Here is a 71767-nt window from a genome sequence, read left to right on the forward strand (position 1 = left end):
CTCCTATTAGATCAGAGATATTTAAAAAAAAAAAAAAAAAAAAAAAGACACTGGGGAACAAGCAAAAGAAGGCAAATTCTTGAAGGAAGTTAATACTTGGAAGAACGAGATGGCACTTCAGGAGTTTCCTAGTTTTAAGTCTTTTAGCCTGCAGCATCCAGTGACCTAAACTTAGATTGAAACTTGCAGGCTTATTGGCTTGATGAACCAGAGAATGGAGTCCAGGGCAAACATAGTGTAGTATAAGGTCTAAAATTAATATCATATACTGCCTTGACGTCTGGTAAAATCAGGAGTGTCTTGACTGACATAAGTCCAACTCCTCTTCCCCATGCTGCTCTTGTGGATAAGGTCCCCTAGCCAAATAACCCTCCCTGTCTTGGGGACCACAGGTCCATAAGGATTTCCTCCTTATCCCTGCATGCTTATGGAACTATACAAACAAACAAATCACATCCCCCATGGGAACCAGGGGCTACGTCATCCCCTTGATATTACAAAACCTGCTTCCCACAGTGCCTGGTTATTTATTCCTAAGCACAACTTCCATGTGGCCCTACATGGGATTTGGTATCTTCCACTCAGACTGTCAGTATATGAGACCAGTAAACTGCTGTTGATCTTCTCTGTCCAAAGCTAGGTGCCATTTGTTGGGCCATTCCCATACACATAGGATGGGAATTCTTCCTTTCCCTTAACAATGAGATGTAGAGGCAATTAAATAGTATTGGGAAGTGGGGGAAAGAGATCCCAGCAAGGAGAGAGCCAGAGAGAAGGAGGCTTAAAGTCTACAGAAACTTGCCGAATCTCTAGCTAACTCCTAGACTACACATGTGCAGGACAGTCCAAGCAGGCTAGATAAGGTTAAAAGAACTGCCCTGAGTTGGAATTTGAGCTTAGCCAAGGCAAAATGCCTGCTGAAACAAAAAACTAGAGAAACATAACAGAACCAAGCATCTCTAAAGTACATCATTCACAAAGTCATCGTTCACTTGGATACAGGTAGTATCCAAGATTACTAGACATATGGAGAAATAAGAAAATGTGATCCAAAATTCAGCCCATGGATATCAGCTCCAAGATGAACCAGATGTTGGAATTAGAGACAGAGATTTTAAAGCAGCTGTTGGGACTATGCTTCAAGACCTTTAGAGAAAATACACTCAAAACGAAAGAAAATGTAGAAAATCTCAAAAGAAAGAAATTCAAGAAGAAGCAAAAGGTAATTCTATAACTGAAAAAGTGTATCTGAAATAAAACTTGCACTCAGTAGCCTTAAGATCAGAGTGGAAAAAAAAAAGAAAAAAAATAAGAGTGGAAATTATAAAATATTTGTGAATTTTAACATAAATCAATAGAAAGTACTCAATCTGAAGATCTGAGAGGAAAAAAATACTGTAAAATAAATAATGAATAGTACCTCAGCGACCTTCAAGATGACACCAAAAGGTCTAACATGTAGGGTTCCAGAAGGGACAGAGAGAGAGAATGGGCCATAAAAGTTTTTTGAAGAAAGATGGCTGAAATTTCACCAAATTTGATGAAAGACATAAATTACCAGATTCAAGAAGCTATAGGCTATAATGAAAATCACATCTAGGTACAGCAGTCAAACTGCTAAAAAGCAAAAGCAAAGAGAAAATTTTGAAAATAGCCAGAGAAAATATTAAATGAGGGGAACAAAGATTTGAACTACTACTGACTCCCCAGCAGAATCAAGAGGAATGGCATCTTTAAAGTGCTAAAAGAAAAAAGTCAACCCAGAATTGTAGCAAAATATTCTTCAAGATGAAATGAAAATATCCTTCAAGAATGAAGGCAATTTTAGATGTTTTTATTTAGAAGAAAACTAAGAGAATTTGTTACCAGCAGGCCTGTACTATAAAGAATGTTAAATGAAGTTCTTTAGACAGAAAGGACATAGTACTAGATGGTAAACTGAACGTTCAGGAAGGAATAATGAAGCACCAGAAAAATAAATAGAAAGGGATTTGGGGGGTCATAATTTCTTTAAAATATGTAAGTTTAAAGCAAAAAGCATAATTGTATAGTGGGGTTTATAATATATGTAGATATAATACATAGGACAAGTAAAGGTGTGTGTGGGATGCAAGGTTCTTGTATATTATGTGAAGAGGTACAATATTAACTTTAAAAATACTAAAAAGTGGGGCGCCTGGGTGGCTCAGTGGGTTGAGCCGCTGCCTTCGGCTCAGGTCATGATCTCGGAGTCCTGGGATCGAGTCCCACATCGGGCTCTCTGCTGAGAGCCTGCTTCCCTCTCTCTCTCTCTCTGCCTGCCTCTCCATCTACTTGTGATTTCTCTCTGTCAAATAAATAAATAAAATCTTTAAAAAAAAATACTAAAAAGTTAAGGATGTGTATTGTAATTCCTAAGGTAACCATTTAAAAAAAAATCCTCAGAGGTTTTGCTAAAATTAAAATAGAATTCTGAAAATTATTCGGTTAACATCAAAGAAATCAAGAAAGGAATAACATGGGAGAAAAAAAAAATACCCAGGTGGAATAGACAAAACAAATAATAAAATCATTGACCTTCATATCATCCATATCAATAATTACATTAAATGTAAATTGACTAGGGACACCAGGGGGGCTCAGTCCATTAAGTTTCTGCCTTCAGCTCAGGTCATGATCTTGGGGTCCTGGGATCAAACCCCACGTTGAGCTCCCTATTCAGTGGGGAGTCTGCTTCTCCCTCTGCCCCTCCCCCTACTCGTGCTCTCTTGCTCACTTTCTTTCTTTCAAATAAATAAAATCTTTTAAAAATAACTGTATTAAAAATGTATTTACGATCTAACTCAAAGTTAAGTACCTTTAAAATTGTTTATCCTTCCAGTTTCTTTCATCTGTGTACCTTTTTTTACATAATTGAGCTGATAAATGTATCTACTCCTTTGCATTGATTGTAATAGCTAAGGAATATTTTATCATATAAAATACTATAATTAGTTTATAATTTCTGTCCATTCAGGTTTTCAGCTTCTCAATCTCTTAAGATTGAGATGATCATCTATATGCTTAATTATTTTTATATATTTCAAATTATTTTCTTCATAGAGACCCCTTTAAGCAGAATTAGTGCATAAAAGCTCTTGCTACATATTGATGATAGGCAAATACTCTCTTTCCCTTCCCTTCTCCCTTCCTTCTTCTGAATCATTCAGCAATATCCACTGTCTTAAGGGTTTTCCTGCTGTGCTTTGGGATCTTGGATTTTTCTCAAATCCCTCTTTCAGTTACAAAGTCCTCTGTACAAGACGGCCAACTAACAGTCTAACAGTTAGACATCTAGGTATTTTAATGGCATCCCACCTAGAGAAAGAGAGAGAAGCTCAAGATTCAAATTCTATCCAGCCTGCTTCCTAAACTCTTATCTCTATAAAAAGGATATTTATTTTAACAACAGAGATATGCATCAAAATTTAGAGGAACCAAATATTACTGAGGTCCTACTTTGTGCAAATTATTTTGCATGTTTCATCTTATTTAATCCTCACAGCAATTATGTTAGGTTGGCCTTATCATCTTAGTTTTATATATGTAGAAATTGAGGCACAGCATTTAAAGATTTTTTAAAAAATTTATTTGACAGAAAGTACAAGCGGGAGGAGCAGCAGAGGAAGAGAAAGAAGGAGGGTCCCTGTCAAGCAGGGAGTCCGAAAGCAGGGAGCCTGATGCAGGGATGGATCCCAGGACCCTGGGGATCATGACCGAAGTCCAAGGCAGATGCTTAACCAACTGAGCCACCAAGGACCCCGAGTACAGCATTTAAATAACTTGCCCAAACTCATTCATCAAATAGGAGACTCAAGATTTCAATCCAGGCTAGTCCAACTTCAAAGTTCTTTTTACTATACCACTATTCCTTCTTAGTTAAAGGAAAACTGTGAGCAAATGCCTAGTGGATTCAGTTCTTAAATAATTGTGAAGGGGAGGAAAAAGTTTCCTCTATACTCTAAGGTTCATGTCTGGAGCATGAAAATTTGATTTAAAAAGATTCACAGGAGAAATGGCATACAAATTTTATCTGATGTTAATATTTCAATTTTTTTATGTGCATGGTAGCCTTCATATAAAGTGAAGCTCTGCAGAAGTAACTAAACTCAGGGGGTTTATATATTGCCTTAATCAAGTCAATGAATTTGGTAGAAGTGACAAAGTAAAAGGGGTTTGGTGAATTGTGGGAAAGTAAATATATTGGGGAAATCACCAGAAGATAGGATTATTTAGTATGGCTTTGTTTATGCAGACTCATCTCAGTGCTGTGCTCTCTCCCTCTCCCATGATAAAAGGTTTTTCTCTTTCTGCTACAAGAGAAGGAGACACCTTCACAAAGGAAAATGTATGCTTTGATTTAGGCAGAATGTGGAGAGTAAAGGGTTTTTCTTTCTTTCTTTCTTTCTTTCTTTCTTTCTTTCTTTCTTTCTTTCTTTCTTTCTTTTAAAGATTTTATTTATTTATTTGACAGAGATCACAAGTAGTCAGAGAGGCAGGCAGAGGGAGAGAGGGAAGCAGGTTCCCTGCTGAGCAGAGAGCCCAATATGGGGCTCGATCCCAGGACCCTGAAATCATGACCTGAGCCGAAGGCAGAGGCTTTAACCCACTGAGCCACCCAGGTGCCCCTCAAGGGTTTTTCTTGTGTCTGCTGTTTCTTCATTGCCATTCAGTTCAAAATCATCCTTATACCAAAGGGGCATAGTTTGGGATGGCATATTCTGATCCTCTTCAATTTACCACTTTAACATGATTATATAAATAACTGAAGTCCAGCCTCCCTTTATTCTTTGTGTTCCTCTACTATATTTTTCTCCTGTTTAGGCCACTTATTCTTTCAGCTTTTCCTTTAACCATGGCTCCATCCCAGCAAAACTGACATTTTAATTAGGTAGCATAAAATGATTTTCTAAGAAGATTGTTGTTAATTAATAAAAAGCATTGCTGATTTAGGTATAGTTTTTAAAATAAGAAAATTGAGCCAAATTGCATTTGTTTCTGCCGTAACATTAGGCATAGTCTGATACAAAAGAACTTATGAATATTACCAAACACATAATATGCTCTTATTCATGTAATAAGTGGCTCAGACCAATGTCATCCCGACTTACCAAGACCGTTGCTTTGGAAACCAAGAGAGTAATCATATTTCCAAAGCCCATGAAAATTAGTCATGCTCACAAGAGGGACAATAGAACCATATGTGTTCATGTATAAACCTGTGGGAAATGTGTATCATTCAAGTAGAGAATTAAAAGAGGGGGGGAAGGAATGCTGGATTATGGTACATTTATTTGATCAGGACCTGAAAATTTTTCCTGAACAGAATACTAAAAGGCACAAATGTTAAATGGCATAGTTGTGGAGCAAGTGAGTCCTAAAGTTTAGAAATAGGGTTTTGAGGCCATCTTGGATGCCTTCCATCAGAATTATCTCCAGCAATTATTAGAAATGCATGCTTCTAGATCTCAACCCAGTCCTATGAAATCAGAGATCCAGAGAAGTGGGGCCTTGGAAACTGCTTTTTATTTTTTTTATTTTTTTTTTTTTTATTTTTATTTTTTTTTTTTTTTTAAGATTTTATTTATTTATTTGACAGAGAGAGATCACAAGTAGGCAGAGAGGCAGGCAGAGAGAGAGAGGAGGAAGCAGGCTCCCTGCTGAGCAGAGAGCCCCATGCGGGACTCGATCCCAGAACCCTGAGATCATGACCCGAGCCGAAGGCAGTGGCTTAACCCACTGAGCCACCCAGGCGCCCCGGAAACTGCTTTTTAAACAAGCTCCTCGTGATTCTTTTTCTCACTAAAGTAGAGAATCATACACTTAGTGTCTGGTTCCCTACCCAGATGCCAGTCACCTGAAGAAGTATAGTCACCTTGTAGTCCAAGATTTTTTATTTTTTGTTTGTGGCTAAATGTTGGCAAATATTTTCCCTCAGGGTCTTCATTCTTGAAAAAAAAAAATCAAACATTTATAAATCTTTCTAAAAGATCCAATTTAAAATTTGTTTTAGTAAGGAGTGCTTTCCATCAAATTATATGACAAAGTTACAGACATGTATCTGATACCACCATAAACAAATTTAGCAAAAAACAAAAACAAAAACAAAAACACATCTTCTTGGGACACCTGGGTAGCTCAGTCAGTTGGGCATCTCCCTTCAGCTCAGGTCATGATTCCAGGGTCCTGGGATAGGCCCCACATCAGGCTCCCTGCTTAGTGGGGATCCTGATTCTCCCTCTGCTTATCACTCCCCCTGCTTGTGCTCTCTCTCTCTCTCTCTGTCTAATGAATAAATAAAACCTTAAAAAATAATCGACCTAATACAATGTTAAGATGTCAAAACCCTTTAGTTATCTTTTAGGGGACATTTAAAATATTTATAGACAAAATTATTTATTTCACAATAATGTAGGAAAGAGGGTAGTAGATGAAGTTATAGACAAAATGTTTGGCGATGAGTGGTACTTGTTAAGCTGAGTGATGATTGTATGGGATTTCCTGTACTATTTTATTTTCTTTTATTATATGTGATATATTCCATAATAAAAAATTAAAAGGAAAAAAAAGCTGCTTGCTCTAATGCTTTTTTTTTTAAGATTTATTTATTTATCTATTTATCTGACAGAGATCACAAGTAGGCAGAGAGTCAGGCAGAGAGAGAGGAAGGGAAGCAGGATCTCTGCTGATATAGGGCTTGATATAGGGCTCGATCCCAGGACCCTGGAATCATGACCTGAGCCAAAGGCAGAGGCCTTAACCCACTGAGCCACCCAGGCGCCCCTGCCCTAATGCTTTTGAATGGCTGTCTTATTGTAAAATCTCTGGGGGCTTGTTGCTGATTATTCTCTTAGTTTTGCTAGTGGGAATTTTAGATATAAAATTAAGCATATACTAACCATACATTAATTATAATTGTAAAGTTCAGTTAAACTTAATTTAAGAGACTTAAGGAATGCTTCCTATTGCTAAGATTTTTTTTTTTTAATTAAAAATTTCCGGGTGCCTGCGTGGCTCAGTGGGTTAAGTGGCTCAGTGGGTTAAATTGCCTTCGGCTCAGGTCATGATCTCAGGGTCCTGGGGTCGAGCCCTGCATCGGGCTCTCTGCTCAGCAGGGAGCTTGCCTCCCTTCCTCTCTCTGCCTGCCTCTCTGTCTACTTGTGATCTCTCTCTGTCAAATAAATAAATAAAATCTTAAAAAAGAAATTTCCTACGGTGTTTATTAATGGATGGATGGATAAAGAAAATGTGGTTATGTACATACAAAGGAATATTATTTGGTCCTAAAAAGGAAGGAAAGTCTGACACATGCCACAGTATGGGTAAACCTTGAAGACATTATACAAAGTGAAATAAGCCAGTTATAAAAAGACACATATTGTACGATTCCCCTTATACATGCTGCCTAGAGTAGTCAAGTTCATAGAGAGAGAAAGTAGCCTGGGGACTGGTGGTAGAAGGGATGGGGAGAACAAAATACTCAGCTAAATGGTAGTGATAGTTGCTCAACACTGTGAATGTCCTTAATGCCACTGAATTATATACTTCAAAATGGTAAATTTTATGTTATGTGTATTTTATTTACCACAATAAAAAAAATTGATGGGGCACCTGGGTTAAAGCCTCTGCCTTCAGCTCGGGTCATGATCCCAGGGTCCTGGGATTGAGCCCCACATCGGGCTCTCTGCTCAGTGGGGATCCTGCTTCCTCCTCTCTCTCTGCCTGCCTCTCTGCCTCCTTGTGATCTCTCTCTCTGTCAAGTAAATAAATAAAATCTTTTTTAAAAAAATTGAGTGCCTACTATGTGCCAGTCACTGATAAATAAGGCAGTAAGGCAACTGGTCTCATAAAGTTTCCATTCTAGAGACCCCGAATCACTAAGGAAATGTTGAAAAACAAAAATAAAACTGGGGGCATCACGTTACCTGATTTCAAGCTTTATTACAAAGCTGTGATCACCAAGACAGCATGGTACTGGCATAAAAACAGACACATAGACCAGTGGAACAGAGTAGAGAGCCCAGATATGGACCCTCAACTCTATGCTCAATTAATCTTCGACAAAACAGGAAAAAGTATACAGTGGAAAAAAGGCAGTCTCTTCAATAAATGGTGCTGGGAAAACTGGACAGCTATAAGTAGAAGAATGAAACTCGACCATTCTCTTATACCATATACAAAGATAAACTCAAAATAGATAAAAGACCTCAACGTGAGACAGGAATCCATCAGAATCCTAGAGGAGAACATAGGCAGTAATCTCTTCGACATCAGCCACAGCAACTTCTTTCAAGATATGTCTCCAAAGGCAAAGGAAACAAAAGCAAAAATAAACTTTTGGGACTTCATCAAAATCAAAAGCTTCTGCACAGCAAAGGAAACAGTCAAAAAAACAAAGAGGCAACCCACGGAATGGGAGAAGATATTTGCAAATGACAGTACAGACAAAAGGTTGATATTCAGGATCTATAATGAACTCCCCAAACTCAACACACACGAAACAGGCAAACACATCAAAAAATGGGCAGAAGATATGAACCGACACTTCTCCAATCAAGACATACAAACGGCTATCAGACACATGAAAAAATGTTCATCATCACTAGCCCTCAGGGTGATTCAAATTAAAACCACATTGAGATATCACCTTACACCAGTTAGAATGGCCAAAATTAACAAAACAGGAAACAACATGTGTTGGAGACGATGTGGAGAAAGGGGAACCCTCTTACACTGTTGGTGGGAATGCAAGTTGGTGCAGCCTCTTTGGAGAACAGTGTGGAGATTCCTCAAGAAATTAAAAATAGAACTTCCCTATGACCCTTTCATTGCACTACTGGGTATTTACCCCAAAGATACAGATGTCATGAAAAGAAGGGCCATCTGTACCCCAATGTTTATAGCAGCAATGGCCACAGTCGCCAAACTGTGGAAAGAACCAAGATGTCCTTCAACGGACAAATGGATAAGGAAGATGTGGTCCATATACACTATGGAGTATGATGCCTCCATCAGAAAGGATGAATACCCAACTTTTGTAGCAACATGGACGGGACTGGAAGAGATTATGCTGAGTGAAATAAGTCAAGCAGAGAGAGTCAATTATCATATGGTTTCACTTATTTGTGGAGCATAACAAATAGCATGGAGGACAAGGGGTGTTGGAGAGGAGAAGGGAGTTGGGGTAAATTGGAAGGGGAGGCGAATCATGAGAGACTATGGACTCTGAAAAACAATCTGAGGGGTTTGAAGTGGCAGGGGGGGTGGGAGGTTGGGGTACCAGGTGGTGGGTATTATAGAGGGCACGGATTGCATGGAGCACTGGGTGTGGTGAAAAAATAATGAATGTTGCTTTTCTGAAAATAAATAAATTAATTTTTTTTAAAAGTTTCCATTCTAGTAAAGGAAAGACGCAATGAGTAAGCAAAAGAGAAATAATTGAGATAATTACAAAGGAAATGAAAAGGGTGATTTTGTGATAGAGAACAACTGGGGTAAGGAATACTCACCCTAGGCAGTGATATTTGAGATAAGACCTAAAGGATGAGAATGAACCTTTAAAGGTATTTTAGGGAAAGAATGCAGCAAGTATAAAGGTCCTAAAGAGGGGAAGATTTGATGTGTTTGAGGAAGAGGCCATGCTAATTGAAGAAGTAGAAAGAAGCCAGATCATGTACAGTCTGGAATCTTTTGAGTTTGTGCAAAGAAGAGATAATGATAGGTTAGAACGAGAGTTGGCAAACTTTTTCCGTAAAGAACCAGATGATAAATAATGTAGTCTTTGCAGGCCTAGAGGGAAACCTACATACAAATAAACTCCTACAGTGGTATTGGTAGGAGAAAAATCTACGGTGATGCCTATAATTTTAAGAAAGGAGTGGCCAAGGGGTGCCTAGGTGGCTTCGTCCATTGGGCTCCAACTCTTGATTTTGGTTCAGGTTATGATCTCAGGGTTGTGAGATGGAGCCCCGTGTCCGGCTCATGCTGGGTGTGGAACGTTCTTGGGGTTCTCTCTCTCCCTCTCTTCCCCTCCCTGCCCCCAACCAAAAAAAAAGGGGGGGGGTGTCCAAAGTGACAATCTCTTTGTCCCACTTAGAAATGATCAGAGCCCTGAAGCTTAGAGATCGTGATCCCGGGGTCCTGGGATCAAGTTCCACATTGGGATTCTTGCTCAGCAGTTCTGTATTGGGCTCCTTCTCCCTCTGCCTGCTGCTCCCCCAGCTTGTGCTCTCTCTAGCTCTGATAAATAAATAAGTAAAATCAAAAAAGAAGAAGAAAAAAATGAACATAGCCTTACCTGAACTCTCATCCATTCAAAGAAGCAGGACTAATAACAGAAAGATGGGCCTGAAGTGGGGAGAGAAAATCACAATGTTTGTTTTAAAAAGGCCAACCTGGCTATTCAAGAGAGAGAATGTTCATGACCTAAATTATAAGCAAAATTGGAAGTAGGCAACTTTGCTTTTGATACCTGTTAGCAGCGTTCCATTCTTCAGTCAGTGTGAATTCCTTAGGTGTTTGGCACATAGGATGCTGGATATATACTAGTTGAATGGGATGTCTATCTGCCTTTTCCTTCTTTTTAGGAATTCCCTAAGAAATCAGTGCCCTAATGCTGCCCCCTGGTGGCTCAAGCATCTTGTCATTGGACATTTCTCCTAAACCTAAGTCTTCCCAGCCAATGCTCCTGGCGGGAAGGGAGCTTCTATGTTTGGTGGTTTTCCTCTACCAACAAGATGTTAAGGATGTTCCAGGATACAGTAGTAGTAGTGTAGGCAGAATAAGCAAATATTTCCTTCCTTTACATTTCTACTCGGTGTTTTAAAAACCTCATCCAAGTTGGCCTACTTTTTTTTTTTTTTTTTAAAGATTTAATTTATTTGACAGAGAGCACAAGAAAGCAGAGTGGCAGGCAGAGGGAGAGAGAGAAGTAGGCCCTCTGCTGAGCAGGGAGTCCGATGCAGGGCTTGATCCCAGGACTCCAGGATCATGACCTGAGCCGAAGGCAGCTGCTTAACAGACTGAGCCACCCAGCCATCCTTGGCCTACAATTCTTATTAAAAAAATCTCTACTATGTGAGAGGGTAATAAAGCATGTATGTGTTATATAATATGGCTATGTATAAGAGTCTTTCCCCCCATTTTAAAACTAAAAATTACTTTGTAGCCAAACATTCTTTTAAAATATAGTTCAATTTGCCGGGCGCGGTGGCGCGCGCCTGTAGTCCCAGCTACTCGGGAGGCTGAGGCAGGAGGATCGCTTGAGCCCAGGAGTTCTGGGCTGTAGTGCGCTATGCCGATCGGGTGTCCGCACTAAGTTCGGCATCAATATGGTGACCTCCCGGGAGCGGGGGACCACCAGGTTGCCTAAGGAGGGGTGAACCGGCCCAGGTCGGAAACGGAGCAGGTCAAAACTCCCGTGCTGATCAGTTAAAATATAGTTCAATTTAGCTTTCCTCTCTTAAGATATATCATTTTCTTTTTCATAAATGTTTAAAAGTTATAAGGAAGCACAATAAAATAAATAACTGACTTAAGTCAAAATTGGGATTTAATTTTTTAAAGGTAGTCTCAGTAGATTGACTTTAACTTAAGGTTATAAATCGATTTTAATTGATGTTAGCATGGAAATGTATTGACAATGTTGAGTAGTAAAGCTATTAAAATCAGAACTCAGGGGTGCCTGGGTGGCTCAGTGGGTTAAAGCCTCTGCCTTCAGCTCAGGTCATGATTTCAGGGACCTGGGATCCAGCCCCACATCGGGCTCTCAATCAGCAGGGAATCTACTTCCTCCTCTCTCTCTGCCTGCCTCTCTGCCTACTTGTGATCTGTCCGTCAAATAAATAAATAAATAAATAAATAAATAAATAAAACAGAACTCAAAGCAATATTAATAAAAATAGACTCCAGAACACAATTTTTAAATATTTTATTTACTTGTCAGAGAGAGAGAGAGAAGGAGCTAGAGCGAGCATAAGTGGGGGAAGCGGCAGGCGGAGGGAGAAGCAGGCTGCCCACTGAGAAGGGGGCCTGACACGGGACTCAGTCTCAGAACCCTGGGATTATGACTTAAGCCAAAGGCAGACATGTGTCAGACTGAGCCCCCCAGGTGTCCCTCTGCTACATCATTTTATATAAGACTTTGTAAAATCATTCCTTTATTGAATGAAATGATCATATAAGACCAGCAGTCACAAGATGATTGTTTACACATGTTGGTTTTCTTAATCTCTTATAGGGCCCATTTGTGCATAAAAAAAATATTTTAGAAACTCAAGGTAAAGACTAAATCTTGCTTCTTTAAAAGAATCCTGTGCTTATGTTTGTACAAATACTTGATCCCAGAGTGAATTTGAAATAGGTTCCCATAGATCTCATTTTCAGTTGGAACAGGACCATTTCTGTCCCTGTTCTTGATGCTTGTTAAGCTACAAAATCTTGCTTGTTTAAGAAGTTGAACATTGTTGCCCACGAGAGGCAGTATACTTTGCTTTTGCAGAAATCCAGAACTTCTCTAGGCAAAGGTCAAGAATCTCATCCAGAGGGTTCTCCTCAGGCGATATCTTACAAAAAGAAAGTTCGTTGTCTCTCAAAGTCAAGTCCTCCCAAGCTGAGCAGAAGAGTCAGAGGAAGGATCCCTCCCCCAAGTGTTCAGCAGCTTTGAAAGGAAGGGAAAACATGGTTCCTTTTGTCTGACAGTGAATTCTTCCAGGAGGCTTTCAACCCAACTGATCTCTTCCCTCACCCTTAAGGCCAAACAGCAGTGGCAACTGCTGTTCCAAGGTGTTCCTTATCAATGTGATTTTTCCAAAGCTTCGGTTTCTCTTTAAACCCAAGAATCTTGCTGCTAGAAGTCAACACATTTTCTCCAGGGCCTGGTGGATGCTTGTCCAACTAGTTCATGTGACGAAGTGTTTGCAGAAATTCTTTACCTTCAAAGCACTCAGAAAATCAGCCTCACTCTTGTCCCCGACGTACTCCCGCAAGTCACCTTTGAGCTCAAAGACCAGGTCAGGAACTTTTCTTCTGCTAAGCTCCCCGATTTCTCTCCACACCAGCTTTATGGGACTTTGTCAGGGTTTTCAGTTTTGCAAAACTACTCAAGCGAGCTGGGCTTTTGTTTAAATGCAGTTTACTGTTTTTGTAAAATCGCTCAGCGCCTTGGGCGTTTCATCTCGGTGGGTTTGGTATTTCAAGTGCCTCCTGTGAAGAAAGCAGTGCCTTTCAAAGAGCTATGATTTGTAGTTAAGTACTATTCCTTTTTTTTTTTTTTGGACCCACTGCTGCGTTTTTAAGTTGTCTGACAACACACAAAGAGGCCAACTTGGATTGCCAAAACCCATTGGTAAGTAATGTTCACTGCTATTTTCTTCTGTATTCTCCATTTTACTAGTGTGGTGAAATGACTCACAAAGTTGTAATAAGCCTTATTTAGAATTGTCCTTTGGCGTAAACCTAGAATGTTCTTCTTCAATTCCATAGCTCTTCCCCCCCAAAATTGCTACATTGGACCACCGCACAAAAAAACAAACAAATACAAAAGAGAAGAGTATAATTTAAAAAAAGAGAGAGAGAGAATCACAAGCAAAAAACAAATTAATAATTCATTTCTACCTTGCACAATCTACATTTTGCAGTTTTTGTTTTTGTTTTTTAGAGTTTATTTATTTATTTGACAGAGAGAGATCACAAGTAGGCAGAGAAGGAGAGGGAAGCAGGCTCCCCACTGAGCAGAGAGCCCGATGTGGGGCTTGATTCCAGGACCCTGAGATCATGACCTGAACCAAAGGCAGAGGCTTAACCCACGGAGCCACGCAGTCACCCCCGTTTTGCAGTTCACGTTAGCAAAGCAGCAGAGGTGGGCGGCTGAGTCGCAGGGCATCAAAAAATTCTTTCCTTAGAAAGGACATTCCAAGGCGGTGTTCTGACCGTAGGTTCATTGGCTGCTGTCAGTCGGCGGCGTCCTGGGGAGACTGAGGAGCTGATTGATGTCAGCAGCCTACCGTCTTCCCACACCCCACCGCCCTACTGCAGTAGTGCAATCCGATTACCAGCGGACCCCTTTATCTGGTGTCAGAAATGGAGAATGGGCTCAACCACCTAAGAACCGTCCTCCTGGGCCTGCGGTAAAGGGCTGAAAGACCTCTAGTGAAATTAATAGGACAATCCCTCGTGAGAAGTGCTGATGTTGCCCAGCCTGCAAAGTTCAGACTGATGCGTTTCAGTCCCAGGCTCTTGAAGAACCCTTCGTGTCTTCTAGAACCTGGGGCTCCCTGGCGTTCCCGTTGAGAAACCATTCAAAGATAGTGCGGTTGGGCGGGAACTACTTTATTGATGGGGCCCAGGAAGGGCGCTCCGGGAGATGGCTTGTGAGCTGAGCCCTGCAGAGGATGGGCTCACGGGCTTTGTCCTGATCAGCATACCCAATATCAACCAATCCTGGGGACTCCAGTTTCTTTCAAAGTTTGATTTTATTCATTCCCTTTGTTGTTCGGTGATACTAGAAGATATCTGAAATGAATTCAAAACCATTTCAGGGGCGCCTGGGTGGCTCAGTGGGTTAAGCCTCTGCCTTCGGCTCAGGTCATGATCTCAGGGTCCTGGGATCCAGCCCCGCATGGGGCTCTCTGCTCAGCGGGGAGCCTGCTTCCCCCCCACCCCACCCCTGCTGCTCTCCCTACTTGTGATCTGTCTCTCTCTGTCAAATAAATAAAATCTTTAAAAAAAAAAATACTCGAATTCATCTTAAAAAGAAAAAAAAAACCCGTTTCAGATACACACAAGGCTGTGTTCCTCTTTGTGTATTGTTGGCCTTCTATCCAAAGATGTAGAAAAGCTCCAGTGTTTCAGTGTTTGGGAAAGATGGAAACAGTCATGTACTTGGGGTGGTTTTTTTTTTTTTTTTTTGCAAGGGCGTTCTTATGTGTGGGGTGAGGGGGTGGGGAGGATTGGCGCTGCATCACAGAATTGTATTGGAGTACAGCAACCTAGCAGGGAAGCCAGAGGCTGTGATCAGCCCGAGTAGGGATATGGGAATGACCAAGAATTGCTAATAGATTGGAAATTCTTCCTGTATGCTGTAGAAGAAAAAAATTAGGACACGGTTCATATTTTGTTGTCTCTGGCAAAAACCATCCAAGAGTTACCGATGAAAGTGTTAGTTTTAGGATTAAAAAAGGAAAATCCCAAATATAGCCATATCCATAGCTCTATACCAGCGGTCAGGATAGATGCATGGGTAGATGGACAGGTGACATTAACCACGTTGTTTCTAGTCGAGGCAAACAATGGCTAACATCAGTCCACGTTGAATTAATGCATGGGATACTTATCTGAATTCCTGTTTTAGAAAAAGATTACTCGTTTTCCTGTCTTTTAGTTTGGGAGTCAATCACCAGGCAAGGTTCAATAGATACCTTCCCTTTTGAGCAGGGCCTTTCCTGGTCTCACCTGGATTCTTGTCAGATAATATCTCAGCTCCTGCTTTCTATCATCATTTTGATAGTACTTTCTATGTACATAGCCATGTAAGCACCCTGCGCAGTACCCCATTGAATATTTTTTGCTTTTATTAATGTATTTTTGCTTATCCCTTTATTTTCGAACTTTCTGCTTAATTTTCTTTTAGTCATATCTCCTAAATGCCACATAGAGTTATATTTTGCTTTGTGATTCAGTATGAAACTGTTTTCTTTAAAAGGGTAAATTTATTCATTTACATTTTTTATAAGCTATATTTGGTATTGGTTCTGTCCTATTTATTTTGTGCTTTCTCTTTTTCTATCTCTTTCAAGATGATGCAGATGATCTATTTTCTATGTTTTGTGTGTATGTGCTTCTTTTAATAAGTAGTAAGACTTGGGCTTTTTCCCCAGAGTTTACTCTTATTACCTTATATATGCTCCTATTCTCTTATTTCTTTAGACAGTGCTTGTTAGTTCCCTACTATTATATATACATTTGTATTAGTCAAGGTTCTCCAGAGAAGCAGAACACATAGGATATAGATAGAACCAAAAGGAACATATATATAAAATATATCTTATATAAATATATAGATATATATTTATCTATATATAAGATATAATATATATTATATCTTTATATATTATAAAGAAATTTATTGTAAGGAATTGGCTCACATGGCTTTGGAGGCTGAGAAGCCCCAGATCTGCAGTCAGCAAACTGGAAAGCCAGGAGAGCTACTGATAGAGTTCCAGTCCCTCGCTGAAGATCTGAGAACCAGGAGAGTAGGTGGTTATATGCCCCAATCCAAGTCTGATTCTGAAGGCAGAAGACTGATGTCCTAGAGCTCCAAGAGAGTCAGGTAGAAACAGAAAATTCTCTATTCCTCTATCTTTTTGTTCTATGCAGTCTTTCAATAGATTGGATGAAGCCCACCCACAGTGGGAAGAACCACCTGTTTTCCCAGTCTACTAAGTCAGATATTATTCTCTCTGTCTCTTTTTAAAGATTTTATTTATTTATTTGACAGACAGAGATCACAAGTAGGCAGAAAGGCAGGCGGGGGTGGGGGTGGGGTGGGGAAGCAGACTCCCCACTGAGCAGAGAGCCCAATGCGGGGCTTGATCCCAGGACCCTGAAACCATGGCCTGAGCCGAAGGCAGAGGTTTAACCCACTGAGCCACCCAGGCACCCCCAGATATTATTCTCTTCCAGAAACACACTCACAGAGACAGCCAGGACAGTGTTTTTTTGTTTTTTTGGTTTTGTTTGGGGGGGGGGGCGGTGCCAGGAAGGGGCAGAGGTAGAGAAAGAGAGAGAGAGAATCTTCAGCAGGCTCTATGCCCAGCGCAGAGCCCAGTTGGGAGCTCATTCTCACAACCCTGAGATCATGACCTGAGCTGAAATCAAGAGTTGGATGCTCAACTGACTGAGCCACCCAGCCACCCAGCCACCCCATCTAGAACAATGTTTAACCAGTGACTGGTTAAACTCCTGTTGCTACAGAGACAGACTGTTTCTCCATGGCCCAGGAAAGTTAACACATAAAATTAACCATCGCACTACTTTATGTACTATTCCCAAATTTAGTTGATTGTTGAATATGTATATCATTCCCAAACTTCATTGAATGTCTTTCTTACTGTTTCCCTTTGAGCACTTGGGGGAAAAAAAACATTAGTTGATTTGCCAACTCTGAATGGTGACCTTTGATCCCATTAAAGATGTGGAAATTTGTATACTTATTACCACCTACCTTCTTACTCAGCTTCTGCCCCAACTTTTATTAATTATATCATTCTATGTTATCAAAAAATATAATATTTACTTTCTTTTCTATCACTTTAATCTTCACGTTTGCTTTAATATTTGTTATACTGTTAAATAGAGTCAATGATCACTGCCAACAGCTATGCCCTAGCTTTCCCAGTTATCTCTTCCTGGTTAAAGTTTTCCCTAGTATACTACTTATGAAAGGCTCCTAGGGACAATATTTCTTGAGTTCTTGAATGTTAAAAATTGTTTGTCTTTTTCTTTAATGTCCGAATGTTTCCTTTATTTTTATTTTATTTTTAGAGAGGGAAGGGGGGTGAGCGAGGGGTAGATGGGCAGAGGGAGAGAGAGAATCTTAAATAAGCACCACATCCAGAGCAGAGTCCAACATGGGGCTCAATCTCACAACCCTGAGATCATGATCTGAGCCAAAATCAAGAGTCAGATGCTTAACCAGCTTTGGCCACCCTGGTCCCAGAAGGTCACATTTCCTTCTTAATGTTTTCTAGTACTGACAGCTGCTGTGAAGAAGTTTGAGGTCACTCTGAGTTTTTTCTTATAAGTGACTTAATCTTTTTGGTTGGACACCCAGAGGATTCCTTTTTAAACATTTCAAGTCCCATAAGTTTACTAAGATATATCTAAATATTTAGTACTATGGAACAATTTTTCCTGGAGTGTGGTGTACTCTTTTGACATGTTGATTCCAGCTTTCTTTTATCCCAACAATATTTTCTTGAATTATTTTTTGTCCTGTTCAACTATTTGAAATTTCATTTTTGGATACCACAGTTATGGTGAATCTCCTTTCTCTGTTCTTCCCATCTATCATTCTCTCTCTAACCCTTTCTAACACTTTGTTTCCATTTCCTTCCATTTGCTTTCATGATCTCTAGTCTCTGTGTTCCTGGGCCAGCTGTGTCTTTTCTCCTTGTGCTGCTCTCAGTTTTGCTTTAAAAGGGTAAATTTATTCATTTACATTTTTTTAAAGATTTTATTTATTTATTTGACAGAGAGAGATCACAAGCAGGCAGAGAGGCAGGCAGAGAGAGAGGAGGAAGGAGGAAGCAGGCTCCCTGCTGAACAGAGATCCCGATGCGGTGCTCGATCCCAGGACTCTGAGATCATGACCTGAGCCGAAGGCAGCGGCTTAACCCACTGAGCCACCCAGGCACCACCCATTTACATTTTTTTGATAAGATATATTTAGTGTTGGTTCTGTCCTATTTATTTTGTGCTTTCTCTTTTTCTATCTCAAGATGATGCATGTGATCTATTTTCTATGTTTTGTATGTGTGTGTTTCTTTTAATAGGTGGCAAGATTTGGGTTTTTCTCCCAGAGTTTACCTTTATAACTTTATAGTGTGCTCTTAATCTCTTACTTCTTTAGACAGTATTTATTAGTTCCTTCCTATTACATATACATTTGTATTAGCCAAAGTTCTCCAGAGAAACAGGGCAAATAGGATATAGAGGGAGAGAACCAGTAGTAATATATATATATATTGGTATATTGCTTCCATTCTGATACGATGGTTATACTTTTTTCTTCTACTTTTTCCCTGAGTTCTGCTAGTTTATGTCTTATGTATTCCTGTTCCTCATTCTTTCTTCCCTGAGTTATTGCATCTCTGCTTTGAGCTCTTGCTTCAAAGGACTAGTTGCTTTTTAAAGTTGTTTCTTTTAATTCATGAAGTAACACAATTCAACTGTTCTATGGAAGCATTTTTCTTTTGTGGTTATAGAATACCACTTTCTTTTCTGTTTCTCCTCTTCACCTTTTTTTTTTTTTTTCTTGATGTATGCTTTTATAAATCCTGCATGGTTTTATTTTCTTCCTTTTTTTTTTTTTTTCCTTACTCATCTCTGAAACAGACAAGTTACTCCTGGACCAGCTATTTGGAGGACATTATGTTGGGGAGGAACCAAAACCATGTTCCTGCCCAGCTGGGATTTTTCTTACAACCCATACTTTTGTTTGTAGGTTTGGGTTTTTTTTTTTTTTTTTTTTCATAATGCCAAATCTCTTTTCTCCTGTTGCTACAGAGACAGACTATTTCCTCCGTGAGAACTTATCCCATCAGCGCATGTACCCTGTTCCCACGGTTGAAAACAAACGATTTAACTTTTATGCTTCATGGTGCCTCCCTCACTTTGATAAATATAGTTTGCTGGCTTTACAACCCTGCAGTTGCATTTTCTCTCTATATCCTCCCTTGCTTGTAGCTGATCCATCTCCACTGCTTTTCGCAGTTCCTCTACTATTTTATGATCTGGCATTTCTGCTCTCTCCTAATTTCTCTCTCTCTCTCTCATACACACACATTTTTATTTTTTGCTCATTTCCTCTTACACTTTTGGATTATTTCCTGGAAAATAAGAGCAACATGCTGACTCTACACCACCAATTTCAAATTCTGGAAAATTGGTCTGTATTATAACAAAACCTTATAAACGCATGATGTATAACTCATATCTGTTCCCAAGTTATACACATTAATTTAAGTGCCAATTTCATTTAAATTTTTACCTTGGAAAGCTTTATTCTTACCCCATCTGTCCTACTCTTGAGCCATACTGTTCTATAGCTCTTCTTTGTAAATTCTTTCCCAATTAACAAATTTACAATTGTGGGCTTTTCTTTTTCATTGCTTTACAGCATTTTCATTTTAAAATACAAAACAGATTATTTATGGTGCTAGTTTTCTTAACTTCTTTGCAGAAATGTCTTAGATTGACCTTTGTGGACTCATAATGCGATACACCTGCTGTATACCTCAGGGTTCCTCAGGCTGCTAGGTTTTAGGGACAAAAATCCCCTCTGAGAAAGGTTAAGTATTTTGGATTCCTGATGAGTATGCCTGGTGAGTATGCCTGATGTTAGGCTAAGTGCTAAGGAAACGAGTCACCTTGTGCTGAGTTGGGCTGTGCCTCATTAACATTCAAGAGTCACCTGCTTAATATTCTCACCAGCTCCTGAAGATAGGCTATTGTGTCCAATACAAAGACTTTCTCATGGAAGGTGGAAAGCGCTAGACAGAGAAGCAGGCTCCCTGCTGAGCAAGGAGCCCAACATGGGACTTGCTCCCATGACCCCAGCTGAAGGCTCAACCAAATGAGCCACTCAGCATCCCTCCATCCCCTCACTCTCAATCAATGGGTGTCTTTAGGTGAAACTGAGTCTCTTGTAGGTATCTGCTGCCTACATTCTTGGTGGTTTAACTTGTCCTTTGTTTCAATGAATGACCGTTCCATAATTTTCGTTTTGCCATTTTAGAGTTAATTTCTATAGCTTGAAACAAAAGAACCGTAACTGATATAGGCATTCAAGAGATGATAAGATAGGACAATCTTTGTGTTCAGCCAGTTGACAAATGACACAAGAGCCCTTAAGTGGAGACTTGTGAATCATCAAAGCTGATGAGTTAATTTGAGGCCTCATCTGAGAAGTGCATTTTGTATCCTAAACTCCAGGAAAAGTAAAAAATCAAATCAATCCACAAAATACAAATATTTTCTACCACTAAATCACTGAAGTAATTCCAAAGAACATGCTTCTGGACCACAAGGCAATTCCAAAAGAGGTGGCCTAAAAACACTTTGAAGGTAAACTAATGAAATACAGATATTCTTTCCAAATAAAGATACTCTTACTTGGAAGCCCATAAAATTTGTGTTTTATAAATTTGCTGTTAAAAGAAATACCCACATAACTCTGATTTTAGAAGTATGCATATTATCTGGAGCAAAACATGTGCTACCATGTTCCTTATGAACACGTCCCTTTCACCTCTTTAGGATACTTGCAACATAATGTGAAATATTTGAAGTCAACCAATGTGATTTTTCGAATGCCTAGGATATATTTAACCATTATGGCTACAACTCCAATCAGGTGTTTTCAGAGTTATATTATGTCCTTAGGCTATTTGTTCAGCTATAAGTTTAAGATGTACCTGGGGTATGGAGTCAGTGGCGTTTGTGACTCTTGATCTCAGAGTTGTGAGTTCAAGGCTCACGTTGGGTGTAGAGATTACTTAAAAATAAAATCTTTAAAAAAAAAAAGGAAGATTAGGATGAGAGGCACCTGGGTGGTTCAGTTGGTTAAGCATGTGTCTCTTGAATTCAGCTTAAGTCATGATCCTAGGATCCTGAGATCGAGCCCCGTGTTGGGCTCCTTACTCAGCTGGGAGTCTGCTTGTCTTCCTCTTCCTACGCCCCTTCTCTGCCCTTTCTCTCTCATGTGAGCTCCCTCTCTCTCTAAAATAAATAAGTAAATCTTTAAAAAAAAAAAAAAAAAGATGTATCTTCCTCAGCAATGAGAAGCTGACATTTGACATTTGTGAGATCAGTCAGGCAGTAAGTCAAGGAAGTTAAGGCACGGAATGCTGACCTTATAGCTCTTACCACACCCACCAGCCTCATTATGGCAAAGAGGCAATTTTACTGGCTCCCAAAGAAGTCTTGAAAAACTGTCAGGAGTTTGTTTGCCATTGTAGTTAATACTGTACTTCTATTATTTGACCCTTAAGAGAAAGTCCTAGCCCCCAAAGAAGTCTTGAAAACCTGTCAACAGTTTGTTTACCATTGTAGCTACTACTGAACTTCTATTATTTGACCCTTAAAAGAAAGTCCTTCTTATTTAAGGACACTTGGAGGAGAAAGAGGTTCCCTTATTAGACTTTGAGGATTAAATGGCAGAGAAACTAGTTGTGATCAGACACCATTTAAAATAAATATATCCGTCTTAACTACATCAATTTATTAGCCGCGCTGTGGGACTCATTTTTAAGCTGTACCACTTTCCATTCTGCGTCTTGCTCAGCAGCAAGGCAGTCAACACTTGTCATTTATGAAGTTAAAAGCCCAACGTTCCTAAGATAAATGGTGGTGGTGAATTCAAATCTCTATGTGGTAGGCAGAACAGTGGACCCCCAGGGCACCATGTCCTAATCCCTGGAACCTATGAATATGTTACATTACCTGAGAGAATGAAGTTTGCAAATGGAATTAATGAAGTTGATCAGATGATCAGTGATCATCTGATGACGATCTTAAAATAAAGAGATTATTGTGAACCAAATGTAATGACAGGGGTCCCTCTAAGAGGGAAAGAAAGGCAGGAGTGGAAGAGTAGACAGAGATGTTAGAGACAGAAAAAAGACTTGGCAGAAGGAGCAGGGCCAGGGTAATGCCATTTGAGGACTCGACCCATCATTTCTAACTTCACTCCTACAGATTTGTATTGTTTAAGCCACCATAATTGTGGCGATTTTGTATAGCAGCAGTAGAAAATCAATATGTTGTTAATGTTATTTCAGTTTGTCTGTTGCAGGTCAAGACTCAGCGGGAAAGGTTTGTTTTGATAGATGATGGCATGGATTCCCTTACAATAAGGGATAGAATTTTAAATTCTAAAAAGCTACCAAAGTCTACACAAAATCCATAGGTCCATTGGATGGGAACAGAGTTGATAGAGCTGATCTTCTGTTGTTTTCTATGTAACAGTCTTCCCCCTCCTGCTTTATAGTGACACTGAAATTTATGGGATGTCCAACTTTTGAAGCACACACTATCTTCCATGGTTTTAGAAAGTAAAACTCTTAAAGCCTTCGATGTGGGTGAGCTCACCTCAGCAAAGCTAATGTCCGAGAGAGAATTAGCGGAGCAAAGAAACAGATCAAAGGGAAACAGGGAGGGATGGGGGGGTTGCATCGAATGTGTGGAAGCAAACCTCATAATTAAGGGACAGTGTCTGTAGGAGGGAACACAGTGCAGACTCTCAGTGTTGGTCCATACCTGAGCTGACATAATTCTTCACCTCCCTAATTCCTGAATTGCCCCCAAGCTTTGTGAATAGAGAAAAAAAAAAAATCCTTAGCATAACCCAAGTAGACTTGCTTCACCTAATATGACTTAATTTTAGGCTACTGTCTTAAAATAATTCTTCCTAGAGAAGAATGTGTTGGGCAAAGTAACTCATGACCATGTATGTATAAATAATGCCCCTGGCAAGGTCAAGTACTTTAACATATGCTACTCCTAAGAACTGTTTGTTAGAATTTGTATGCTACTCATGCTTCCTAGAACCACTCATATTTATTTCAAATTACTTTTTTAAAGTGAGATTTTTTTTTATTGAAGATTTTTAAAAATTTATTTGAGAGAGAGAGAGCACGAGCGGGGGTAGGGGTGGGCACAGAGGGAGAGGGAGAAGCAAGACTCCCCACTGAGCAGGGAATCCTGAGATGGGACTCCATTCCAGGCCCCCCAGATCATGACCTGAGCTGAAGGCAGACACTTAAATGACAGAACCACCCAGGTGCCCCCTAAAGTATGATTTTAAAAATAAGTTTATTCATATAACAATTTCAGGGATTCCAAAAAGGACCACCTCTTAACAAAACTCGAGGGGACATCATGCACTGCATTAAATGACATCCATTGTTTTCTACGTGAATGATGACCCATGGTGTTATACAACTCGGTGTCTCTGGGTTTAAGGTCCTGATGCCTTCAGTATTTCTTACTCAATCCCTCTTCAGATCTCTTGGACCCTGCTAAGGAGCGATGCGGTCTCTGATTACAGTCAGGATAAACAAAGCAGGCTCTCTAAATGAAAACTCTTACTCCCGCCTCTACAAGACTGCCAGTCGAAGTTCATGCTATAGGGCTAGAGCTCAGGACCCACAAGGTCTCAAATGCCTGTTTCCCTTCCTTACCCTTCTCCTCCTCAAAATCTACCATGGCTGGAATGCACGGCTTTTTACTTCCTTGCTACCCCCGCAATGGACTGCCCTAAAGTCATATCATCCTCTTCTTCCCGACGAGGAATTCTGCTCTAACAGCAGAATAACTGCTAGAGAATGTGAATTATGGGGGGCGGGGGGGAGCAAATATTTTCAAAGCAGTATCTTTATCTTACCTATATCATATTTATCTTGATTGCACTGAATACTTTGGAATGAAAAACAAGGACAGAAGGTACGCCTACTTTACCCCATATTGGTTTCCCAACTGCGGGTTCCTGAGCGTCTCTGAGAACTCCCTCTTTAAATATGGCCATCAGTGCACATGGGTAAGATCAACTAGAAATGCTTCCCTGGACCTCTATTGGTTTCTATTTCCTGAGAACCATTTTTTCTTTAGTGTACAAAACCCCCTTAATAATATGCAAATGGTGAAAGATAACGAGACAGGATTCATCATTTGTTTCAACCCCTGATTACATCATTGGTTATACCATTGCCTCTGTGAGTTGTCCCTTTGAGTTCTACAAATAGAATGTCTAGAAAATATTTTCCAATGATTATACTTGACCAGTTTCAAGTTTACTTCTTTAGAAGCTTCCTAGTTTATTTATTTATTTATTTTTAAGATTTTATTTATTTATTTGACAGAGAGAGATCACAAGTAGGCAGAGAGGCAGGCAGAGAGAGAGGAGGAAGCAGGCTCCCTGCTGAGCAGAGAGCCCGATGCGGGACTCGATCCCAGGACCCCGAGATCATGACCTGAGCCGAAGGCAGCGGCCCAACCCACTGAGCCACCCAGGCGCCCAAGAAGCTTCCTAGTTTAAATAGTCAAATAAATTTTCTCAAATTTTCCTCAAAATCTGTTACACTTACTATTTTCTGGAGAATAGAAAGCAGCATGTCTCACTGGTGTTCACATTCACTGCCCCAAATTCGAACCAAGTCATTGCTTAGTGTAGTCTCTGCCTCAGCATACACTAGTTCTCTGATTTGAGGGAAACAATTCAAAACGGTCCTCAGTTTTCTTGTTTGTAACACAGGGTCAGCAATACCAACCCATATTTTGGGGCTCAGGGAAGCTTAAATAAAACCTAGGTAGGGGCCCCAGGCAGGCTCAGCCCGAGTAGAGCACGTGACTCTTGATCTTGGAGTTGTGAGTTCAAGCCCACGTTGGGCAGAGAGCTTACTTAAAAAAAAAAAAAAAGACATAGGCAAACCAACAACTTATTGTAGGCACCAAATAAATGTGGCTACTCACATGGGAGTGCTTGTCGTGCTGATATAGTTTTATTTTGTGAGCTAGGTAATGTTATATGGGCATTCAGTTAATCATTATTGGACTTCCTGCACTTTCACAATTCCATTTCACAATAAAAAAGAAAGGAATGGTAGTTATTTTGAGTGTTATTTAAATGTTAATTTTCTGTGATGGTCCCTTGGGCTTTACTGCAGTCCCTACTAATTAGAGTCTCTATTTGGCAAATGACTTAAAAGGTGAGTATTTCCATTTTGTAGTAAACTGGTGACTTTCTGATACCTGTTGCAGGAGGAAGCGATCTACATGGGGCCTCGTGGTTGTTAACCCTTCTGCTCAGGGTCCAGAGAGGTGCTGCAGGAATGAGGAAGTTAGAAGGAATTCTCTGGGGGCCACCCTCCTTGAACTAAGGTAGTTCTGCTCCTGTTTCATACACACGGGGCTCCCATTTTTCTTTTAGGGCATATGGCGAAAGGGAAGTTTGAAAACCACAGATTACGTATTCCGAGCTCCAGTCTTATCATTTCAGTGTGTCCAAGCCCTGGTGAACTGATTTACATGACAACAGTCATAGGGCAAACCCTAGGTGGTGCCTATCCTTTTGACCTGTCTTTACATTCCTTTTCAAGTTCTACACATTCCACTTCTGCAGACTGGTTTTATAGTTCAGTGTATTTACTGCTTATGTTGAGACAGTTTGGTTGCTTCCCAGTGACTGCTAAGGTCGATTCAGATTCTACTCGTGAAAATGCCCAAATCACAAAAGGTGTATTTGATTGCTTCCTGTTAAAGTCCTGGCATATGAAATCTCTCGTTTTCAAACAAATGTCCTGTATGTCACCATTCCTTTTCAGTATTAACATTCTTCCCCTTTCCAAGTTAGTCACTTTAGTTTGGGACTTTGTCTACTAACTATTTTTTTTTCCCTCTATAAACAGCAGAGGAACAGATGAAGAAATCTTCAAAAATTAATGTTCATTTGCAGGGGATAATCCTTCTTTAGTCTTCTTTTCTTTCTTTCTTTCTTTTCTTTTTTTTTTTTTTTTTTGGAAACAGAAAAGTAGAGACAGATAAAGCTGGTAAAACAGAAAGCAAAGGAAAAACAAATGGTTTTAGCTGGATAACAACCAAAGTGCATTCAAGAAAGCCAGGGAAATGTGAAATTTCTACCAATGTCTTTCTTGTGGCGTAGTGGGAAAATTAATGGCTTGACCACCCCTGCACTTTCTATTTGTTTAAATGGTAAAAAGCTACAGAAAGCACTTCTATCCATTAATTACATTAAATATTTTTTTAAAAGTCATGGCTGAAATGGCTACCGAGAGATTTGTCAGTGATGTGAGTCCATGTAGGACTTTAGTACAATTTTTGAGCAAAAAGCCTACAAATTCCCCTTGCACTACAACGCAATTGTAGGACTGACCTGGTTCCCAGTCAGTGCTGGCTTTGGTTACCTTCTCACTGTCATTACTCAGGGATCTCAACAGCAAGGAGAAATGTGTACCAAAAAAAAAGCTGCACTTGGTAGGCTAAATGATGGGCCTTTCATTTATAAATTGAAGCAGGCTTTTTATATGTATTTCATATATACACGTATATATGCATGTGTGTGTGTGTGTGTGTGTGTGTGTGTGTAGAATACACATCAAAAGCCTTGGAATTACACTTATCCTTATGACAATCACCCTAGTCAATGGAAGCAGTGGCAGGCCCCCAAAATTTGGGTTAAAAATTCATGATGACACCAGTCTTCTACATCAAACTAACTTTACTATTTAAAAAAATCCCGATTTTAGCACCATCAAGGGAAATCAGTTTTAGAACATCATCTCAGCTCAATTTAAGGATGAAATTCAGTTATTTCCCATCTTGGTAATTTATTCACTCCGTGCCAGTGAGCAAGAGCATGAGCAGCAAGCAGGGTCAGAGGGAGGGAGCAGCAGACTCCAGGAGCAGGCTCCTTGCTCAGGGAGCCCAAAGCAGGGCACAATCTCAGGGTCCTGGGATTATGACCTGAGCCAAATGCAGACACTTAACTGACTGAACCATCCAGGGACCCCTTTAGGGCTTTCTTTAAAAACAAATTTCAGGTGGCGCCTGGGTGGCTAGGTGGGTTAAAGCCTCTGCCTTCAGCTCAGGCCCTGGTCCCAAGGTCCTGGAATTGAGCCCCACATTGGCTGTCTGCTCAGCGGGGAGCCTGCTTCCTTCTCTCTGTCTCTGCCTACTTGTCTGTCAAATAACAAATTCTTAAAAAAAAAAAAAATCCAAAAAACCAAATTTTAGGAGCACCTGGGTGGCTTAGTCAGTTAAACGCCAGACTTCAGCTCAGGTCAAGATCTTTGGTCCAGGGATCGAGCCCCACATCTGAGCTCCCTACTCCTCAGGGAGCCTGCTTCTCCCCTGACTGCTACCCCTGCTTATGCTCTAATAAATAAAATCTTAAAAATAATCATCATAACAAATTTCAGTTACACCCATAACGGCTAATTCCCTAGTTGAAGATATTTAAGACATGCAACTACTAAGGAAAAGGACTAAGAAACAGAAGAGTTCCTGCTGTGACTCATTCCAGGGAAATGAGGCTTTGGAAACATGTTTTGTCACTTAATAAAACTGGTAGAAAGCTACAGTCTCGGGGATTTTCAGAAATTTTAGCATTTAGAGAAATGAGAAAGATAAACAGTAAGAGCTTGTGCTCTGAAATTAGATACGGGTGTGAATTCACTCTTTGACCGTGTAACTTGGTTTCAACTGAAAAATAGGCCACATGAGAATAGTTACTCATGAAGTTGTGAGGAAATGAGCCTACATACACAAGCAATTAATGAAGTATGGTATATTGCACTGTACTGGACAGTTTAAATGTATTATTTCCCTTAATCCTCATAGCTCTTCGAGACGGCCATTAGTCCATCTTACAGGTGAAGTCTAAGGGTTAAATTCCCAAGGGGAGCCAAGATTCTATCTCAAGAATAACAGATTCCTGGGTGCCTGGGTGGCTCAGTGGGTTAAAGCCTCTGCCTTCGGCTCAGGTCATGATCGCTGATCCCAGGGTCCTGGGACCGAGCCAGACATTGGGCTCTCTGCTCAGCAGGGAGCCTGCTTCCTCCTCTCTCTGACTGCCTCTCTGTCTGCTTGTAATCTGTCAAATAAATAAAATCTTAAAAAAAAAAAAGAGTAACAGATTCCTACCCAAAGCTTGTTTTCTTCTGCACTGTACTATCCTGAACTATTGCAAAATAAGCGTTTCTCTTTTATCAGGGATTCTTTAAATTTTTATTAAGTATAAGCTGTATTATAAGCTGAGTGTAAGGCTATAGCAACTAAACATTTATAAATTAATGTTTTTACACTAAGCAACTTCCTCCAATTCTACCGTATCAATATAATTGATTTTCACTGAACTTTATACTAACTTGACACAAGCCAATTTAGGAAATTACCAAACCACCTAATCAGATGCATTACAGAAATTTATTTATCCTTTGTAGTATCTTGCTTACTTTTCTGGGAATCACTGTCCCACAAAATACACATTCCCAGACTGAGGAAGGTAGAAGTGCTTTCATAACACTCATGTCATTGCTTCTTACAACATATAAAGACCCAACCCATTTACCGAATATGGACTTTGGTATCTAACTTAGTATCCTCGAAACTGAATCATTGAAGATTATCTGGTAAAATGAAAGCTGATCATTTCAAGTATGTTAAGTATCCTTGTCTATTTCTAGAATATAAAACAGAAATAACTTCTGTGTACTTGAAATTGTGCTACTTATGTTCAATTTTCCGATTCTAATAAAACTAGAATATAAAAGGTCATTTCTTGATTTTTCTCTATACACAACTTCTCAATGTGCAGCAGCTAGACAGAAAAGGCCAGGTCTTGGGCCAGAGTGTGAAGACAAATGAAACAGAATATATAATAAGAGTAATACAGTCAGAACCCCCTGACACAGGATTCCATTTCATTACTAACAAGTGTAATTCAACCGAACAAGCTCATTCAAGCCGCCCTGGTTCTCCGTTGTTCCCAGTCTTCTTGTAGATTTGTAAATTTAAAAACCATCTAGTTTAACTATTTCTAGATTTGTAAACTGTAACATCTCTATCCCTAAAAAGTTGTGTATCAGCTAAGAAAAATTACCTGACTGTAATTTATGACTAGTAGTGGGAAGCCCATTTGCAGGAACTGGTTGGGACTTAGAGGGGGGAAAAAAAACACAACTTCTTGAAAAGGTAAAATAGCTTAAAGCATTTAATATCTAAACAAATCAATCTGTTAATAGTAGTCACAAAATATGCTTAATATAGAAACCCACATTTATGTCTTTAAGAAAAAGAGTAAATTGTATTTTACCTCAAACATAAATTAACCCACTTAAAGAATCTGCAGCGGTCAAAATCATGGTGAATTTTAAACAACTTCAGAATAAAATAACCTTAAGTACTTTATACTGCTTTATATCTAAAAAATGCTTACAACTTCTCATAAAAATAGTCTGAGGCAACTATTTTTTCTTTTATTCTTTAACAGACATGTTCAACATTATGGGCAACATTCTTAAAACCTTAAGCTTCACAGACTTTCAGACATTCAAATACTATGGTCCCCTTTGATGTGCAGGTTTATTCAGCTAGGGAAAAAAAAAAGGAAAGCATGGTAGACAACTTAATACATTTTCACCAAATTGAAAGTAGTACAAAAGTTTTAAGATTCTACAGAACTACACATCGTACCTAACGGATCATTAAAAATAGAAGACAGTATTTTCTTCAGCAAATAAAACAGAATACTGGTATGCTGTTAATGCATACTTTTTAGTATGTACTGTCATAAATTATTTACAACTTCTACTGTGTGAAGAGAACTCGAATGTAAATTTTCTGCAAAACTGGAAAAAAGCAATACAAAATTTGTGAAAGCCTGTGTTTTATATTATACAAAAGTAAGCCAGTTTTTCTCTTCCAATACCAGACATTATATGCAGTGGTATTCTGGACGTATTATAATAACTCTTGGGGATGTTTTAATGCTGGCGGTAAGTTTACAGGCCTTGATTCTTCATCAAGGAGTACCAGATCTTCTATCTCACTGCCTCTGTATTTCCTTTTACATATCTTTACCACTACCTTCTTCTTGAGAAATAACTTTAGTGCTTCTCTTGATGCAACAGCTTTTGCATTTTCTTTGCTTTTTCCACAGCCAGTGCCCAAATACACAGACTTGCATCGCAATTCACAAACAATACTTTCTTGGGAGCTTTTATTTTGAGGCAGATCTGCTAGTTCTTTTAGTGGAACAAAAAACACATCCAGTGTTGCCTTTAGAGCTTCGATAGCTGCGTTTAGGAGCTCTCCATGATTCACATTGGGACTAAAGCCACCAACAGCTACCAACTTCCAGGCCACTGTCTTATACAGTCTATTGAAAAAAGGTTGTTTCTGCTTCACATCTTCATTGGTTAATTTGCAACAGGAGAATTTAACAGAGCTCTCACTTGACTGTGACGTACTTTTAGAAGGCAACTGTGAGGTGCTAGTCTGAGAACTACTCTTCGAAGCCAGTTGGGCCACGCTGGCTAAGGAAGTGCTTTTGGAAACTAGAGATCCGCTGGTCTGGGGGCTGCTCTTGGACGCTAACAGTGAGGCAGCTACCTGCGAAGTGCTTTTGGAAGTCAGCATCGAGGTACTTGTCGATGTGCTGCTCTTGGGAACTAGTAAGGATGTGCCTGATGAGGAACTATTTTTAGAAAGAGATGCTGAAACACTGGCCTCTGAACTAGTTTTGGAAGTTAACCCACCTGAAGCTGTCTCTGAACTAGGTTTAGAAGACAACAGTGGCAACTCTCCTTCTGAGCTTCCGGAGGAGCCCAACAGAGGCACCTCAATCTCTGAGATGCTTTGAGAAGAGGAGACCGAAGAGCCTTCCAAAGCACTCTTTTTAGGTGATCCGCTTTGTTGTCTGGAATCAGCAGACGGGGTCACATGACTATTCACACTGGATTTCAACAACGAAGAAACAATGGATGCTGAACTGTGTTTCTCTGGAGCTTCTGATTCAGAAGCTTTTCCAGACCCTGCCGCTGTTACCTGAGAGGAAATGCTGCTGCTACTTTGGCTAGAAAGAGACCGATCTCCATCACCTGTAGAGCTATTCTGACTCGAGGTGCCAGAGCTGCGCCTGGAGTTCCCACCACTCTCCGACTTCGCAGATGCCCCTGCGCACGCAGAGCTGTTCTCCGGCTGAGCCAACGCACGTTCTGTTTTGGCAGAAATTTTTGCGTGATCTTGCTCAACTGCAGAACTGTTTTTTCCTTCGATGATTCGTTTTTTCGCAGGCTCTTCTACCCCTTCTGAAAAGGAGGAAAACAGACAAATGACTAAGTCGAGCTCATACAGATCAGCTGAAAGTTTACAAGACACATACTTGTTAAAATAAAGGCACGAGGCAAAAGTATTTCAGGACTAGCAGTTTCTTTCAAAAGTGTGGAATAACTTGCATAAGTTCTTAAAACGGGGTTGGATGACATCATTTAATTTCTAATATTAAAAAAAGTCAACAGCACAGACAACATTTGACACTTGAAAATCTAAAGCAGTCAAAGGAAACTATCAAAACCAGGGCCTAAAACACACAGACACATAACGTAGGTTTAACATTCCAACTTGATTATTAATATCGTAAAAATTCTAGCTTGTTAAAAAAAAAAATTAGTAATAACAGTAATTCCTAATGGTATCAAACTTATGTTCTAAACTCCTATGTATGTTCACATCTATGATCTGCTAACCATTGCTACTCGATATCCCTCTTTTCTTCACCTTGGCAACCAGTTCGTCTCTTGTTGTATGGATTGGAGCATCTGTCACTTTGATGCCTTCAGCCATACTAAGTATTTTATCCATAACTTTTTGTGGGTACCTGGAAAAGAAAAACACCCTTAAAAAATGCTTTTTAGTGTTTTTTTCTTTCTTTCTTTTTTTTTTTTTAAAGCTACTACTTCGGCAATGCAAGAACAGGCCACAGGAACTGCATTTCCTGGTTGTAATCAAGCAAGTGCGCCGACCGCCAGAACTTTCGGTTTCCTGGAACCCCAGAAACAAACGCTCCAGGGCCTGGGGGGCGGGGTCGCTCCTCCCCAAGCCTTCAGTTCGGCGTCCCCCACGAGAGCGTGGTCCGCCCACAACCCGAGCAGACGCCCCCCACCCAACCGGGGGCCGGTTGTGGGTCAGGTCGGCTTCGGGCGGAGACGCCCTCGCCCTTCTCACCCTCAGAGGGCAGCCAGTCCCGCAGATTCCCGCGCTTCCCCACTTCCCGCTCCCCGCGGAGGCTGCGGGCCCCAGTCCGGGGGCGGCCACCAGACGCGGGGAGCGGGTCAGGGGCGCCGGCTCACTCACCGGCACCCGAGGAAGACGTGGTTCGCCCAGGCCATGGAGAAGGAGACGAGCTGCTGCAGCTGCCGATTGCGGCTCCCGCTCTCGGCGTCCGCAGCCTCCTCCGCGTTGGCGGCCGCCGCGCCGCCCGTCGGGGCCAGGTCCCCGGCGTTGCGGAGCAGAAACTCGCGGCGGTGGCGCCAGTGTTTGTCAGTCTCGCCGTCGCAGCGCAGCGCCTCCACCCAGGCGGCCACCCGCGGGTTCTGGCTCAGGTACTCCGACACCTCCTGCGCCATGTTGGGCCTGCGGGTCGCGGAAGCCGCGAGCAGACGCTGCTCCGGGAGAGAGGCGGGCTGCGCGGGGGCGAGCGGCCCTGTCACTGCGGCCTGCACCGGCGGCCCTCCGGAGAACGCCCCTCGGGAGGCCCAAACGCCAAACAACAGCGCCGGCAGCCGCCGAACCGCCCACTTCCGCCCGCCGCCGGCTCCTTCCCTTTTATAACCTCGCCGCCGCCGAGCGCCCGCGCGTCCTTCCGGCGCGAGCCGGCTCTCCCAGGACGCTTTGCGCCGCCCGAGCGCCCGGGACGCCGCCGCTGGGGCGGGCGGCGGAGGGGCGTCCGCGGGGGCGGAGGGCGGGTGGGCGCTGAGCGTTCGCGCCTTCCGCGCCTTCCGCGCCGCCGGGGCTGGGGCCCCCGGTCTCCGGTTCCAGCCCCGCGATCCGGCTCGGCTTTGTGACGCCGCGCGCGCTCCCGCCGCCTCCCTCCCCCTCCCTCCCCCTCCCTCCCCCTCCCTCCGTCCGCGGGCCCGCCGCGGCGCTGGGCGTGGAGGCGGGGAGGGCCGGGTCGGCGGAGGGCAGCCGGGCCGGGGCGGGTCAACCCCTCGCGTGCCCCCGCGTGCCCCCGCGTCCTCGCAGAGCCCGAGGCGCGAGTCCAAGGCGAGGTGTGCGCGCCTCCGCCGCGGTCGCTGGTTTTCAGCGGGGCCGCCATCAACAAAAGCGCGCCTCCATCTTTGGATCGTGTCAGAAAACAGCCCGCGGCGCTGCTTCGGAGGTGGACGAGCCGCGGCGTCCCGGACTGCTAAGGACTTGGGTCCCCGAGAGTCACAGAGCGTAACCCCCAGCTGGGCAGATAGCCGGGAGGCAGCGTGGAAAAGTGCCTGCGTATCTCTGTCCCCCCAAACCTTTCCCCCTTTAGAGCTTTTTTCCCTTGCGGTTTTTTTCTACTTTATAATATCCACACTTAAAACCATTGCCGCCGGCTTGCTTATCGCTAACGATTTCAATTTCAGGTATATGTGTTTTCAAGATCAATACATTGTAGTAAGGTAAAATAAGTGCTGTGCAATAATGATCAGTTACGAAGTAAAAAATAAATTTTCTTTCCATTAAACATTTATGGACTTGGATTCAAAAATGCTTGAATCAGAATAATCAAGCCCAAAAAGTCACACTGGATAAAAATTTTTTTTAACGTAATTTATGGACATACTGGAATAATCAAACCATCCTGCTATTAACATGAAAATAATACCCACTTTCCTGTTATACTAAGTGAAACTTCCTACAAACAGGCACAAGGGAGTTTTGAAGCTTGGGATTTTGCTTCTAATTGTGTTCTTTCCTCTTCAATGAAAATTTCTGAAACTTGAGATGAAAGGCTTCAGAATCTGGGAATTTAAAAGACAAATGGTAACGGTTTTTGCTTTCATGAGTTCTTTGGCATGGGGGAAGATGACGAGTAAAAATCCCTGATCACATACCTAGATCCTATGTGTGCATTTTAAGCCAAGAATTTTCTCACTTGTCTTCTTGTTCCCATGTAGCCTTCCACCTGTGGGGTTCATTGCCTTGAGAGGAGAGTAATGCCTGAGTTCCCAAATAATTTTTAAAGTTACAGTAAATGCAATGTGGCCTGAAAGGCAGAGTACTTTCCAAGAGCCAGAGGCTTGACACTAAGAAAAGATACATGTATTTCTCATTCCTAAAAAGTTTATTTTACATATAGAGAGATTCAGGGCATAGACCATGGACCACGGAGCTAGAAGAATGGTATATTAAATGGTAAATGTAATGGTATATTAAAATTAATATGGTAAATTTGGTAAATTGGTAAAGATTTGGTAAAAATGTTTACCATTTTTAATTTAAATGGTAAATTTAATGGTATATTAAAAAAGAAAAAGAAAATGCTTCTCACCCTGTGGAGAGAAATTCCTTTTTGGGCTGTGGGAAGAATTCAGAGAAAAAAGGTAAGAGAATTTAGGAACATTAGTGAATGTGAGGGGAAGTGTTGGCTCTGTCTGCACCTTTGGGAGAAGACAGCACATTTAGTTCCCTGAGCCACCATGGGTTGGCTTTTAGAAGAGTAGAAATGAGCACCGAAAGAACCTTTCATTGCTCTGAGAACTGACTATACCACCCCATTCCTTCTCCCCAGCACATACACACATGTCTCTCACAGGTCCTAGAGGAATTAAAAAAGTTACAGGGAGAGAGAGAGGAATGCTCAAGTGCCTCCCAGGCAGCATGATCCAAATGCATCTAGAGGATAGGACGGCCTGGGCTTCAAAGGAGAAAGCAGCCAGTTCTCAACAAGTCATGAGGCCCCTGAGATCCAGGTAGGGCCAATCAAGAGGGGAGAACCCCTCAAACTCCCCACCAGTGACCAATGTCACTTGTATTGGGGGATCAGACAGTTTGCTCTCAGTAGATCCCACAGGGAAGACCGTACAGAGAGAAGTAGTACAGAGACAATGCTAGGATGATACACAAGCCACTTCCCCTACCTCTGCCTGCCCCCCAGAAATCTGATCAGAGGACAGAGAGAGAATCCTAATAAACAGAAATATCCACTGCTACCCCCACCGAATTATGTTTTAAGCTGCAAGTGGCCGAATTCTCTTAATTTCATGAGATTGTTTCGTTACAAAGAAAAGCACATTCATTAAAATTGAAGCTCTGTTGCGTCTCTGGAGAAATCTGGTAAAAACTCCTGTGGCAAGCCGACCTTTATGCAAGATGGCTCCCCCACGTGGAGCAAGCCGAAAGGCCGGCTCCTGCTCCTGAGGGTGACTGCAGGAAGAGGACTTAGGACGCGTTGGGCACAAAGCCTGCACGTGGAGTGCGGCAGTCTGGGTAAAGCAAATGCTCTAGTCAATGTCACGGCTGAGGTTATGGTTTGACTTGAGAAACAGTCTGCAGTGAAGGGAAAACGTTTACAGCAAACGATCTACGAGGTCACAAGTTAGTCAAACCACAGTGAAAAGATGAAGGGTCCTGCAAGTCAAAGATGCTTTAAGGAGACAGTGGTCCCCTGCGTCGGTAGCTGGGGAGAAGTCAGGAAGAGGAATACTGTCAACGGATGTAGAGGTTGGAACCCTTCCGGGGAGCTTAGCAAAAGGGTGGAGTGGTGGAGATAGACTCAACACGGAGCGAGTTCAGGAGAAGAAAAGGAGATGACTGACTGAAGGAGAGAAGAGAGGGAAAGCCAGAAAGGGTCATGGCGTCCTGACAGCTTTTAGTTAGATGGGAGTATCTTGAACGTGTTTCTCTGTGACTGGGAAGAGCCAGTAGAGGGAGAGTTTGGGGATCCTGAAGGAAAAAAGGGTAACAATTTCTAAAGGAGTGGAAGGGGCAGGGATCCTACATACAGGTAGAGAGATTAACCTCACGGGAGAAGGAGAAACACTTCCCCCATTTTCGAAGAAAATGTAAATTTGGAGGTGGGAGATGGAGTCCATGTAACAGAGAATGCCAGAAATGGACATTCTAGATTGGGAGCAAGATGCCTAGATGAAGGGAGTTAAGTTCTGGCCAAGTTTTAAAAAATTATAATTACACATGCTCACAGAAATGAATCTTTTCAATGGAAATAAAAGGCATAAAATGAAGGTAAAAATCTCTCTCCCTCTCATCCCTGGTCCCCCTCTAAAAATAACAGCATTTATTTACAAATGTATGTCATCTTCTGCCTTTGTTTCTTTGTGCAGTTATTTTTGTAACTAAGTTATATGCTAATGTTTCTCTTTCTTGATTTTTCAACTTTAAATAGTACTTATTCCCCCTTGGAATGTGAAAGATGATAAATCCATATCACTTTTACTATCCCATTCTTCTCCCAATTGTTGTTAGTTGCATTTTTATTATTCTTTTGTTGGCCAGCTGTCACACATTTAAATATACTCAATCTTTAATTTCTTAGTCTCTCAATTTTAGACAATCAGCTTTTGATCCCCATGTTATGTAAGAAAATTCTGGAAGATGGGGTGCCTTGGTGGCTTGGCCGATTAAGGGTCTGCCTTAGGCTCATGCTCTCTCTCTCTTTATTTATTCATTTGAGAGAGAGACAGAGTACAAGCAGGGGAGGAGGCAGAGGGAGAGTGAGAAGCAGGCTCCCTGCTGAGTAGGGAGCCTGACATGGGGCTTGATCTCAGGACTCCAAGACATGACCTAAGTCAAAGGCAGATGTTTAACCATCTAAGCCACCCAGGTGCCCCAATAAATAAATCTTAAAAAAAAAAAGAAAAAGAAAAAGAAAATTCTAGAGTAGAGACCATAATGTAGATATTTGGGCATTCAAAAAGTCTGGCTTGGGATGCCTGGGTGGCTCAGTCCACATTGCATTGGATTTCTTGCTCAGTGGGGAGCCTGCTTCTTCCTCTGCCTGCCTCTCCCCCTGTTGGCGTGCTTTCTCGCTCTGACAAATAAATAAAAATCTTTAAAAAAAAAAAAAAAGCCTGGCTTTCAGAGAAAATGTAATTGCTAGTGGTAACTTGGCAACAGGTGGAAAATTCCAAAGTGTTCCTGTTTACCTGCAGGAAATTTGTGCCCTTTGTTTTTGCGTTAATCCTTAACATTAGTAAATGTCAATTTGTTAGCTGCTTTGAGAATTAAAAGACTGTGAAGTTACATCCTTCAGGGGGGTTAGCTTCCAAAATCAACCCGTAAATGAAAGATAGGATATGATTCCACTTTACCTTTTTCTGTGGCAAAGCAATGACCTCCATTTTAGAAAGACCCCTTGGGCATCTTCTGATGTAGAGAAGCAGAGAATTACGGACCATCTCTACAGGCTCACAGATTCTGGTGTGATTAATTTTCAGTGCAAGTGACGAAACAATTATGGTTTAAAATGGCATCTGCGGGGCGCCTGGGTGGCTCAGTGGGTTAAAGTCTCTGCCTTCGGCCCAGGTCATGGTCTCAGGGTCCTGGGATTGAGCCCCGCATCGGGCTCTCTGCTCAGTGGAGAACCTGCTTTCTCTATCTCTCTGCCTGCCTCTCTGACTACTTGTAATCTCTGCCTATCAAATGAATAAAATCTTAAAAAAAATAAAATAAAATGGCTTCTGCTTTAACACAAAGGGGATTTATTGGCTGTGTTTTTGACAGACTGGAGAGTAAAACATGGCATCCAATACTCAAATAATATAATCAGGAAGCCTGTTGGTCTTCATTAGTATATTTTGCTTTTTCTGTGGCAGCCTCAATCTCGGGCAAGCTCTCCCTGTATAGTGGCAAGATGGTTCCTAGTATTCCATAGTGTGTACATCCCCTCTAGCTCGGTAAACTGAGAAGGTCTCTCTCTCTCTCTCTCTCTTTTTTTTTTTTTTTTTTAAGATTTTATTTATTTAACAGAGAGAAAGAGAGAGAGATCACAAGTAGGCAGAGCAGCAGGGACAGAGGGGTGGGAAGCAGGCTCCCTGCTGAGCAGAGAGCCCGATGCAGGGCTCCATCCCAGGACCCTGAGATCATGACCTGAGCCAAAGGCAGAGGCTTAACCCACTGAGCCACCCAGGCGCCCCAGAACATCTCTTGATAGTTCCTGCCAACGTCCTGAGGTTCTTTTGGGAATCCATTTATCCCTTAAATAAGCACTCTAGCCAAGGGTATGAAATTCTCCAATTGCGTAGGTCTGAGTCATGTGTCTACCCTGAGAATAATAAAGCCCTTGAGTAGGTCAGTATCACGCAAGGAAAAATAACAAACTAAATAAATCAAAGAGTTAACACTCAAGGAAATGGAGGTAACAGCCATATGAGAAGGATCACCAAATACCAGAAAATATTTTAAAGAAAGAATGGTCGTAAGCAGTTTCAAAGGACACAAGACAATTGTCCTCTGTGAGGTCTTTTTATCAGGACGACTTCTTTCCTTCACAGCTTAGCCAAAGTGTAATATCTTTTTACAGCAATTCTTATGTTTTTTATATAGGATTATACAGAGTTTTCCTGAAAACAAGGTCATCTTTAGTTTTCGTGTTTCTCCTAGTGCTAACAAGATGAGGTCTTGTTATATGTAATTTCCCATCTCTATGAAACTCTTTACCTGTGCCTTATGCCAGAATGTAGGGGATTTAAATCCGGAATCAAAATACAGATTGAGATCAGAGAACAGTTCATATTTGGAGAAGGACAGTTTGAGTTCCCATAAAATAATAAACTTGATCTTGGCTCTTCAGAATCATGGAAAGTTAGAGCCTGTGTTTATTTTGTAGATGAAGAAACTGAAGGTCAGAGTGGCTAAGTGATTGCCCAAGATCAAACAATTCGTTAATGAAAGAACAAGAATGGGAGACCAAGGAACATAATATATTGACTTCTGGTCTAGGACTTTGATCTGTCACATTTTGCTACTTGGTGAAGTTTAATTATTCAGCAATTTTGATGAACTCACAAGGTATAGAGGCTGGAAAAGTGAGCTAAAACTTGTTAAATCAAGGTGCTAAGATTATGACAGCAATAAACCACTTAGTTATTGGGCAGTTTGGTAACTAGGAGCAGGAAGGATATGAACTTTGTGCTTCTTTGTACCCATGGCTCCATTATGTGAATGTGCGATTGTCTTGAAACTACAAACAGCAGGGGCAGTAGAAAGGAACATTCCTGGAGAGATCGGGAAGCCAGCAGGTGACAGTAGGTAGCTTAACTTAGCGATTAAGAATATTGTCTTCGGGGTCCTGGCTGGCTTAGTCTGTAGAGCAAGCAACTCTTTTTTAAAAAATATTTTATTTATTTGAGAGAGAGAAAAAAAAGCATGGGTGGGGGGAGTAGAGGGAAAGGGAGAAGCAGACACCCCGCTGAGCAAGGAGCCCCACACACCCAACACAGGGCTCAATCCCAGATCCCCGGGATCATGACCTGAGCTGGAGGCAGGTGCCTAACCGACTGAGCCACCCAGGCGCCCCTTGGAAGCGACTCTTGATCTTGTGGTTGTGAGCTCAAGCCCCACACTGGGTGTAGAGATAACTTAAAATAAGATCTTTAAAAAATATATATTGATTTTGGAGTAGACATTTCTGGGTTTGAATTCTGTCTCTATTACTTATTGCATGTGGCTTTGCGCAAATTGTTTAATTTCTCTTGGGGCACCTGGCTCAGTCAGTAGAGCATGTGACACTTGATCTCAGTGTTGTGAGTTCCAGCCCATGTTGGGTATAGGGTTTACTTAGAAAAAAACCCAATTTCTCTAAATTTCTGTTTCCTTAAACACAAAAAGGGGGTTCCAACACCTATGAATAGTAGGAAATATAAATGAGGTCATGTATATAAAGAGAATAGTTCAGACCTGATACATACTTTACACTCAATAAATGCAGTTTAGAAATACCTTGTGGGTTTTGGTTGGTCCTAAGCAGTAGTAATCATTGGTTTCTCTATTTATACAAATAACATCTTTGCGAATGAACTAAATTCAGGCAAGTACAAATCTCATTCCACAAACTCAAGGTGCACAAAGAAATATAACTATTTCTTTTTTAAGATTTTTATTTGTTTATTTGAAAAAGAGAAAGAGAGAAAGCAAGAGAGATCCAAGAGGGAAAGGGGGAAACACATCCCCACTGAACAGGGAGCCCGATGTGGAGCTTGATTCCAGGACCCTGGGATCATGACCTGAGCCGAAGGCAGACGCTTAACCGACTGAGCCAGCCAGGTGCCCCAGATATTTAACATTTTTCTATGATTGAATTCATTCTGTATTTTAAGGTTCCATTTCACCAAGTAATGGAGACTTAACTTCAGTCCATTCAAGATTTTGAGTATCCATTCCAGGGAGCTTACACAGTGTGGAGGCACGGAAGCTGAACGTGGGGGTGGGGTCAAGGTTAGGAGTTCCCCGGGCACCCCCTAAAACATTCATCTTTTTTTTTTTTTTAATCAATTTTTTGTCCTTGTAGGTCTATGTAGGCCTCTGCTTCATCCTGCTCACTCCTGTCGTAGGGTTTGTTTAAAAGTCAGAGGACTCTCCTTTGCTGTACTCAAGCCTGTCTCAGCCATGGGCTGTTCTCTGTGAGGCTGTTTTAGGTCTACTGGCCCAGACACAACGGGCAGACACTCTAGTCTACTCTCCACGCGTGCTGAGCAGAGGGGTGCTCTGGCTGTCTTCCAGCGTCCATGGGTTTTTGAGGCATGAGTCAGCCAGCTCAAGGACCCCCAAGCCTACTGAATTTTTCAGCATCGGCTCCCTCTGCTCCTCCCCCTGCAGCTCAGCCTAGGGAGTGCAGGGTGGTGGTGGTGGGGGCGGGGGGCAGGACTTGGAGGCTTTCTCCAGAAACAAGCCAATAGTCATTCTCCTGGTTCAGAACCCTCCCCTCCAAGTTCTCCTTTCCTTGGAAGAATTTCTCATCTGAGAAGCACCTGTTCTTTCTAATATTCCTCTACCCTTATTACTCTTAGGCTCTACCTGGCCTTGTGACCACGTAAAAGTCAGGACTTTGCCTATTTGCCTTCTACATTCTTCTCCATCTTGCAAAAGGCAGCGGCCACAGAACACGCCACAACTCAAGTACTAGCCAGAGGGTTATAAAATTTAGAGCCGCTTCTGGAATTCCAGAGGAAAATGGGAACAGGGAGCATCTTTGGAAATATCTACAGCCCCTCCCCCCACCGCCAACTTTCCTACTAGAGACTAATTTTAATTTTTTTTTCTGTTCTTCCTGAATTTATTAATTTGAATTCTTATGTAAGGAAAAATTTTCCTTTCTCTTATTTATTTTTTAAATCATTTATTTATATTAGTATGGACTCGTGGCTGATTTGTTTTGGGGTTATAATCTATACTGTAGTTATTTATTCTGTTCTCACCTTGGCCACTGAGAGCTCTTTTAGATAGGCTTACATTCCTTTTATTTTATTTTTTTTTTAAATATTTTATTTATTTACTTGAGAGAGAGACAGTGAGAGAGAACATGAACGAGGAGAAGGTCAGAGAGAGAAGCAGACTCCCCATGGAGCTGGGAGTCCGATGCGGGACTCGATCCCGGGACTCCAGGATCATGACCTGAGCCGAAGGCAGTCGTCCAACCAACTGAGCCACCCAGGCGTCCCGGCTTACATTCCTTTTAAAGATTTATTTATTTCAGGGGCACCTGGGTGGCTCAGTGGGTTAAAACCTCTGCCTTCGGCTCAGGTCGTGATCTCAGGGTCCTGGGATTGAGAACCACATCAGGCTCTCTGCTCAGCAGGGAGTCTGCTTCCTCCTCTCTCTCTCTGCCTACTTGTGGTCTCTGTCTGTCAAGTAAATAAATAAAATCTTTTTTTTTTTTTAAAGATTTTATTTATTTCAGAGAGAGAGAGAGAAAGCACGAGCGGGGAATAGGGGGTAGGAGCAGAGGGAGAGGGACAAGCGGACTCTGCATGCAGCACAGAGCCCAGTGATGTGGCCCAGTGCTGTGGGGCTGAATCCCAGGACCCTGAGATCATGACCTGATGTAGAAATCAAGAATCAGACACACAACCCACTGAGCCACCCAGATGTCCCGACTCATATGATCCTTTAAAATGCTCTGATCCTGGGGGCGCCTGGGTGGCTCAGTCAGTTGAGTCTCCAACTCTTGGTTTCAGCTCAGGTCATGATCTCAGGGTCCCGGGATCCATCCCGCATTGGCCCGTGCTCAGGGCGGAGTCTTTTGGAGGATTGTCTCTCTGCCCCTCCCCAGCTCCCTTCCACCCGCTCCCCCCCCCTCAAATAAATAAATAAGTCCCTAAATGGACTAATTTTAATTTTTAAGAAGCGGTTTCTTTCACACCAACAGACAAGCAAGCCTGTAGAAAATTTGCGAGCTAAGAAGGAACATCTGAGTCGACGGAAATCATTCCTTCTTTCCTTCATCGTAGCGAGTACCTATGAATTAATCCCTACCCGGGATCACACCGATGACCAGTGTTATATTATGGGGGAATAATAAAGCAGAGGAGCAGAAAAAAGTCCAGCCCGTGATCTGAACAGAAAGAGCGCACTGAAAATCTCTGATGGGCGACCAAAGGCAACATTTTAAAATCCCATCTTCTTCCCCTTCTCTGCAACTGTTGGTTGAATAAGGATGAGTTTTTAAAAACCTCAATTAATTTTAAGGAAGGAAACAAAGTAAGTGTTTTTCTTCTCACCAGGGAAGGCAATTTTGATGTTAAACACCTCATTGATGGTGGTAATACTATGCAGTTAATTTTAAAGATGGGAACAAAAGAAGTGTTTTCATTCTCACTAGGGAAGGCAGTTTTAAACACCTCATTGAGGGTAGGACTGCCGGGCTCATTTGGGACTTGATAATAGCTCCTCTTGACAAGACGATGCTGAAAACACAGGGTGAGACTTACCAGCCCTTAGACGACTTTTTACCCCCACCTCCTAGCAAAGGCACATTTTCTCTATTTCCTGGAAAGAGTGTTAGTCTGCGGGGCAATCCAATTATTTTTACAATGCCAGGTCCCATGGAAATGAATTCAGGAGCTTATGCCATTGATTTCATTGGGGCTTGGTTGGTGAAATTGATTCCACAGGGCTTTGACAGAGTGGAGAGAGGGGGGCGTTTTTACTCACATGTATGTATTTTTCCAAGCTGAAGCTGAAGAGGATCAGATTGCTCCTTTCATCACTGCCCCACGAAATGAGAACTAATAAACAGGAAGGGGAAATAACATAGGTACATTACCTTCGTGGTCATGAATCTGCTCATTATGGGGGTGGGGGGGGCGGGATCTGATTGCACTTTTCGGTGAACATGCAAGTGGACTCAGACTCTAGAGTTGGGGGCTTCAGGTTACAAGAGGAACTTGAAGTGCTGGGACCACCCCACTGCCCAAAGTGGGCATTACCATTGCCTCAGTGGCCCTGGGTCCTTGGATTCTGGACCTTGGTTGTCTTGAAAGACAGAGATCTTAATCTTGTACCTATTGGTGCGGAGAGAGGGGATGTAATGTACCCATTTGAAAAAAACACTGGTGGGGCACCTGGGTGGCTCAGTGGGTTAAAGCCTCTGTCTTTGGTTATGGTCATGATCTCAGGGTCCTGGGATTGAGCCCCACATCAGTCTCTCTGCTCAGCAGGGAGCCTGCTTCCTCCTCTCTGCCTGCCTCTCTGTCTACTTGTGATCTCTGTCTGTCAAATAAATAAATAAAATCTTAAAAAAAAAAAAAAAGAAAGAAGAAAACACTGGAGGGGTGGCTGGCTGGCTCAGTCAGTAGAGCATGTGATTCTTGATTCCAGGGCTTGTGAGTTTGAGCCCCATATTAGATGAAGAGTTTACTTAAAAAAAAAAAAGATAAAAATTTTTTAAAAATAGAGAATTACTTCAATTTTAAATAATTTCAATTCTTTCATAATATCAGAGATTCACAGAATACTATGACTGGCAGGCAGGTTCTGTAGGGATGGAGCATTGAAGCTGTTTCCTCATTTTTAGGAAATTTAAGACCAATCAGGAAACTGAGGCTCAGAGAGTCCCTTGAGCAGGGTTTAACACTTGATTTCCAGGTCAGCATTCCTCCCACTAACCTAGGTTTCAAGAAGAGAAGAGGTTAGCATCTAGCCACTTGGATTCCCTGAGTCAGACACAATGAAACCGTTACTTGCTGGTATAAGTTGATTTACAGTTAACCTCGTTGCGGGGGATTCATGCTGCCTGAAAAGACAAGGAGAAAATGGAGCACAAACCCACACACTCCACAATGCAGGGAGTCTTGGTAACCACAGAGCAGCGCATCTCTCCGAGGCGACACTGGTCACCTAATGGGTAATTGGTTCCTTTCCCTGGGCCCCGCCTGAGCAAGCCGGGGCAGAGAACCCCCACTGTCTTGAGATTCCAAGATGGAGCCCCCCATAAACCCAGTCGGGAGAGTGAAGTGTGGCCTGGGAATCTGTGGTGTGTTCTCTTCCCCATGGGGGACTTCACATTTAGAAACCGAATTTCATTCTTACCGAGACATTCTCGACTTGTTTCTGTCAGTGAGAAGTGGGTTTTGAACATAGTAAGGGAAATTTGTAGGAAGGAAACATGGCAGAGCTAGGAGATAATGTTGGCCGAGTGCGCTCGCACTCTCTCTCTCTCTAGTTTTTTTTTTTTTTTTTAAAGATTTTATTTATTTATTTGACAGAGATCACAAGTAGGCAGAGAGACAGGCAGAGAGAGAAGGGGAAGCAGGCTCCCTGCTGAGCAGAGAGCCCGATGCGGGGCTCGATCCCAGAACCCCGGGATCATGACCTGAGCTGAAAGCAGAGGCTTTAACCCACTGAGCCACCCAGGTGCCCCCTCTCTCTAGTTTTTATCTATATATTATCTAGATAGATAGATATGTATAGATATATATGGATATATAATATCTATGTAGTTTTTTTTTTAAGATTTTTTATTTATTTATTTGACAGAGAGAGATTACAAGTAGGCAGAGAGAGAGAGAGAGAGGAGGAAGCAGGCTCCCTGCTGAGCAGAGAGCCCGATGTGGGACTCGATCCCAGGACCCTGAGATCATGACCTGAGCTGAAGGCAGCGGCTCAACCCACTGAGCCACCCAGGCGCCCTCTATGTAGTTTTTATCTACATCACTATGACCTAACATGTAGTGATGATAATTTCTGTTTAACTCCCCATTGGTAAAAAAGAAATACAAAGGAAAAATCTTTCCTGTTTTTGAGAGCTTTCAAACAGCACGCTCTTACTGGTTAGTCTGTGTGTGCGTGTGCATGTACTCTAGAAAGAAATATATATATTTAGTTCAATATATTTCTATATATAGATATGTCTATATATTATATAAAATGCATATATATAGATATACCTATATTTATGTCTATATATATTATATATCGATATTGATATCGATATAATATCAATATTATATCGATATCGATATGATATTGATATCTATACATCATAAATATCGATATCTATATAATAATATATAGATATATCTATATATCTATATCTATAGATATACCTATAGATATATCTATAGGTATCTAGATATACCTATATATCTATAGGTATATCTATAGATATGTCGATATATATATTATATATCGATATATTTATATATAAATAATATATATTATATATTATACATATTATATATTATCTATATATAATATAGATATATCTATAGATATACATATCTTTATATATAGATATACATATCTATATATAGATATACATATATATATAGATATACATATCTATATATAGATATACATATCTATCTATATTATATCTATATAGATCTATCTATCTATCTATCTATCTATATGGAACTCTCCGAAAACTGAAAGCTCTCGAGAAACAGGAAGTATATCATCCTATTTATTTTATGCCAGAATACTTCGTAGGGTATGACACTAGCTTTTAGTACAATGGGCCATTTTTCTCTCTGGAAGCTGTGATATCTCTCCCAATACAGCTGGGAACAAGCTTTCAGTAACTTCCCATGTTCATGTAATTTTTTTCTGTGAACTCTGTCAAGTTACTGTCTGTAAGAATCCGCTCTTGGATGTTTCCGTTTCCCTTTGGGTTAGCAGGAGACTTTCATCCCTCCTTTGTGTTTGTCTGCTCTCCAGAATCTGAGGGAGGCTGCTGATTGCTTCAGGCCTTAGTTCTTTATTAGCTTCAACCTGTCTAACACCGCACGTTGAAGATGTGTGAATTCCCGCCTGGCAGGAGCATCAGGACCTAAGCAGCGTAAAGAGGGTGGGAGCAAAGCAGGAGTGCACACCAGTGGAAACCTCCCTCCGAGGCAGAGGCTCACACCAGCCCTCCAGGGCTTTCTCACCATTCTCCATTCAACTCGAGAAGACAGGCAGTGGGGAAGAGCTACGGATTCCTAGGGGATGGATTTCAGGTCTACTGGCCAGGTCCTGAGCCCCCCCAAGGAAAGCCTCAAGCCTGTTTCTGGGAACTGAGAAAGCTAACCTTCCAGTCCAGACCCCCATCTGTCTTAGAATCTGAAAGTCCCTTCCTCACACCCTGGCCCTGCCCTGCTGGTGCAGAAAGGTTTCCAAGACAGAGGCATCTGAACTATTTTGCTCCTCATGGAAACCCAGGGGCAACCTTCACTCCCAGCCTCAAAGCACAACAAGGGATAAGAAGGCTTTGACCACAGTTGCCTCTGGCTTCCTAGAAGAATTCTTCCTAGGACCTAGGCTACCAATACCCTTTTAGATATCCTTGAGACGATCATCCCGGGGCTGCTGCGACCCTGTGCACAAGACAAGGCTTTGATGGAAAGGGACTAATCTGTAGTATCTAACACAAGAAATAGAGAAAGCATTTCCTAAATTTGAGATTATGGGCACAGTCAGTTTCAGTGAACTAGTGTGGGCTGGATTTCTGTCACTTGTCACCAAAGGATTACTGACTACCTATTTACTGATTTTATATACTCTGTATAACCAGCATTTTAAAACTGTGTTTTAATCTAGAGTCAGGAAATTATGAAGAAGGTTCTGAGAAACTCTCTGGGGTATAATTTTGCAGACATATCTGTCAATGCTTATGTGTGCAAAATGTATATACAAGGGTGTCATGACAACTAACTAACTTCCTTCCTTGCTTCCTTCCTATAGGTGAAAATTAGAGCCAGCATTTGCTATAGGTAGAAAATAGAGTTAGCAGTGGGAGTACCATTACATAATTTAATTAATGTATATGTGTGATAAGAATGAGATAGTTACTTATGTGTTGATACGGAAGGATGTCTATGCAAAAAAAATCAAGTTGCAAAATCAAATGTAAAGCATGATTCCATTTTTACAAAAACATTAAAACAATTCTTCCCATAAGTAATATGAAAATGGCTACAGACAGGCAGTTTGTGGAAGAGGAACAGAAAATGGCTGGCAGGTGTGTGCAAAGAGGCGAAACCATGACGGCAGACATGAAATACAAATGAACACACCGGTGGATGGATTCTTCTGCCCATCAAATCATCACTCTTCCAAAGTTCTTCCCATATTCATGGTAGTGAGTAGGGAAGTGGGTTTTCTCATACACCGTTGGAGGGATTCAATTCAATACCTTTCCAGAAAATATTGGGCAGTATTTATCAAAACTATTTGAATGTGTTTCCCTTCCCATAGGTCAATTTTACTTCTAGAAACGTATCTGATGGAAATAAAAGCTAGTTGTCTCCTAATAGCCAACCACCCTGTCTTCACAGTTCGAGACTGAGCTGGGCACATGGCCCCAGGAATAATGACTACATTTCCCATCATCCTTGTTGCGGCCAGCGGCCGTGCACTCCAGTTCTAGACGATAATGTATGTGCAGAAGCAGCAACTTCTAGATGTCTCCTCAAAGGAAGGAGTAATACTCCTGGGGCTCTGATTTTTTCTTCTGTCTGGAATGCTGATTGCTGGCTAGAGTTCTGGTAGCAAGCGTGGAGGCTGAGGTGTCCTGGGGAATGAGATCAGAGCCAGCAACGTAAGAAGGAGACTGGGCCCCAGCTCCAGGGAGGACCACCCCAGCCTCGACCTGACCACGGCCAGCCATCGTGAACGTAAAAGAGAAACTTAAATATCTATCTTGGTTCAGTCACAGTATTTCAGGCTTTATTTTACTCTCCAAACTCAATCTTCACTAGTTCAAATGCGTGAAGATATATCTCCAAGGATAGTTACTGAGGCATTGTTTGGAATACTAAGAAATGATAATCTGCTGATAATGGTTGAATATATTATAAGGTCCACTTGTTTATTCATTTAGCAGATATTTTTAGCATCTATTCTATGTCTGACATGATTCTGGTCACTGGGCTCATAGCAGTGGACAGAAGAGACCAACTCTCCCTTTCTGGAGTTCGTGTTCCGGTGAGGGAACACGCCAAGTATGGGATCCTAGGAAGCTATGGAAAATGAAAAGCTATTGAATGTGTGCCACTGTTCCTAACACATCATGTGGTTTCAAAAATTAGAGATATGTTGTGTTAATTATATTTTCTTTCTTTTTAAAGACTTTATTTATTTGAGAGAGAGAGCACGAGGAGGGGCAGAGGAAGAACCAGACCCCCAGCTGAGCAGGACGCCTGATGTGGGGCTCGATCCCAGAACCCTGAGATCATAACTCGAGCCAAAGGCAGACACTTAACCGACTGAGCTACCCAGGCGCCCTTGCTAACTGTATTTCCTAATTGTCTGTATTTGTGATTCTCTGGCCTCCAAAGCGTTGCTGATCCCGGAGATGCTGCCTCTAGAACCTTCCGTATGCAAACCAGCTAGTCCAGAGCCTCTGCTGCCCTCTGCCTCCTTGGTGGAGCTCACAGAATGAGCCACCAGCCCTCTGCCCTTACGGCCCCAAGGCCAGGGACCAGGAAGCTAGGGCTAGTCCCTACATCCCTTATTCAAACTAGTCAATTCTAAACCCGCCTGGCCTGCTTACCCTGCCTGCCTACTGCTTCCAGTAAAAACCACAATAAAGGCTCCTTCCCATTCCTCCTCCTGCCTCTGACCCCACGTGGCCCTGGGTGGTGTGGCGTCCTCCTCTGTTTGGGAACTGGGAGAAGCCAACTCGCTTTTCCATGGTGATTGTTCCCCGATCTGTTGGCTTCCCCATACCTGCATAATAACAAAACCTGCGCTGAAAAATGGATGTATAGTGTGATCTCATTTAATCTTTAAAAATCCATAAAGGCGGGGCACCTGGGTGACTCAGAGGGTTAACCATCTGCCTTCAGCTCAGGTCATGTTCTCCAGGGTCCTGGGATCGAGCCCTGCACTGAGCTCCCTGCTCAGCCAGGAGTCTGCTTTTCCCTCTGCCTCTCTGCCTCTGCTCCTGCTCTCTCTCTGTCTGTCTGTCTCTCTCTCTCTCTCAAATGAATGATTAAAATCTTTAAAAACATTGGGGTGCCTGGGTGGCTCAGTGGGTTAAAGCCTCTGCCTTCGGGTCAGGTCATGATCCCAGGGTTCTGGGACCAAGCCCTGCATCGGGCTCTCTGCTCAGCAAGGAGCCTGCTTCCTTCGCTCTCTGTCTACTTCTCTGCCTGCTTGTGATCTCTGTCTGTCAAATAAACAAGTAAAATCTTTAAAAAAAATATTTTAAAAAAATCTATAAGGCACATATGTTTGCATAGGTTTTTTAAACAATAAATGAAAATCCATGGATGTTATACAAACATCGTTAACAGTAATGGTATCCAGGAGGTAAGGACGTGCGATGCGTTCCAGCTACTGGAGGATGGGAGGCAAAGCGCTGTTTATTTTACTTTAAGGCACTTCAATTTTAATTGAATTTTACAAGGAGCATATGTTGCTCCTGTACGAAAAAATACGTATGTCTATTTTTCATTTCACTAGCCTCCCCTCTTCTCCCTTCCTCTTGTCACATCCAAGCTCGGCACATCTGGAACTTCTCAAAATTCCGCCAGGCAGCCCAGCTGTCACCTGGGCCACAGCATCTCCTGGTGGCCGCTCGCCCCACGCTGCGTCATACCCTCCCCACCTTCTATAAAGCCGCGGAAGCCTCTCGTCTGCGGAATATCCTCTCTATTCCTATGACATTGTCCAATGAGTGCTTTTTTATTCCTCATAATAATTTTAATGGGAGCAGCAGGAAGAAGTGAAGATAGAATCATGTAAGTTGGAGATCTCGCCTGGCTGAATGTCTCTGATTCAGTGCTGAGCCCTAGTCCCTTGTCACATGTCCGGGAGCGTAGTTAGATATGGGATGGCAGCTGTGGTCCCGCGGGGTGGAGAGGAACAGGGTCTGCCCTTGACGGAGACCCTCACACTGAGGCGGGTCAGACCCCGGAAAATGGTGCCTCTTCACTTGTCGGGGCCACCAGAAAAGTCAGTCCCGCAGACTGAGTGCCAACAGAGTATTTGGAGCTGTCTGCCTGACGAATGGCTCGTGGTGACTCAGTCCGTTTGGGCTGCTGTAACACAAAGACCACCGACCCCGGGGCTTAAGCAGCAGACGTTTATTTCTCCTGGTTCTGAAGGCGGGAAGTCCAAGGGCAAGGCACTGCCAGATTCAGTGTCTGCTGAGGACCGTCTTCCTGGCTCATCGATGGCTCTCTTCTGGCTGGGACTCACATGGGAGAAGGGATGAGGGGGTCTTTCTGGGATCATTTTTCTTTTGTAAGATTTTAAAAAATATTTAATTTATTTATTTGTCAGAGAGAGTGGGAGAGCTCAAGCAGGGGGAGCAGCAGGCAGAGCGAAAAGTTCTGGTGTGGGGTGAGCAAGGAGCACAGGCTGAAGTCCATCCCAGGACCCTGCATGACCCAAGCCAAAGGCAGTGCTTAACCGAATGAGCCACCCACGTGCCCCTCTTTTTAAGATTTTATTTGTAAGTAATCTCTACACCCAACGTGGGGCTTGAAATTATAACTCTGAGATCATGAGTGGCGTGCTCTACTGATTGAGCCAGCCAGGCACCCCTCTGGGGTCTCTTTTATAAGGGTGCTAATCCCATTCTGCAGGGCTACACACTCATGACCTCATCACCCCGCAGGACCCCCACTCCAAATACCATCCCATTAGCTATTAGGTTTCATTGTAGGAATTTGGGGGTGACACATTCATTCCATAGCGCATAGCAGGCGAGCAGTCGTAGGAAAAGAGAGGGGCAGAGGCAGTCGGACGTCAGGGCCAGATGGCTTCAAGAGGTCCAGTCTGCGATCAGGCAGCTTGTGTGAGGGAAGCCTGCCCCCAAGTTCAAGGAAAACCCACCTCTCCCGGGAAGACATTATCTACTCATCCATGTTTAGGGAGCACCTTCCCTAAGCCTCAGCTCAAGGCAGAAGCAGGTCAGGCCTCCTCGTGGTGAAGAGCTACATCGTGGGCTCTCTGTGGTGAGTGACCAAGTGTGGCTTAGAGCCCAGGCACGGTTCCATGAAATGAGCGCAACTCACCAGCTGTGTGACCTTTGGCCAGTTCCTTAACCTCTCTGAGTCTCATCATTCCTGCCTCCACAGTAAAAACCACAAAGCCCAGCTCATGGGGTTGTTGAGTATTAATGACATAATGGATAAAATACTCATGATGGGGAAGCCTGCTTGGGTCTGGGGAAGTGGGCCGCGCGTCCTGCTGACCGAGTAGCCGGCTTCGCATCCGGGCTCTGAGATCTTGGGAGATTTGAATGACTCCAACTGCCTCGGGCTTGATCGAGTTCAAGTCTGCAGATTTGATTTAGAATACTGCAAAATTCAGACACGGGGAAACCGAACCTGAAGTTCTTTGAAACCGATCATTTTAATCTGCTCAAACTCTCTGTGGCTCCCAAGTCCCTTCTACCTTGGCGTGTTTCTGCGCGGTGCTGAAGAAAAAGCTGAGGGGGTCTTCTGCAGGGGAATCGTGGGTGAGTCATTGTGCTATGTGTATCAGGCCCCTCTGAACTCAGGACTTCGAAGAATGTTAGACACATGCCCCGCCCACCGCAGACAGGAGTTTTCTCTATCTCCCACGTGGGAAGTGGGACGCCGGAGGCTCAGTCAACAGACAGTGACGGAACCAAGGATATAATCTAGTCATCTAGGTCAAGTGCTTCAGAGCTGAGAAGGGACGTCACAGATGCTTTCATGCAGTGGTCTTCCAACTTGAGTGTGTGTGAAAAAAAAGTCACATTCCTGGATTCTACTCCAAGAGATTCTGTTTCAGAAAATCTGGATGTGGGCTCTGGATTCTGAATCTTGAAGTAGGCTTTCAGGGGGCACCTTTATCACACTTTGAAAATAGCAGTTAAGAGGCTTCTGGGTGGCTCAGAAGGTCAAGCCTCTGCCTTCAGCTCCTGTCATGATCTCAGGGTCCTGGGATCGAGCCCCGCATCAGGCTCTCTGCTCAGCGGGGAGCCTGCTTCCTTACTCTCTCTTTGCCTACTCGTGATCTCTCTCTTTGTGTCAAATAAATAAATAAAATCTTCTTGAAAAAGAAAAGAAAATAGCAGTCTAAGGAAGAGTCAAAAGGAAGTGGGGCCTTCTCTTTGGGGCTTGGCTCCTGGGTGGCCAAGAGGGCCATCTCTAGGCATTTTATCCAGGGGTAAAGTTAATTTACCCCCGGGATAATTTATATTACAGGGATAATTTATACTACAACATTTTGTCTTCTAGTGGGAAGAGGCATGAGGGAATACAGACTCAAGTTTCCTAGGTTAACTCTTGCCCCAGTCAAGGCAACGCTGAGTCTCCTTTTGCTCTGGAAAAGGGTGAGCCATCGTATCTTCTTTCTCCTCGGGGAGGCTTCCCTGCAGCTCAGCTCTCTGTCCTTCCCTGCTCCTTCTCCCCAAAGCCCTTTACGCCCTTCGCTCTCAAGGTCAAGGACAAAAGAGTCCACGACTGCCTACCCTAGACCTCAAGGCAGAGAGGGTGTGGAGGGTGCACTGCAGCGTCGGGGTGCATGGGGGGCTTTGGCTGGGGTCGTTTTTGCACCAGTTTTCACTCTTGTTCAACACACTTTTGCTCGTGTTTTATTTAGAATATGCATATAGCATTCATGATACTGATCTTAGGTGTGTGAGTGCGTGGTTAGGTGTTTGTCCACTGTTGGTACCTGGCTGATGCTAACTGCAAGAAATGAACTGGAGAGCTTTCCTTCCTTCCCTACGAGCTGGAGCAACCCCAGAGTAACTAGTAATACGCCCTTGTGCGGGCCTCCGTGAGTTTGTGCAAAAACAGCACAGAAAAGGAGCAGTCAGAAAGACCACTAGGAGGGTGTGGTCGTCGGGACAGACAGACGGATGATTCTGCTTCCAGATACTCACTGTATGTAAACAAATTGTGTCCTCACCTCCCCAGCTGGCTTAGGGGGTCACCTTCTCTGACCTCACAGCTCACTTGTCTGAAGTTTGCAGAATCCTCCAGAAGAAGTGGAGCAGCATCTCTCAGTGCTAAGCTCTGGACTGTAGAGGAGCATGGGGTGGGGGGCGGGGGGGGGAGCACGAGGACCAGACCCCCGACCTGTGGATGGTCTCACTTGCCAGGACTGAGGGGAGCGAGTGGGGTGGAGGCAGAGGCAGCAGCATCTGTGGGTAGGAAGAGAAGGTCGTACTGCAGAAGTGCGCTCTCGCCGCCGGCGCGCAGCTGGTCTTCAGAAAAAAGGAGAAGAAAAAGGTGGGAAGACGCAAGATTAAACCGTGAATCTTGTTTTCTTTATCTTTGCAGAAGAGGTTTCATTTGAAAGGTTTTATCACCAGCAGCGGCACAGGCTGCTGCCGTCAGGGGCTCCGTTTTGAATGAGTCTGGAAAGTCATAAAAACCTTCCTATTTTATGGGTGCACCTGTGTCTGCCGGCTGGGCCAGACACCATGTGCTGTGGGGCCGTGAGAAGGCACGGAGGAAAGCACAAGAGCGCCCGTGTACTATGCACTTATATGTAGTACATATTTATATATATTATAGGCTTATAGAACATACTCATACATAATACATATGCTTATAATATGTAGTTGTATGTTGTATATATAATATATATTTAAATATGAAAAGTACATGAGAAAGAGAGGAAAGGTCGTTTCACTTCGTAGACAATGTTCATTTCAATATATGGACATTTTAACTAAATCACAGAAAGATTTTTCCTTCTAAATTTCACCTCAGGGTTTATGAATTAAATGGCATTCTGACGTGGTTTTAAATGACCAGATGAAGATTTAAAATCCGATTGTCATGCGGCTGGAGTAATAACGGACATAGAAATAATTGCTTTTCGACAGGTGGTCCCACGGTTTCGTGATTAGACCTACAAATTCAATGTCAGCAAGCTGTCCATACCGCGCCTTCCCTGGATCTTAATGAGGAATGACCTGCTTCCCCATGACTCCACTTTCTCAGAAGCCTAGAGAGGTAATAGCAAAGGAAACTGAAAGGGGCTGGAAGCGTAGAAAAATGTGGTAACCAGGAAGGCAAGGGAAGAGCATTTTTCAAGGAGGAGAACTGGGTCTAATGCAGATGGTGAGCCAGGGATGATGGGGCCTGAGCATTGGCCATCGCCTTCAACAACCCGCAGGTCATGATGGACCACAAGGGGGCTGAAGTTTCAAAGTAGGCAGAAATCACGGCATAGAAAAATGGCACACAGAGGGAGGACAGCAGAAGCCTCCCAGAGCAGGAGAGTGAGAAGTCCCCAGAAGAAGCCCAGCTGAGAAAGTGGCTGAGTCACATAGTGGATGGGGCACCGGATTTTCCAGAACTTTCCACCTGTCCGCACTCCTCACAATGACCCCTGTCCCCCACCCCCATGCCTTGTCTCCATCCTTGTGAGCATGTGGCCATGGGGGCTCCTCTACCAGAGCTCCCTTGAGAGCAGCAAGGAGAGCCCAACAACACAATGGCCGCCATTTTGTGAAGTCAGAGCAGGACCCAGGCAAGCTGTGGTCAGAGGCTCCTGAATTAAGACAGAAGAACAGAAACAAAATGGTGAACTGGAGCAATGCAGAAGGTATCAAGATTTATTCACAGCATGGTAACAATAAAAGGATCTCTCCAGTGATCCAATAGGAAAGGGGTCCTTCTCTTGTGGACTTCTGCTTCCTCAGCCTGACTGACCGCAGCAGGTAGTGATGGAAACCTGAGGAAGACCAGCTCTTTGTAGCAATGATGCTCAACAGTGGTTGTCTGGGGGAGGTCTTGGTAGGCATCGTCCTCAAACCGCAATCACTGGGTGAGTTGGTCCCTTGGACTCCTGAGGCTCAGGCAGCATGCATTTGTGAATCCCAACGTCACCAGATCTTTGACTGAGGTTGACATTCTGGTTGGTAAAATTTGCTCTTTTTCACAACAAATTCACAAAGTTCAGAATTTGTTATGGTTCTGGACACCGAGGTCAAGTGCTAGCTGAATCGCTCAAGGGATCGGGAAGTCTCCCATTCTAAATCATCTTGGGAAGGCTTTCCCAGCTTGCTGCATTAAGTCGCCAAGGAATACATTTCTAGACCTAGTCCAGACCTGTGGATGTTGAGAAAATATTCATCAGAGTCGAGATGATTTTAGTCAGATTAACTGTAGCCTCTTTGTTTTCATTTTGTGCAGTGTTGACCAAGTTATAGCGTTTTTTTGTTTTGTTTTGTTTTGTTTTGTTTTTTAACAATAGCATTCACCGAACAACTACTTTGGGCCAAGTTGCGTTTCAATGCTGGGAATACCAATGAGTCAACAGCAACGCTGTTCTGGTTGGGAGGGGGAGCAAAGTAACTCAGCCCTTCCCCATTAGGGATGTTGCACACTCTGCCATAAAACCACCCCAAATTATTCTGGCTTACAGTCTCTTAACTTTACTACTTCCTTAATACAAAGAGAATTTTATTACCAACTTACCCAGCAGGTTTAAATTAATATTTGCAAGACTCACGGAGGCTGAGAAGCGTCGTGAAATTTCTAGACGCCTCTTGTCCACGCCGGATCTTTTCCCAGTCATCTTGTGGTCTCTCAGTTGTGACAAAAATACAGAGGCCTGACCTTCTTTTTTTCAAAATTCAAGGGGAATGCTGATCCTCCTGGAGGATTTTGTCCTGAAGAATAGAAATGCACAACAGCTTTGAAAAAAGCCAGGAAGAAACATAGTGCCGCTTGCATTTCTACGGCTGAGCCCGAGCTACTGCAGCTAGACCGGCGACCTTGGTGAGAGCCCTGACTGGGCCCTCCTGGGCTGGCCCGGCCACCTCCAAGGACAGATACTTTCTCTCCCCCAGCGGACCTGCCCTCACTCTTCCTCGGTACATTCCTTGGGCTACTGTCTCCTCTGCAGACAGCTGGTCTCCTTGGCTGGCCGCTTTCATCTTGGGCTGGGGACATTCTCCAGAGGCAATTGGTGTGTTCTGTTCTGTCCATGCCCTGCTGCCAGGCTGGGGACCTGGGCTCTCAGGGGTGGTGGGAGGGAAACCGCCAGGATGAGTCCCCTGACATCACAAAGACCAGGCTCCAGGGACAGAGGAGCACGGTCAAGTTCTGTGTCTTCTTAGCTGTGGGAGCTTGGCCACACACTACATGAGCCGACATAAACTACATGACCTCTGTCTCCTCATCTGTAAAAACAAACATTCCTACCAGTCCAGAGAAGGGACACGGCAGGGCAACACATACTGCACCTTCACTAAGTGCCAGCTCTTTCCCCTTCACACCCCTGCGGGCAGAACCCTGAGGAGGAGGGCGCCACTGGAAGGTGGCAGAGAGAGCGAGCGCGGGGCAGAGAGGTACAGAGGAATGACTTCCTCCCACCCTCCACTGCCGTCCCCCCAGCCCACTGCTGGAGGTTGGAAGAGATGGAGAGAAGGCAAGTCTGAGGGCAGAAAATTGCACAGTGCGCCTTTCTGCCCCCTGTGCCTCGGGTAGGCACGAAGCTCTTTTGTGACACAGGCACCTTTGGGAATTGGTGTTTTTCTGACACAAGGCATTACTGCACACCAGAGAGTTGGTTTGGGAATGTAGCCACTGAATGTCTGCGACCTCTCTCGCCCCCACCCTCCCCAACCTGCTTAGTCATAGGTGAGAAACCCACTGATGTTTCCTTCAAGGCATCAGGGAGAGGCAGAGCAGAGAGCCCCAGGGGCGCCAGAGGCCAGAGCCGGGTGGGTAGCTAAGACCAGAGGACGGTGATCGGGCCACACCCAAAGCACGAACAGCAGGGGCAATTCTGTCCCAAAGCCAGCCTCCTGCACGCGGGACCCGGCCTCTCACTGAACACACGCTCCTGTTTGACCCGACGAATGATGGAGACATTCACCTGTGTTTTTCCTGTTGTCATTCTCCTGGGTTCTTTCCCCTCTCCCACGAAGTTTTTGATGAAGGGCAGTTCGAAGAAAGGCAGGCAGGGACCACCCCGCTCCCACCCTAAGAGGAAACCACCCTTAAAAGGATTTTACATCACCCTGGAAGGAGCTGTCCACCCTTTCCCACAAGGTGGGGAGATGATAAAATCCCCTTGGGATGACAGGTGCAGCGAGGGTTAATCAGGTTAGAACAGCCCACTGAGAAGAGAAGCCCGTAAAACCCCTAGACTCAGAAACTCTTGATCATAGGAAACAAACTGAGGGTCGTTGGGGAAGTGGGTGGGGGGGATGGGGTAACAGGGTGATGTAGTGAGCGCTGGGTGTTACACGCAATGGATGAGTCACTGAACTCTGCTTCTGAAACTAAGACACTAGATGTTAATTAATTAAATTTAAATAAAAGATGTGTAATAATAATAATAATAATAAAAGAAACTCCAGTGGCAACCCTCTTGGGTCGCCTCCCTCCTTTGTGCTGTCACTTTACTATCACTCGATAAATCTTGCTTTGTTGCCCACCCGTGGGTCTCGTCCAAATCTTCATTCTTCGAAGCGGCCTGACAAAGAACTGTGGGCACCAAAGGAAAAGAAACCCTAAACACTTTCGCTTTCTTGCCTCATGCCGGGGAGCGTGGGAGATGTTTCTTGAGGGCACGGGACAGAGACTGAGGTCTTTGGAGGGGTGAGGGGGAAGGTGCCAGTGTGACCAGAAACTTGGAGAAGTTCCCTTAAGGCTGCCAATGGAATAGAGATTGGAGTAGATTCTGCAAGTCATAAAGACTGGCACTGACCCATCACCCCACACCAAGACCCTCCCCGCCCTCCCAAGCCCCGCCCCTCATCCAAGCCCCGCCCTTCATCCAAGCCCCGCCCCCTCCCTACAACCAGTCCAGGAAGACAAGGAACTCAGAGGGCTTGGCTGCGAGGGGTTGGTGAAAGAAAGAATTTTTTTTTCCCTCTACCCTCTTAGACTTAGTGGCTGAGGACTGTAAATTAAGTGGATGAGAGGCGTGTTAACAGGAGAAAAGGTGTGAATTTTAAAAATATATCTTAAATGTTATGTGCGCGTGGCTTCACAGGAAAGAAGTGAAAACCCTAAAGATGTGGTTAGACTTGGGGACTTACATATCATTTTAACACAGGGAGAGAAGTTGTAGACAGGCGAATGGATGAAGGAAGGGGATTGGGGCTGATACATTAAGGGAGGGTGATAGAAAATCATGGAAGATGAGGTTTGTTCACACAGACTATCTTGGTGTTGGCCTCCGCCTCCTGTAAGCTGTTCTCCTGAGTTGTTCTCCTCATCCTGGGACAAGAGAGGGGAATAGTTCTGCCACCTTCACAGAAGCAAATTTGTGTCCTGCTTTCAGGCAGTTAAGGGGAGGGCAGAGAACTCATCCTGCATTGGTTGATTGTCAACTACCTTTAGCTGCAAATAATCCTTATGCCAGACTGACATATTCTGAACCCTTCAGAGGAGTCCCCTAAGCAGGCCAGAGCCTACACTCCGGGGGCTGGTGGTGGGGAGGGTAGGGGTGACAGTCCTTAGGGACCAGGTTGGCTTGGGCATGAGTGACTGTTGGCAGGGACCGTGATGGGCTAAGTTCAGAAACTTAAGAGAGCGAAAGGGAGAGAAAGGAAGGAAGGGAGAAAAGGAAAGAAATACTCATCTGGGGCCGCCTGGGTTGCAAAAGGGAGAAAGAAAAGGAAGAAAGGAAAGAAAAGAAAAAAAGAAAGAAGAAAAAGGAAAGAAAAGAAACACTCATCTAGGGACCCTGGGTGGCAAAGGGAGGAATGAAAAGAAAGAAGGAAAGAAAGAAAAAGAAAGAAAGAGGAAGAGAGGAAGGAAGGAAAGAAAAGAAACACCCATCTAGAGACACCCCCCCCCCCCCGTGGGCGGTTCAGTCAGTTGTGTCTGCCTTCACTCGGGTCATGACCCCAGGGTCCTGGGATCGAGTCCCACTTGGGGCTCCCTGCTAAGCCAGGAGCCTGCTTCTCCCTCTGCCTCTGCCTGCCACTCCCCAGCTTGTGTGCGCGCTCTCTCGCTCTCTTTCTCTCTGACAAATAAATAATATCTTTAAAAAAATTGATTCGTTTAAAAAAAAAAAAGAAAAAAGAAAAGAAAGAAACACCCATCTGAGAGTCCTTTGTAACTGTTTGGTAACCCGGACAGAAAAAGCTTTGATAACACCCCCCCCCCCCCCCCGGGAGAGCTTAAAGCTGTCTCCTCCCTCGCTCTCAGAGTATGGATGTGTGCGGGTCAACTCTGGAACAAGATGACCTATACCGCCAGCATCAATAAAGCCCTAATCCTGGAGGAAGGAAGCGGGGTCTGGTTTCCACTGTTGCTATAAAAAAATCAGGGCTTTGTTTCCCAGGATGGCTCTCGGCAGTAGCTGTGACACGCGGGCGGTTTGCTTTGGCAGGAAAAGCACCTTCTGAAGACAAAGGGTGGTTTTCCGCCCGAGCCCCTCCGCGCTCGCGTGAGCTTCCGCGCCGCGGCCACTGGGTGGCGCCGAGGAGCCGGGATGGCGGCCGAGGCCCGGGGCGTCGGGTTTCTCCGCTCGGGTCTCGCTGGGGCAAGTCAGTCACAGAGGCCCATGCGCGAGGGGACTCGGAGGGGGAGGGCAGTGGGGCCAGCTTGCCTCCCAAAGCCGCTTGTAATGTGGACTGTCCCTCTTATATAAGGAAGGAATAAAAGCGTATTTAGACAAGATGGTTTTAGTTGGAAAACGTGATTTTTTCCATCTTTTATGCATCTTCCTGCACGGACAGCGTCACTCGCAGCGTCCAGGCATGTCGCCTGCGTCCGCGCTTTGCAGCTTGCTGTCCTTCAGCCCCCCTCCTGCACAGAAAGCGCTGAGAGTGAAACCACACTCACCTTTCCTTCCTAGGTGGTCCTGGTATCTCCAGTTGGGGGGGTGGTGGCACCACGGATGGACTTCTGCATTCCCAGCCCCAGCCCCAGCCCCTTCCACCTCCCAGGCCTTAGTGGTCATGCCCTCCCCTCCCCTACGCTCTTGAATAACCTTGCTTGGCAATCCCCATCTTAAAAACCAGACTATTAAAAACAAGAAGTACCTATTAGCCCTCTACTTTCCCTCTAGTCTTACTGCCCGTCTTTCTCTCTCTTTTCTGAAGATTATTTATTTGAGAGAGAGATAGGGAGAGAGAGCGAGAACAAGCGAGGGCGGGTAGAGGGACAAGCAGGGACTGGATCCCGGAGTCCTGAACACAGCTGAGGGGAGACGCCTAACTGACTGAGCCACCCAGGCGTCCCTAGGGTCCGCTCAAGCCTTCCCTTCTCAACAAACTCGGGGATGGACTTCCCTGTGAGCACTGCCTCGACTTCCTCCCGCTTTCTTACTCCAATCCACCTTGATTTAATTTTTGTCCCTTTGGCTCCACTAGAACTGACTTTACCCATCATCCCGAATCCAGGAGATGCTTTTTATCTTTTTTCCGTTATATTTGGTACCTATCATCCCGATCTCCTTGAACTTGGTCCTCTCTTGACTCCTGTGACTCACTTTCCTTGAGTTCGCTCCTGAGCCCTCACCTCGTTGCTCTCACCCCTATGTTGGTCCTGGAACAGCATCTATTTTCCATAAAGCATTGTGCGGGGGGAGTGTCAAAGTCCCCACAACAACATGGGGTAAAGACTTGAGTCTAGGAAACAAAGTGACTGGAGTCCTTGATCCCCATGTGTTTTTATTAAGTTAGAGTGACGCTGGCTAGTGTCCCGAATATAGGGCAGGTTCCCAAGATCAAAGGACACAGGTAGGGGATGGGGGGAGAGAGGGTTGGGATGTGTGTGAAAGCCGAGCAGTGTCGTTTCCACTCTGACCAGTGTCTGGATCTGATCCCACAGACCCCACATCGCCACCCGTGTGGGAGGCTGATTAGTGGCCACTTCCTGGGCGGGGGCCAGGGCCAGTCAGCATTCCTCCCTGGGCATGGGCATGGTCTTCTGGTTACCCATTGCTACGTAACTAACCCTCTGAGGCTTCACAGAGGTACCCGGTGGGTCCTGCAGTTTTGAGAGGGATCAGGGTGTAGGAGATGGCTCCCATCCACTCCATATGGGATCAGCTGGGGCAACTCCATGGGGAAAGGGGGTGGCTGGAGGACCCGAGTACGAGATGGCTTCCTCACACCGCTGGAGATTGGAATTAGCTGTTGGCTGAGAACTTGGGCTGCGCTGAGGGCCAGGGTACTTGGCTTCTGTCCCCGTGGGCCTCTCCATGATCTGTTTGGATGTCCTTGGACAGTCTGATGGTTGGGTTCCCCAGAGCCAGGAGGGGATTATTACCAGTGTCTTAGGGCTGGGGCTAGGAAACCAGCACAGAAGTTTTTTGTTTGTTGGTTTTTTGGTTGTTTGGTTGGTTTTGAGTCCACTGTACTCAACTGTTTAAACAGGTGCAGAGCTCAAGTTCACGAGAAGAAAACAGACACCCCACCTCTTGACAGGAAAATCAAAGACTCTGGGGCCATGTTTTCAAACTGCCGCAGCTGGGGTGTGTTTACCTGTATTTTCTCATTCTGCTTCTTAGTTTTTGTCTCCATCTGCTTAGGTTAGGGCTACGTGGGGACAGTCACCAGAGTTGAGCCCTCCTGCCTTTCTTTCTTCATCCCAACATTAGGACTACCGCCTTTCAGCCATGGCCCAGCTTACAGATGAAAGAGAGGCTGTCCGTAGTTGGGTCCCTACATCTTCCAGGAGGGCAGAGAAGAGGGTAAGAAGACCAAAGGGTAGAATTTCTGGCTCTTTATTTGGGAGCAGGAGGAATTCTCTCAGTGAAGGGAGGAGTGCTGGTGACATTCCCGCGGCCAATAAGTCAAAGCTTCTGGGAGGCCGCAAGCTCATGGCCCTGCTCTACAAGCACAGAGCCAATCCCTGTTATTATTCTTCCTGTTGCGGGTAGATGATTGTGATTGGAATGAGTCTCAGCTTCCTTTTCTTGTCTTTCACGGAGCTTCAAAAGGGCTAGAAATGAAAAGTCATGAGGCCCGGGCAGTCCAGCCAATTTCCTTTGAGGTCGGCAGCAAGGAAGTGAGATGTTGAGCCAACTAAGGTGGACCTCTGTGCAGGATCTGGCTTCAACTGAAGCCACAAATTGACCTCGTAGAGGCTGCCATGCGACTCTGAGAGTACGGGCCGCCTCACCGCAGACCTACACCAATTCTGAGCCCATGAGCTTGAGCAACAGGTAATCTGCAAGGGCAGGAATTGTGGCAGGTCGGTGGAGTGGCTCCTTGGCTCTTCCCATGATGAAGGTGACAAAGAGCACAACACTATTAAGCACCGAGGCTGGCAGGGGAGAGGGCTCTGTGCCCACAACTATGAGGGCTTTTCTTCAACCCGTAGGCACATTTTGCTGATCCACCTCCTTCCTCTGGCAAGTGTTCAATTAACTTCCCTTCGGCATACATACCCACCCCTTCTGTCTCCTGCAGACCTGGAGTTCATAGTGGCCTTTAGCCAGGAGGACTTTATAAAGCTCAGGGAATAAGGTGGACATTGACTGTAAAAGAGTTTCTACCCAACAGGACAAGAGAGTCATTAGAAATCTGCGTGGGATTCAGGAATTTTTCTTGGAGAATCCTTTCCATCTTCATCAGACATTTTTGTCAGATGACCTTGGAGAGTCGGTCAGAGGCTGTGCTTCAGCTTCCTCAAGGACATCTCAGCCTGGGAGGATGGGGGACTCCATGGGACTTTCAGCAGGACCCTGATGGATGGATAGCATATAGATAATCCAAGAGGAAGGAGAGGGGAGTCGCGGAGGGAAGCTGAGCAGGAAACAGGTAAGAAAGGAGGCAGTGCAATGAGGTTGCCTACGGCAATGGAAGACTCAACTTTTGGTTCCTTTTTTAGGATCGTTGGCAAGACCCTTTTTAAGTCTTCGTATTGGAACATCTAAATTTTAAATCGTTCAAACCTAAAAAGTGGGGATTAAAATAATGACCTTAATAAAGTTGTGAGAGTTGAATGAGATCGTGGATGCCTGGCGGCTGCTTGAGGCCTGAAAATCAAGAATGAGACATTCCATCGGTGGTAGTGACTGCACATGTGTGTGCCCCTGGAGGACAGGAACTAGTCTGCTCAGAGCACAGGGCTTGTGGTGGGGAGGAGCAATCAGGGTGAAGGACAGGGTGTGATGATGAAGTCATGCAGAGGATTGGATATACCACTTTCCAGTTGAGGAATCAGAGACCCAGAGAATTGAAGTCATTTATTACATGAATGCTGAGTTCATAATACCATCAGAGTAATTGCCCTTGTCAAAAACACAAGCTCTTTCTGGAGACTGGCTGGCTCAGTTGGCAGAGTGTGTGACTCCTGATCTTGAGGTCGTGAGTTACCTCACAACCATGGGGTCTCTACACCCCATGGTGGGTGTAGAGATTACTAAGAAAAATAAATAAAAGCTTAAAAAAATACAAGGTCTTTGAGGGCAGAGGCTGCAACTGTTACATCTTTGCAAATCCCTGCAAAATCCAGCACATCATACTGGTGCATAATCCTACTTTTTGAATGGGGGAAGCAGGAGCTCACTAAAGAAACGTGTTGTCTCTACCGATGGTACAGTACACAGCTTACCAACTAATCAGATCAAAACGCATCTGTCTCAGAGTGTTTAGAGACAGAGCCACCTAACTTGGGTGGATACATGAGATGCCTTCATAAACAGTTCTAGGATTCTGTCTCTGTCTTTGGCACACCAATTATGGGAGGAAGCCAAAAGGGAAAGAAGTTGGAAAAATGGGTAATACCCAATGCCAGGAAAGGTGCAGTTAAACAGGCACTCGAATGTGATTCTTAGCGTTGTAAACTGGCACTACCCTTTAGGAAAGCAATCTGACTTAAAGCTCTATGGCCTTTGAGCTCATTATTTCACACAAGTAGATTGATTGATTGATTATTTTTTTACAAGTAGGTTTATATTTAAACAATGTCTGAATTAAAATTGGGGCCAAGGGGTGCCTGGATAGCTCAGTAAGTTAACCATCTGCCTTTGGCTCACGTCATGATCTCAGGGTCCTGGGATTGAGTCCTGCATTGGGCCCCCTGCTCAGCGGGAAGCCTGCTTCTCCCTCTCCCTCTGCCACTTCCCCTGCTTGTGCAACTTCTCTATGTCAAATAGACAAATAAAATCTTTGAAAAAAATAAATAAGCTGGGGTCAAGAAGGGTAGGCATCCGGATTGGGGTATGACCTGTGGGGAGTGCAGGGTCCAAGCTGGGGGAGGTAGATGTCCGCATGTGTGTGGTGGGGAGGGCCATAATAGAACAGGGTATTAGCACTCCCTAGGAGTAAAGGGACATCCCTGCAGGGGGCAGTGGAGGCATGGGCAGCCCAGGGAATCAGAGACCAGGCAGTGGTAGAGTGGAGGCAGCGGGCAGTGGGAAATTTAATACAGGCAAAGGGATTGATTAAACAAGTAACTATAATGAGGACACCAGGAGCTGGGTCTTGCAAGCCGGAGAGAGCAATTAGAACTAGAGAAAGCGAGATGCCTGGGCAGCTCAGTCTGTTAAGTGCCTGCCTTAGGCTCAGGTCATGATCCCAGAGTCCTGGGATCGAATCTCACATGGGGCTCCCTGCTCAACAGGGAGCCTGCTTCTCCCTTTGCCTGGCGCTCCCCCTGCTTGTGCTCACGTGCTCTCTCTCTGACAAGTAAATAAAATCTTAAAAAAAAAAAAAAAAAAAACTATGGAAAGCAAGAACACTTGCTTGAGGCCTGAGGTGTAGAATTGAAAATGGAGATACTTCTGTGAACTCATGGTTGCATACTTTACAGGTGAAAAATTGGTCAATGAATTTGAACACCTTTTTCGTTTGCTTATCATGCATTTTTGGTTTACATCTTTTACCATGAAGAATTTTTGGACTATTTGTAAATGTAGCCATTCATTCCTAACAAGCAGCTTGAATATTTTTGCAGGTTTTCAGTTTTATAGCTAAATAGATTTTCAGATTTCTTATCTATTCGGGCCTGTCAACCACCCACCCCCCATGTTTCTTGGATTTTGTATCACGATTAGAAACAGCTTTCTCTTCTCAATTTCTCTAAAAAAACAAAACAAAACAACAAAACACTAAAAAAAAAAAAAAAAGCCTTCCTTCCTTTCTTCCTTCTTCCTTCCATTTATTTACTTGAGAGAGAGAGCAGCAAACTCACTTCCAAGCAGGGAGCCCAATGCAGGACTTGATCCCAGGACCCTGAAATCATGAACTGAGCCAAAGGCAGATGGTTAACCTTCTGAGCCACCCAGGCGCCCCTTGGCCCCACCTTTAACTCAGACATTGTTTAAAAATAAATCTACTTGTAAAAAAAAATAATAAATAAATAAATCTACTTGTGTGACATGACGGGCTCAAAGGCCATAGGGCTTTGAATAAAATTGCTTTGAGCCACGCAGATGCCCCTGTCACGCATGTTTCTGATTCTACTGCTCCCGTTTCAAGTTGGATCCATCTGGAAGCCGTGGTGGAAGACCTGAGGGGTTTGAGGGGTGGGGTGGGGGCCGGGACCCCTCCGATTCCTCCCGTAGGCGGAGCTAAAGGCCGAGTGGGCGGGGCATCGCTAGGGGCGCGGCCCTCAGAGTCTGAGACTGCCAGAGCTTAGGCCAGTTCCTTCTGTGCATCCATTTCCTCACCTGTGAAATGGGTATAGCAACAGACCGCCCCCGGCCCCCGCCCCCGGGTGTGAGGTAAGGTGTAACAGAGGTAATAGAGAGTTTAGAACTGTGTCTGGCACCGAGTATTTAAGTAGGGAACCTTAGATGCGCGTATCTGGCTCCCCTTGTCCATCGGCCCAATGCAGCCGGCGGGGCTGCCCCAGGGGCTGAGAAGCGGCCTCCAGCTCTGCCCGGGGCGAGGCAACCCAGGAAGGCCAGGCCTGCTGGGAGGGCTGGGCGGGGCGGGCCCCGCGAAGGCCGAGCCCGGAGCCGAGGCCGGAGGTGCGGGGGATCCGGCGCTCTCTCGGATCGCTAGGAGTCTCTGTTGCCCCTCGAATCTCGCGGTCGCCGACTTCTTCCCCCGCTGGCTGATTCTCAGAGTGAAGCCTCCCGGGTGTCCTTCCAGCCTCGTTCGGCTCTGTCGTCCCAGTGGGCCCGGTGTGCTTTTTTTTAATAAAGGAAATTAAACACACGCGCGCACACACACACACTCAGTGTTTGAATAATTAACACGTCGAGGATTAAGGAGCGCGATTTCCCGGCTTTGGCTGGGTGGGAGCCAGCCGGTAGCGAAGGGCCGGCTGCTGGGTGCCCGCTGGAGGGCAGCGCCGGGCAGGTCGATGCGGGTCTGCGAGCGGCCAGGGCGGCGCGAGTTCAAACCCCGCCCGGGCTCAGGGGATCTGGGGGAGGGGCGAGGCCCCAGCGCAGAGCCCCCGACTGCCCCCCCCCCCCCTCGGCCTGGCCGCTGGCGGTCCCGCCTCGGGCGGTGGGCACTGGGGCCGCGGCGAGGGCCGGAAGCTGCGCGGGTGGGCCGGTAAGCCGGCGGCCGGTGGTCCCCAGCCTTTCCTCCCTCCCGACAGCGACAGTTTTCCGCCCACTCGGGCCGGGTTTTGTGCCGCGTTTTCTGCTGTGCTTTGCAGTCAGCGTTTCATCTTCTTTACCTTCACGGCAGGCGGCTGGTCCTGCCTCTTTGCACCTTCCCCACCTGGACTGGAGGGTAAAGCGCGCTCTCCCGGAGGCCACCCCGGCTGGAAGGCTCTGCCCTGGCCGGGGCTGGCCGGGCTGGCGGCGGGGGGTCGGGGGGGGCCGCTAATGACCCTCATTCCTCATCCCCCGCTAGCTCACGCTGCTGCCAGCCCACCCGTGCGGCTCCAGCCCCCTCGAAGAACCGAAACCACCTTCGGCTTCCTCCGAGCCTTTGCACCTGCCGACGTGACCCCCCTTTCTCCTCTTTGCCGGCCTGCCTCCTCCCGCCGCTCACCCTCTTCCTCTTCATGAGCCGTCCTAGCCTGGCTGCTGGGCCCTGAGCACCCGCATCATCCCAGCGGCCTTCAGCCTGTCTTGGGTAGGGCTGGAAATAGTCCCCCTGGTTTTATTAGATCAGGGAGATTGTACCTGCCTTCTCCGTGAGCCCAGCGCCCTTCCCCAGCTAGCCTTGCTGGTGCGTTCTTCTTTCCAGACCCTGCTCCAGTAGCTAAAGTTTAAGACCTTCGACTTCCACTCTTGCTTCTCTGCACTTCTGCTGAAGCCGCTGCATTTTTGCTATAGTACTGCTCTCGCTAAGTGATCACCCAGTTACCTGTGGCTCTGTTTTCTAGACCCTGCGATCCTTGAAGGAAGAGCTCACCTCTTATTTATTTTATTTTAATAATGTATGTGTAGTAGCAACTTGCATATCTGTGCATTTCTAGGACCAAACACAGTACCTGACCTGGGATTCCTTTTTTTTTTTTTTTTAACCCCCTGAATGAATCTACAATTAATTGATCAATCACTAACTCCCAGACCATGTTTCTAAAGCTCCAGAATATTTTTCTTTTTCTTTCCAGAATGTTTCTTTCACCTCTTATATCCTAAGCTTCCCTTACCTCACCTATTGTATTCCCAGATACCTGCAGGTGTGAAAACCAAAGTTCTTAAGGAGTCACATCAGAAGTGCTTAATCTGCAGCAGTTCTCCAACTATTTTGTTCGTTTGTTTCAAGGACAAAGTGACCTTGTTTAGCTCTTTAACAGGGCAATAGGAACAAATTTAGGCAGAGTAGAAGCCCATTTCAGGGTCAACCTCCCCTTCCCCCCACCAGCCCACGTAGCCTGAGCACAATCCCCAAAGCTGCTACCTCCTGCCCTTGTAGGCAACGGGTGTCATCGTCTTCATACAGACAAGGACAGAAGTGGGTGAGGATAGGGGTTCTGTGACAGAAGGAAGGCACCTCTGGGTTTGAAAATGGGGGGCACTGTTCCCTTAGGACTAATTTTAATAGTCGCCTAAGGATAGTATTGTAAACAGAGTAAGAAAATGGAATAATGCATTTCAGAACAGAATATTTATATTAGCATAGTATACTATGGGATGGAGTCACACTTAAAAGCTTTGGCAAGCACTACCTTTGCCCAGACATTCACACCACACTGGCACCAACCCTGAGCTGCCTAAGAACCCAGTCATAGCTCAAGGATAGCTCTGGTTGAAAGCTGCGTTCTCTGCTTTACGTCCTGCAGCCCATTATATACGATCGCTTCTCGTTATGACATTCTTTAGTACTTTAACTTTTGAAGCTTTATTTGTTTATTTTTAATCACGGCCTCTTACAGTTATCCTCGGATCTGAGCGTGTTCCCAGACCCCCTACATCTTGCTGGTTGTTCTCCATTTTACAGATGGAAAGACACAAAGATCCAACAGAAACAGACCAACACAGGGAAACCTGGTGTCCTGTGCCAGCAACATAAGGCAGGAGTCTTAACTCAGAATCTAGTGTCAACCACAGAGCGCTGCTCTCCAGAGCTGCCACCTTGGTGTCCTGTGATGACAGGACAACACTTCAGTGTGGACAGGTGGAAAATACGGGTGTGCGTACAAGCACCTTCATATCAATACCTGTTTTATATTGTATTTATTTATTTATATTTATTTTTAAATACCTGTTTTAAAGAGAAAAGAAAGTACAAACTTGCTTACTCTTCTGTACGCGATTATAAAAGGGAAAACCAAAGCCATCAGAAATGGATACGATCAATACAACAGATAAGGGTCCGAGAGATGAAACTTATCCCATCTGATATGGCCAAATCCACGACCATTGCTGCCATTCCCCATGATAAAAGCAAAATGGTTTTTGATAGTCTGATTGACACAGGCAAACAGTTATTAATGGTTCACTTTCAAATGCGGAGCGTGTAAACTAAAGCGTCTCAGTGATTCATTTTGGCCCAGACTTTTACTCTGATTTATTCAGTAATCCGAGGAAAAAACCAATATGGTGCCACTAAACTAGAAAAGACAGAAAGGAAGGATGAAGGAAGGAAAAGAGGAGGAAAAAAGGTGAACTTGTGGTAGGGCCATCTTAATGAGGATGTGAGGTAAATGGGAAAAGATTTAATTTAGATAAATGTGAGGTAATAACCCTGGGGAAAAATAACAACCAGGAAGTAGAGAAGAGAAGGCCGCTGTTGAGGAAACAGCGCTGTAGAAAACAACCAGGCAATGATACTAATTACTTGCCAAAGCGATGAGTCCCTAATATCGCTGCCACTAACCACCCCTGCTGCTGTCTTGGTGTGTGTGTGTGTCTGGAAGGATCCCTTAGGAAATGGAAGTGGCAGTCAAGTTGCTCCATCCGGCCTTTGGCAGTCATTTTCCCTATGAAACGCAACTACTGACTTGCCAAAAGGAAGGTTATAAAAAGGCCATAAATACACTGTTGAATGTTGAAAGTAGAATAGCTAAAATCCCGCAGATACACTGAGGTGGGCATTTCAATGGCTCAATCAGATCCCATTTTTATTTGGAGACCTCAAATCCAACTGGGCTCCCATTCCTCCAGAGAGGGATTTAAAGCAGGCTTCGGGTTTCAGATTGTTTACCTCGCTCTGTTTGTCTCCCTGTGGGAAGAGACGTGTGTCCTGCAAATGTGCGTGGTGGTATTTTCACTGGATTTGGGGCATTATTTAGATCCCCAAGAAGGGGAGTTCCTCTGAACTCAGAAAACTGGTGTTGAGTCAACAAAATGGAGGTTCTTAGCCAGAATGAAAAATAAATAAACTCAGAGTTAAATATGCTGGGAATCAACTTCCTGTTTGGGTATTCTCTTGGTCTACTGGACTCTTCATATAGCTCAACACTATGTATAGAGAAAAATAACGCTGAAATAGCAGGGATGTGGGAGTGTGTGCAAATTAAGACATCACCTTAGAGACAGTATGACCTTCTGCCCATTTACCAGCCATGATGCCTCAGTTTCCCATCATGAAGAGAGCAGTTCTGTGTGGTACACAGGCCAAAGGATAGCTCACCAAAATGTTGAAATGCAAAAACCTAGGTGAGGTTCCTTTACACAAACGAGTACGGTGACATCATCTAGGAGATGTAGCAAAGTCCGCTGTAGTAGATAAGAAGGCTGATCCAGGGGGTGCCTGGGTGCTCAGTGGATTAAAGCCTCTGCCTTTGGCTCAGGTCATGATCTCAGGGTCCTGGGATCCAGCCCCACGTTGGGCTCTCTGCTTGGCGGGGGTCCTGCTTCCTCCTCTCTCTCTGCCTGCCTCTCTGCCTACTTGTGATCTCTGTCTGTCAAATAAATAAATAAAAAATCTTTAAAAAAAAAAAAAAAAAGAAGGCTGTGTTTCTCTTGGACTTTTCACATGGATGTGGCCCAGGATTAACACTGCAATTGTTCTCAAATTTCTCTGTCCATTAGCATCTTCTGAGAGCTTATTTTATTTTATTATTTTTAAAAAGATTTTATTTATTTATTTATTTGACACAGAGAGAGCGATCACAAGTAGGCAGAGAGGCAGGCAGAGAGAGAGGAGGAAGCAGGCTCCCTGCCGAGCAGAGAGCCCAATGCGGGGCTCGATCCCAGGACCCTGAGATCATGACCTGAGCAAAAGGCAGAGGCTTAACCCACTGAGCCACCCAGGTGCCCCCTGAGAGCTTATTTTAAAACACTGATTCATGGGGGTGCCTGGCTGGCTCAGTCTGTGGAGCATGCAACTCTTGATCTCTAGGCTGTGAGTTCGAGCCCCATGTTGGGTGTAGAGATTGCTTGAAAATAAAATCTTAAAAAAAATAAACTAAAATGCTGAATTGGGGGCCCAGCTCCTGAGTGCTAATGGCGGATTTGGTTTTTAGCCCAACATCCATTCATCCTCCATTTCCTTTTGGAGAACAGTCCTTCCCCTGCCCACTTCGTGCCCTCCAAAGAGGTTTCATCCTGCAGACCAGGGTGCCACGTGTGACCCAGACCTGGCCAGTGGGAGCATCAGATCCCCCCCACCACCTCTGCCTGTCACAGTGACTGGGGATGGACATGTGACTCCAGTCGAAGCAGATTATGTCCCAAGACTTACACAGAAGCTGGAGGGTCCGGAGAGGCTGAAGCCATCTTGCCACCGTGAGGGACAAGATGTTTCTGTTTTATAAATCAAAAGATGGAAAGAGAGAAACCAAGTCTTGGCAGTATTATTTGAGCCACGGATTGGGTCAAAACT

The 71767-nt window shown here is 44.2% G+C and overlaps 1 protein-coding gene across 2 annotated transcripts; it reads right to left on the reverse strand.

Annotated features, from left to right (window-relative positions):
- Positions 1-29506: 29506 nt before the first annotated feature.
- On the reverse strand, positions 29507-33235 carry CDKN2AIP (CDKN2A interacting protein). Of its 2 annotated transcripts, none has more exons than XM_059156148.1 (3): positions 32668-33223; positions 32061-32191; positions 29507-31622 (listed from the first exon to the last, which is right to left on the reverse strand). In XM_059156148.1, exons 1-3 carry the CDS (start codon positions 32937-32939, stop codon positions 30274-30276), a joined length of 1752 nt encoding a protein of 583 aa, XP_059012131.1. In that variant the 5' UTR covers positions 32940-33223; the 3' UTR covers positions 29507-30273. The 2 variants fall into 2 exon arrangements, with proteins under 2 accessions (XP_059012131.1, XP_059012132.1); XM_059156149.1 differs by having other exon boundaries at positions 31479-31622; positions 32092-32191; positions 32668-33235.
- Positions 33236-71767: the final 38532 nt, after the last annotated feature.

Source organism: Mustela lutreola, chromosome 18, assembly GCF_030435805.1.
Source record: "Mustela lutreola isolate mMusLut2 chromosome 18, mMusLut2.pri, whole genome shotgun sequence".
In the NCBI taxonomy this organism is placed as follows: domain Eukaryota; kingdom Metazoa; phylum Chordata; class Mammalia; order Carnivora; family Mustelidae; genus Mustela; species Mustela lutreola.

Excerpts from the sequence above, each read along its gene's own strand:
- CDKN2AIP (XM_059156148.1), bottom strand. The coding sequence starts at position 32,939 with ATGGCGCAGGAGGTGTCGGAGTACCTGAGCCAGAACCCGCGGGTGGCC. Across the intron at positions 32,192-32,667 it reads CACGTCTTCCTCGGGTGCCG|GTACCCACAAAAAGTTATGG; the intron begins GTGAGTGAGCCG and ends TTTCTTTTCCAG. Across the intron at positions 31,623-32,060 it reads AGGGATATCGAGTAGCAATG|AAGGGGTAGAAGAGCCTGCG; the intron begins GTTAGCAGATCA and ends CCTCCTTTTCAG.